Genomic DNA, 70,334 nt, shown 5'->3' on the forward strand with positions numbered 1-70,334 from the left:
CCGACCCCGCCAGGCAGCAGGATTTTGAGCTAGCTGCGAGACAGGTGCTGCCGCAAGGCATGCGGTGTGTTTCTCACTTGAAGAGAGGTAGACTCCGCATTGATTTGCGTGCACGTGGCAAGCCCCAGTGCCACGAGGGGGGCAGTAAGCGGGCAGTTATTGGACAGAGGAAAGGGAAGGAGTAAGTGTGAAGTTATTGGACAAGCAGAGTCGATATATGTATGTAGTTTTGCGCGTGAGCGAGGAGCAGGACGACTTTGCCTGGTACGCTCTCCCTCCTTCTTTCCCTCCATTCTCATTGCATTTTCAGCCCCCCCCTCCCCACCTCCGATTTCGGTTCGGATTGCACTTCTTTGATATCGGAAGTCGGCACAGGCGGAGAAAGGACTTCGAACGTACAGTTATAGATCTGTCACTGCTCGGATCGGTATTGGACAGTTTGCCGTTCCATCGCGAAGAGTTTGCACGGGCTAGAAACAACTGGATTCTTTCTCTTGATTTGCTGAAGAGGCCAGATGGTGAAGTTGACGATGATAGCGCGCGTCACAGACGGCTTACCGTTAGCGGAGGGGCTAGATGATGGGAGAGAACAGAAGGATCTGGAGTACTACAAGCAGCAAGCTAAGACTTTGTTCAAAAAGTTATCTCAAGGCCAGCATGAACCGTCGCGCATGTCTATTGAAACTGGGCCCAATGTTTTTCAGTATCCTCCGTACTTGTTTTGAAATAATAGTAGGTGCTGAGGCAATTGGTGGTTTTGCTTTGTGATCATGGATTAGATATGTTCCAAAGTGGCGTGATCTAATAGCTGAGACTGTGCACAAATTCATTCTATTTACTTCTTCAGGTTGACATTTTTTGCTGCGTGCATCTTCTTGGATTACTTGTATTAAGGCTTGCAGGCTATAGGCGGTCGACCTCACTCATCGAGAACAAGTACCTCACGATATTTCTTAGAAGTGTTCCTTGACATGCATTTCAGCTATATCATAGAGGGCGGTGTTTGTTACCTCACAATGTGTGATCGATCCTATCCAAAAAAGCTAGCATTTCAGTACCTCGAGGATTTGTATAGAGAATTTGAGAAAGTGAACAGATCACAGATTGAGACCGTCGCGAGACCTTATGCCTTCATCAAGTTTGGTAAGAGTTCTAGATTGCATTGACATGTGGGATTCTCAGATAGGGAGTTAGTCAGAGTATTTTGTTTGGTTGCTGATATATTTTCTACTTGTATTGGTATTTTTGCAAAGATACGTTTATACAAAAGACTAGGAAATTGTACCTGGACACAAGAACACAAAGAAATCTGGCAAAACTGAACGATGATCTGTACGAAGTGCAGCAAATTATGACACGAAACATTCAAGAAGTCTTGGGAGTTGGTGAAAAACTGGACCGTACGTATCCTTGCTTCACTTCAGTTCTTTCAAAGCCTGGCATATCTTTTACTTTCCTCTTTTGTAGCTATGTCCATGCCAACATGCTCTGTTTAGACTGTTTGTACTGTCAGTCATTTATTTTCAAGAGCATTTGTATTGCTCATGCTAGCAATAATATTTTACTGCCTGTTGAAATGTTGCATTGAAGTGCATTGTCAGGAAACCCATGCGGTAAATGAATGAAATTTTCTAATGAAATGCTGTATCAATCAGATATGCTAGATAACACCTCACTTAATAGTGGTGGTATGAGTTTGTGAAGTCCTTTCGACAGTCTATCCAAAGGGATAGATTGCATATGGGTCTTTCAATGGCTATGCTAGTAGTAGATGTAATAATACTGATTTTGCTGTAAGCTAATACGTTTTTAGAGAAAATGCAAGCTGCTAAGTTCTTACTCCAGAACAGCAATTGGTCATGGGGGTGAGACGTCCACAACAGAAAAGATTTTAGAAAGTACCCTTGACACAAGATCTACAACTAGAGAGGAGATGACTATGTGTAAATTGGTGAGTGCTGGCACTTTAATGGTCAATGTAGTACTCATAAGGAGGCCTGTTTGTCTTTCATCTTACCTCTACTTGATGTAAACTGCAATCTCTTGAAGAGATGGAGATTTGAGTACGTGAGAAGTTGAAGAAGTGTTGTTAGTTGCATGTATACGAGTGTTTCTGTATGTGATTTGGCATTTATTTCCACGTTGTCTTTGTTTAACTGGAAGGCATAGCAATCTTCATTTGGCTGTTATCATATTCATTCTTATTCTTACACCATTAATAATAGGTTGATCTGCCTAGTGCCCTCCAAGCTTCTCATGCAATCTAATACAAAGTTGCACGGATGAGTACCAGCTCAAATCTTTTGAAACCCAGATGGGTAGCTACTGAAGATGAAATGAGCTAGCTTTGCTTATGATGTCATTTTGACTCTCTTTGAAATTGTGGTCTAACCTCGCTATATGTGAGAGATGAAAAAAAGACAAGAGGAGGCCTACTAGTCCATAGTGCCCTCTAACAGATAGCATAGGTAGGAATCAAATGCTCACACTGAAATGAATTGCTGCAAGGAAGTGTGAATCACTAGCCACAAGCACTTATGGAGATGGAGAGTGTGCACACACAACGAATGCAGGAATACTATGAATCCACGGTATATAGCAAACCTTGAGTGAGTGAGGTTGTGTAAGGGTGAAGGTTGTTGGGATTCGAGGTAGCTATGGAGGGTGAAGGTTCAAGGCGGAGCAACATATTGGCGAATAGTAAGAGACACAAAAATGCAAGAGATTTTATTCAATGTAGAGCCTTTAAGTAGGCTGAGAGTTACAAAGTGACCTCACATATGAGCTCGATGGTAGAGCATCTAGATTCATAAATCACTCCTAGATTATCTCCATCACCTCAATCAAAAGGAGCCAAGATCTATTAACACCAACCAACACACCTATCAAAGGTTTGTGTACCCAACAATCCCCCCTCAAACCAAAGATAAGGGTTTACATAAAATGACATACTGTCAAAATGGCAGATTCTCGACAAATGGTGAATACTCAAAACAAAGAGTTTCACTACTCAAAGTTGGAACCAATAGCCCAAAGAGCATGCATGAGTCACAAATGAAACCACCCTCACAAAACGAAGAGAAGGGATTGCTTACAAAGAGACTTATAACTCTAAAACAACACTATATCTTGACAAAAATGAACCCCCCCTTTCTCAAGACATGATATTACAATCATTTCGGGTAGACAACCCTCGACTCTGAAGCATAAAATAAAGCCAATAAAGCTTGCATTCTGTGATTGTATGGGGCCAAACGATGAGATAATCAGTGACCAAAGTTGTCTCAAGACACATCAAAACACAGTTTGCAACCAATCATTGTGTTGTCTCACGATGCAACTGGTCGAACTTTTGTGAATAGGACTTTATCTCGGCAAGTATGCAGTTTGCTAATAGTTTGCTTCCTCTTAGGTCAGCCACCTTAAAGAATAATGTTGGGGAAATAATCATGTAGATCCTCAAAAGTGCCAGATAATATAGAGTCGGGCAGACACAGTTGGAGAGTGTATCCAATAGAACAAGGAATGCAATAAACTAGGCTGTGGCTAGAAGTACGAGTTAACAACTCCACTTTGGATACGAGGTTAAGTCCAGCTGAACTCCAAAAGAGGAGTTTTCTCTTGATACTCTCCAACACATGCGTAATCTTCTGTGAAGGAGAGTACCCATGCCGGACAGAACACCCCTCCGAGTCAAGTGAAATGAAAATCAGCCCCCAATCTCGTTGTTAATCCAAAAGCCATTGGATTTATTTGTGCACCTTTTGCAGAACAAAATAAATCCAAGGCTGTCCTGAAAAATGTGAGTCTGGGGAGTGGCATCCAAAAAAATAGTAGTGTCATCAGCAAACTCATTGTTCATCTTGCCGGATTGATCTAGAAATCTCAAATCTCTCCTCATTGACCCCTCTGATGTGGTGTACAATAACGAGACCACTTTGATCCAAGCATTTGAAAAACCAAAGTGTAGAAGAGTGCCCTCCAAGAAACCACAATCTACTCTATGGCATTCTTTTTAGTCAAGTCATGAAGTAGGGCAGCTATGTCAGCAGAATGCATGAAAAATCTTCTATAGTATGAGCAAAGACCTAAGAGATGCATACCTTATGAACACTTTTCAACTCAGGCCATTCTTGAATGGCTTGAATCTTAGTAGGATCCTTTTGAATTCCATTCTTGGATCACGCATGTGCTCTTCTTCGGACTTAGAAAAGACGATGATGTCATTGAAGAAGATACCAATGAAAATGCTTGTAGGGACGAAAGATACGATCCTTCATTTGATTAAAGGTATTAGGGTCATTTGCCAATCCAAATGGCATTACTAAATCTTCATACAGACCAAAAGTAGTGCGGAATGCTATCTTGTTGTGGTCGTATGCGGACTTGGTGATAGCCACTTTTCAGATCTATCCTGCTAAATACCGAAGCTCCACTAGGCTGATCCAGCAGCATCTATGCGTGGAATAGGGAGTGTATTCTTAAAAGTAATCTTGTTTAGTGCACGATAATCAAGGCACATATGGAAGGAACCATTCTTCTTCTACACTAGAAGTACATGGGAACAAAAAGGAGAGGAGCTGGGCTGAATTAGCCCTTTGAACAGCAAGGCCTGCCCCTGAGTCATAAATGTCCTCTCCTTGAGTGGTACTGACCCTATAAGGTGGTCTATTGGGTGGCTCATTGCCCAGCATAAGCTCATTCGAATGAGCCTTTGGTCTCTCAGGGTAGCTCCCTTGGCAAGGTATCTGAAAAGCAATATTTAAAACTTTCAAGAAACTGAAATTTTTCTTTATCAGCATCATTCATTTCAGCATGCACTTCCAAATCCTTTTCTTTAATGAAAACCATGTACGCTAAAACAATAGATGTCATTGCTTTACTAGCAGAAATATAGGATACAATGGGGATAGTCTCCCCTTTGTTCTTGGGAACTATCTATTGCATTTCCCCCCTATGTACAAAATCCAAAACTCTACTAGGAAGAGACAATTTTGCATCCCTGCGGCGAAACCGACGTATCCCAAGAACTACATCATGGTGCTTGAGAGGGGAAATAAAGAAGTCGTCCTGATCCACATAACTCTGTACATGCACACGAAGTTTCCCAATCAAGGGAATAAATGGCACAGTTTCCCAATCAAGGGAATAAATGGCACAGGTTTCCCATGAAAGATCTAGTCGGCATTTAGGGCCGTGTCCATTTCTTCAATCTTGATACCTAGTCTAGGCGCTATATAAACAACCTGCATCTTCAGATTGAGACCAGCCTTGTACTTTGTGGGTTGGGTTCTCTTGGAGATCTTTTTGAAGGGAGTGACCTGTAAATAGGCATCCCAAAACTTTTGATTATAGACCTCCACTATATCCCTTGCATCCATGTGCAAGCTCTCCCAACCAAGGAGGACGTGGTCCTTGAAAAGTTGAGGCATAAATGTTAGAGGCTTTCTTGAAGCCCTTTCATTTCTTTGGTGCTGAGTGTAGTGGGAGATAGACTATCCTCACTCTCTCTCCTGCCCAATATTAACTGCAACTACAAGACGATGCACTCAATATACAAAGTGAGCTGTGGATGTGAATGAGAGAATCAGAGGGAGAGAATGTAGTGGACCTTCGAAGAGGAAATAGATACAACTGAATAATGAATGCCCAAAGGGCTGAACACAACTGTATGAAGGGGCTGAAACCCTCACTGCAAAACTGGAAGACTAGACTACCTAGAGGAGGTGAATCCTCACTAGATCCCTGAAGAGGCTGAGGCTACCTTGCTGCTCTGCTGCGGGGAGGCCTGACTCTGCTGCTTTGAAGGTTTGAAGGCCTGAGGAGTGGATGAAGAATGAGGGCCAAAGGCTGCCCTTTTATAAGCTAATAGGTCAGCTTGGCCGACTTGGTCAACGCCGATCGTTGACCAAGTCGGTCAAAAAAGTTAACGTTGACCAAAAAGGTCAACTCTGTGTTTTTTGACCTGCGATGATGTGGCGTTGATTGCCTGCTGATTGTGTGTTGATTGCACAGGGCTGCTTGAATGGCTGTACGGACGTCTACGTGGTCGTTGACATGGTTGTGTGCGTTGGCACTAGCTAGCATGGCCATGGGCGTGTGGATGCTCGTGACATCCCCTTCTGCTGAAACTCGAACTAGGGTACGAAAGAGGCTTCCCATCGTGCTGACGGAGGTGTGTGTGGTATACCTGGATGATAAATCCTATACGAATGCCTGGTTCATGAATCCGAAAATGGTTGCTGAACTCATGAATCTTGATCTGCAAGTACTGAATGCCTGGATTTGGTGCTAACTTCTGGTATGGATATTTGCTGCGGGTTAATATTCCAGGATGATGCTCCCTGTGGTTTTCCTCGGTGCATATAGGTGATAGGGACGGAGGAAGACTGGGTTTGAGAGAGGCATCCTGGTCTTGGTGTAACCCTGTTGCTTGCTGTAATAGTATATCCTGCTGTAACACTGTATCCTGCTGTAATATTGTGTCTTGTTGGCGCCAGCCTCGAACCCCTTGAAAGACTGATATCAAAGGTCGAGGTGGAACACCCTTACTCCAATAGATGAACTTGGACCCATGGCCTGGGATTTTGACATCCAAGCCTTGGTGCTGATAATCTGGTCGGACTTCGAATTGGTGCCACCATCGTGCTCCCAAGATGACGGCCGTTGCCCGAGTAGTTGTGACCCTGAGTGGTCGATTGTGTACCTACCCTGAGATCTTCAGAGTAGCTGAAGCTACTTGCATGTTGCTCTCTATCTGCTGCCCTAGAAATGCACCATTCAAGGTCATTGGTTCCGTTGGCATAAGAAGCAACTGAGCCTTTTGTGCTGCTTTGATGGAGATGATGTCGTTGGAACTGCTTGAGTCTACTAGGATAAGGACCTTCTGACCACCGACCTGTCCATAAAACTAGAACATATTGGGAAACTAACGAGGCTCCCCCTTTTGCTGAGCTTCAAGCTCCTGGATGACCACTGAGGTTGTCCTTGTTGTCTGTTGTTCATCAAGCTCCTCAATGATTACTGAGGTTGTTGAAGCTGTTGCTGAACCACTTGACGAGGCTCCTGCTGTTAGGAGCGTCTGGTAATGCGGGCAATCTTTCTTATTGTGGCCTGGCACATGACAATGGAAGCATCGGTTCTCCTTGGCATAGAGTGCTCGTGTCGATAGCCATTGCTATCCTTCGCCATCCAGCTCTTCTTCTGCTGCCCATTCCCACCATCACTTGGTGTGGAATCCTGGGACTTCTTACTGTTGAACTACTTGGATCCTTGACCCTTGTGCATGAGCTCAAAATTCTGAGCAAGCTCATATGCATACTCATAATCCTGTGGCCTGAAACTTTTGACATACCAATGGATGCCTGTACGCAACCCATGGAGAAATTTGCTCAGCTTCTGATTGTCCTCCAATTGCAACTGTATAAACACTTGAGTGAACTTAGTGGCATAATGATTCACCGTCTCTGTCTCCCTGGCGTAGCTCGTAGAACTGACTCTGGAGCTTGTCCAAGTACTGCGGTGGCAGGAGTCGTGATCGAAGATCTTTCACGAATTCCGTCCAGCTGTAGATAGGTGTCTCCTCGCTTGCATCATAGTGGTCCTTTTGCCACTTGAGCCACCAAATGACCGCCTAGGTGCATGGATGCTAGGATGCATTGCTCGTTGTCCTTCGTAGGCATTGCTGAAAAATAACTTTTGAACTGATTGAGCCATGAAGTCAACACTAAAGGTTCTTGCTACCATCGTACCGTGTGAAGTTGAGCAAAAGAAGGCTTGGCCGGAGGTAGAAGTCTCTCCTTTTCTTCCCCCTCTGGTCGAAGTAGAGAAATGAGAAGCTGCTGATCGAGTTCTTCCTTCTCTTCTCGAGCAGTACGTTCTCGAAGCTCTTTGACCTCCTGAGCCTCGCAGTCCCGGAGTTCCTTGGCTTCTCGAGCCTCTCGATCGCGTTCGTCTTTTGCTTCCTGAGCTTCTCGATCGCGTACTTCTTTTGCTTCCCAAGCTGCCCTTTTGGCTTCTCGAGCTTCCCGATCATGTTCTTCTTTTGCTTCTCGAGCCTCTTGATCGCGTTCTTCTTTGGCCTCCCGAGCTAGCCTTTCACGCTCTCTGGCAACCTGCTCACGATCTTCCCGCATCTCCTGAAGCTGGGTCATGCGGGTGAAGAGAGCCTCGGACTGTTGTTGCTGCATCTGCATCATAGCCTGCAACATGGCTGTCATGGTAGACATGGAAGTGTTTGCAAGGTTCTGTGGCGGTGGAGGCATTGAACCCTCCCCCCCTATGTTGGACTGCTCACTGGTGCTCATGGTGTCCTTACCGGATCTTGTTTGGACCATAAACGGTGGGGCTGTCCTTGACTGAACTGATCCCCCTGACTTCTGGAAACGAATTGTCCCCTCACGCCGCAAGGTGTAAAGACCAGCACGTGAAGACGGGAGCCGGCCCGATGCGCGATGAAGTAAGGGAGGGAGCGGCTATGGAGTATGAAACTACCACTAGTCCGGGGTAGACACACTTGCTTTTTTGTAGAATAACCCTCTGTCTCAGGAAAGAATCTCAGAATAACCCTCTGTCTCAGGAAAGAATCTGAAGCTCTGATACCAATGTAGCGGGAGATAGACGGGTAGACACAAAATATAATTTTTTGTCTTTTTGCAGAATAACCCTCTGTCTCAAGAAAGAATCTGAAGCTCTGATACCAATGTAGTGGGAGATAGACTATCCTCACTAAATTTTCTTTTTTGCAGAATAACCCTCTGTCTTAGGAAAGAATAACCCTTTGTCTCAAGAAAGAATCTGAAGCTCCGATACCAGTGTAGCAGGATATAGACTATCCTCACTCTCTTTTTGCAGAATAACCCTCTGTCTCAAGAAAGAATCTAAAGCTTTGATACCAATGTAGTGGGAGATAGGCTATCCTCACTAAATTTTCTTTTTTGCAGAATAACCCTCTGTCTTAGGAAAGAATAACCCTCTGTCTCAAGAAAGAATCTGAAGCTCCGATACCAATGTAGCGAGATATAGACTATCCTGGCTCTCTCTCCTGCTCAATACTAACTGCAACTGCAAGATGATGTACTCAATACACAAAGTGAGCTGTGGATGTGAGTGAGAATTAGAGGGAGCTGAGGCTACCCTGTTGGTCTGTTGCGGGGAGGCTTGACTCTGCTGCTCTGAAGGTTTGAAGGCCTGAGGAGTGGATGAAGAATGAGGGCCAAAGACTGTTCAGCCTGGCCGACTTGGTCAACGCCGATCGTTGACCTAGTCGGCTGGTCAACGCTGATCGTTGACCAGGTCGGTCAAAAAAGGTAATGTTGACCAAAAAGTCAACTCTTCATTTTTTGACCTGCGATGACGTGGTGTTGACTGTGTGCTGATTGCTGATTGCGCAGGGCTACCTGAATGGCTTGACTTGGCTGCCTGCGTTGGCACTAGCTAGCATGGCCACGGGTGTGCGGATGCTCCTGACATTGAGCCATTTGTAGTTTGGGCACCCCACCATGCACTGGTTGACCCTATGAAATGCAAGCTAACCATGCGTAACTTGGAAGACTCAGAGAAATTGTTTGTACCAAATGCAGCATCAAACTGCTTGATAGACTGCATAGCCTTCTCGGCCATTAAAGGTGTCAAATTTTATAGATTTTCCACTTCTTTGAACTCTTTAGGCTTAGAGGCCTTTGTTGTAGCTCGCGTGTGCTTAATCACCCCTTTCTTTTCAGCCTTGGGCACATGTCACCCGGATGAAGTAGATAAAGATGAAGAGGTAGAATTGGAAGAAGGACTTGACGATCTATGATGATGTCTGGTCCTCCTCTTCTTGGAATGAGAACTCTCTTCATGGTTATCTCTTTTCCTGTTTTTCTTGCCCTCTTGGCGAGCTTCTAACTATTTTTGGAGGCATCATTTGAGAGAGAAGGAGAAGAAGATGAACTCAAAGACCCCTTCCTGCTAGTCTCCTTCTGGGTTGCTCAAGAAGAAGATTTCTTTGGTCCTTCCTTTGCAAGAGGATGTTCTAATTTGCAGGATAGGGGATCTCTTCTTGCCTGTGCTAGCTGCGTAAGCAACTCCCCGTAGGAGTTTTCTTTATCAGGTTGCATGCCCTCTTCCTGCTTGACCCTATTAGTCTTTGCAATCCACTCATGGGGTGCACTAGCATGGTCACATGATGCCATCACTGCAAACTGGCCTATAACTTGTCATGACAAGAGAAATGATCATTTAGTTAATTAATAGTCATTAGAATCTTAATGCAGTTATATTTTTGTATTTATGATCGATTAAGCAGTGTAAATAGTATCGCTAAACTATGTAACATTGGCCAATGATTAGTAATAAAGATGTGCACACACGTGTCTAGGTCCTAGGGGCAATAGGAAAGGGAAGGGTGCATTAGAGTGCATTAAATGGTAGGTGCATGGGTCATAGGATAAGGATAGGAGTAAATGGGAAGATGGAACTTGAGTGATCTCAAGGGACATTAATGAAAGGGTATCACCCTTCATTGTGAATCTCATGTAGCATCCTCTCTATCACATTGCATTCATCCGCCTTCTCTCTCTCAGCTTGCATGTAGGTTGAAATAGAACAAGTACTCTCACGACGACACTCTTCCCCATTGGAGGGCCAATTGGCATTCAAATTCTGCATGCATTGCACAAATTCGCATTCTCGTGAAGTCTGGTTCTTCACATTTGGTGTTAGAGTAGTGATAGTCCACGACTGGGACGAGAGGACGACACGAAGAAGAGCATGGCATGACAAAGGTTGACGAATGTGATGGTGGGGAGACATGCATGAAGGATGGCATGGTGCGTGGAGGCACTCGACGACAAGCAGCGCACGACGTATGACCAATGATTGCAATTTCATTTTGGGCCTGTTGTTTTTGAGCAAGAAACTACTTAGGTCTGTAGTCTTTTAAGGACCTGCGTTTTTTGGGGGGGGGGGATAAAAATGAGTTGCTTGCCTTGTATTGCCACGTGGCTCCAAGAGGCAAGTTTGCTCCGGCTCCGTGCGAGATACCACTACAATTATCTCAAGCGCAATTATGAAGCGTACTTATTTTGATATTCTCAGTTTGTTCCGGCTCCCCGCGAGATGCCACTACAATTATCTTAGGCGCAATCATGAAGCGTACTTATTTTGATAATTGTGGATTGTCGAGTTCCAATTCGAACTTGCGCTGACCATGGTGTTCTTTGCAATGGCGCTCCATCTCATGCTCGTTTGGGAGAGACTAAAGTGAAATCGCTTAGACTTCACAAGCAGTTGTAGCTTGAATGAAGAGATTTGGACAACGTTTTGATTAGCCTTCTCCTTTAGTGCTAGCCTTCGTCATGGCTAAGTTTGCCCTTCACCTTTGGAGTGCCGACAGAAACTCAGTACGAAGACTTTGTATAAATGGATGCTCAAGTATGTGTGGGTGTGTGGATTTGTATGTGTGAGAGCATACTTTTATACTATGGTCTACACCCACTGTTGGGCGTTGATGACGTCAGTGGGGATGAAATAGTAGCTAGTCCCTGCTATGCATGATGGAGTTTATGGTTCTCAATCTTATGAGTGACTGTCGTGAGATTGAAACTGCACTATGTTGTGTTTTTAGAGGATGAGTTTGGGAATGTTCCTGGATTCATTTAGGTACATGCTCGTTTCTTCACCTACCGAACCTTCCAATTTTTTGGCTCACAGCAAAGAATTTATTTCGACAAGCAGCTTCCGAGGCGAGCCCATAGGTGGAATCAAGAGCAAGATCGCAATCGTACAACAATAATCGACGACGATCTTCCCAACCACAACGGGTATCATATCGTACACAAGGAGACATTGGCGATGGGTATAATACGCTGATGTTACTGTTGACACCATAGCCACTGCTTGTGTGAATCCCATCGCATTCATTGTTAAGGCAAAACAAACATCGCAAGCTGATTAGGTAGATAGATCGCAATTGACGCCAATCCTCTACGTGGGTACAAAGTCTGCAAGCTCCACAGTAGATGAAAGCAATCGTCGTGGCTGTTGCTGAACGTAAAAGGATCGCAGAACCATTTGTTAAACATTCAGTTTGCTTCTTTGCTATCTTGTTGGTGCCTTTGTACTCGTCAATGAATTGTCAGATATATTTCTTTGACACTTGCGCTTATCTAGAGTCTCTCGCACCAAAAGAAGTAGTATCTTCCCCAACCTCCCATCGTTTTATTATTCTTCCTCTATGCTTGAATTGAACCCTCTTTAGAAATGATTTTTTCCTATGCTTTGATACCAATACAATCGATTTAGGCAATTTTGGACGACGATTATCTTTCGTGAGAAAAATAGGCGGCGAAGCCTCTGTGTGTGTGCGTGTGTGTGCGTGTGTGTGTTCATGTTAGGGCCTATAATCAAATTGGACTGGAGGCCCCCTAGGATTTTATTTCATAATAAAAAATTTGAATACAATTTCTTAGTCGTGATTGGACACTAGAATCCACGAGCTGAACGGTTTTACATGGGGGAGAGCCTTCGTAGCCCTTGGTCACATGAAAATCTTTTGGTTGCTTGCTAGGCTCCATAAGCGTGGGATATTAAACTACTCTTGAAGACTTGCAACAATCAATTAAATGCACATCGCCACGGTACCCATTAATTGTTAGCCTTTCACATGCGAATAAAACTAACATCTAGACTAATCGTAGTCTTTGTGGGCGTCCCCGCTAAGCAAACCAAATTGCACGCCAAACATTAATTCTGTGGTCGATTGGGGTCAACCCTCATTGACTATAATTAAGGGGCTTTGACTAGAGTCAAGGTGCCTTAATCATATCCAAACCTCTCCAACTGAGGTTGGAATGTTTTGGTCGAACCCTCTTGGCCAAAACCAAGTTTCCTTGACCGAAGTGAGGCCTTCTTAACCGAAGTCAAGTGTCTTTGGCCCAAGTCAATGCTTTGACGACTTAAAAGAGCTTCGACCATAATCGAACACAAATGAAGAACTCTTTAATTATGATCAAGTAAATGGTCAACTTTGTCCTTTACTTGGAATATTTACAGCTTCTAATCAGAAACTCTTCCTCCCTTTCCCTCCCTTTGAAGTAGATCTACTCGAGTAGTGGAAGGGAGAAAAGTCCATAGGCAAAAGGATCCCTACCCTGTGGAAGTAGACGCTCTATCGGTAGGATCTAGAAGAACAACATTGGCAAAGGTGGAGGACACTAATTTTGGCTCTCCACAATCAGCCAAAGTGGAGAAAGAGTTCCCATGAATCGTTGGAGTCTATAAGATTCATGCTTGCAAGAAAGAAGGGCCATACCCGTTCCTCGAAGAATAGGTACGTGCAGTGTTGAGGGGGAAGGAGGGTCCAGAAAGGAGGGGCTCTTGTGCAAGAGGAGCTGAAGGAACGCCATCTCCGGCTACAATCCAAATAGGTGAAGTAGAGGGTTAGGAACAAGAGAAGGGGCCTCCTGGTCTGCGAGTGCTGGAGGTACTTAATTGACTGGTGATCAGTCAATACAAGGAACTTTGAACCATACAAGTAGTGTCTCCAAACGTTGAGAGCATACACTACAGCATAAAGTTCCTTCTCAAGTGTGGGCCAACGATACTGGGTGTCGTCTAGCTTCTTACTCTCAAAAGCTACGGGTCTGCCCTCTTGGAATAGAGCTGCCCCAATCGCATAATCACTCGCATCGGCCTCTAAAACATAAGGCCGGGTAGGATCGGGTAATGCAAGAACGGGTGCTTCCTTGATAGATAACTTCAAGGTTTCAAAAGCCTTGTTCATTGCATCATTCCAAGAGATTGGCTGGGTAGACCTGCGTCCACGACCTTTCAATATGTTGGTCAAGGGTGCCGTGATATGTGAATAATCACGCACTGACTTCCGAAGAAATACCGTAAATCCCAGGAAGGAACGAAGTTGTTTCACAGTCTGGGGGATAGGCCATTCTAAAACCTTCTGGATATGATCCAGATCAATGCTAATACCTTCAGAAGAAATCTTGTGTCCTAAGTAAATGATCTCCTTCATAAAGAAGTCACATTTACTTATCTTGGCATAAAGCTTATGCTGTCTTAGAACAAGTAAGACAACCCGGAGGTGTCCTATATGATCCTCAAGCGTTTTACTATATACCAAGATATCATCTAAGAACACGACAACAAATTTGCCCAGATAATCTCTGAACAAATCGTTCATCATCTGCTGAAAAGTAGCAGGAGCATTGGTCAAACCAAAAGGTAATACGAGGAACTCGTAATGACCATACCTAGTCCGAAATGCGGTCCTATCTATGTGTTTAGCATAGATACGGATTTGATGATAACCCGTACGCAAATCAATCTTAGTGAAATACTTCGCTCCGGCCAAACGGTCTATCAAATCATCAGAACGAGGTAAAGGATAGCGATTCTTAATTGTAACTTTATTTAATCGTTTATAATCTATACACATTCTCCAGGAAGAATCTTTCTTCTTTCTTAAGAGGACAGGTGCACCCCAAGGTGATTTACTTGGGCGGATATAGCCCATATTCAGGTAATCCTGAAGCTGGATAGCTAACTCATCCTCCTCTACCTGGCTCATCCTATAAGGTGGTACACTGATAGGTTGAGCCCCTAGGACTAAGTCTATGCGATGATCTACTGCCCGTTCTGGAGGTAAACCTTCTGGCAGTTGAGCTGGGAATGCGTCTTTAAAATTATCTAACAACATTCTCAATTCACGGTGTTCAAACACACTTAATTCATTCTTGTTAATTACCGAAACAACAAATGAAGAAAGTGGAATCAAAACACACTGATAGACATCATAATGAGAATTGTTTAATATATTCCGAAGCTGCATCGCAGATACAATAGGCCCCTGAGAAGGGGGGATTTGATCACACTGAATACAAAATTGGGTGTCCTTGTCTACAAAAGAAAGCGTATGCTCCGTCCATCCGATCTGAATATTGTGGGTTTTAAACCACTCTATCCCGATCAGCAAGTCTACATGCTCTAGATGCATAACATAACATGTGAGAGCTCCTGTGTAGGCTTGAATCCGGATGGGAAGCGCTTCAACCTTGTGATCCCAAAACTGCTTCCCAGCTGGAAGCTGCACCTCGTAGGTGTGGTCGCTAGGTACTGTGGACAGCCCCATCTTCTGCACAAATTTGTAATTAACAAAATTGTGAGAGCTGCCCGAATCAAATAGAATGTGAACCTATTGGTCCCTAACTTCTCCATAAACTCGGAAAAGATCATGGGAACCAAACAACGAAGTATTAAAGGTACAATTACAAGAAAGGGGGCAGGTAATGACATTTACTGAAATACCTGTCATCGTGACTTGGTTGGCTCCCTTGGCTGCGGTACGTGGACCCGCCTGGAGCTTCGGTCCTAGCACCAATTTTTGGTTCTTCCGCTTAGGACACGATACCAACTGACACGTCCCAGCACTCCTGAAACCCCTGATCTGCAAAACAACCACACACAACATCAGAACAGAGCAGGCTGCTCACCACCCAACCGTGACATCTACGGGATGTGATCCCGAATCAGAAGATGTCCCCTCCGAGCCACGAGCTCTGAGCTACTGGCACAAACTCCCAATCAGATCCAAACCAGCCTGGTGTCCCATACCACTAGGTGGCGCTGTGAAGCCCTAGATCTGCCACTGGGCCTTGGGCTACGCTAAGATGCAGGCGCGCATCCGCGACACAATCCAGGATCAGACCTTGCACCTGGGAACGAGACTTGCTCCCAACTGCTCACTGAGAACTGAACCCCCTGGGCCTCTTTTATAGACTCGGGCCCCGGCGCCAAAAATAGCGAAGACCTATAAATAGTTCGTACCCTTGCCACTCAACCCGAGAATCAAGCCTGCCTAGCTCTAAGCCTCCCCAGGCTAACCTGAGCTAGTTCTGTGTACCTAGTACACGTCAGATACCAATCCGTGCACATGACAGAGGGGAAGGGAATGCAACAGCGGGGGAGGGGGAAAGCAGTGGGAGGAGGAAAGCAACAAGGGAGGGACAATAGGGATGACCCATTTAATGAAGGGCCCACTTGATGGAAAAAAGTGCCAGCTTGATACATAAAAGTGCAAGACAAGTGGTGCCCCATTTAATGAAGGGCCCATGTGATGGATTAAAGTGCCTACTTTTGGGGGAAGCCCATCTTTTTGGAGAAAGCCTAGCTGCCTGGAGTCATCACCTATTCTAGGCAAGAAAGCAGGTCTTTGATTTTGGAAAGCGTGCTTTCTAGTTGGCTGGCCTAGTCTATAAATTAAGGGCCTCTAGGCTCCCAATTGTATTGAGAATTGTACCCGGACTTTGCTCCCTTGTGAGCGACCTTGTACAAAGAGATTTTTAGCGCAATAAAGGCCTTCGGGGGGGGGGGGAGGGGCTTATTTCTGGCCCGTTGGGCCGTGCTCTTCTTCTATCTCCCTCCCTCTCCCTCTCCTGTATTCTCTCTCGATAGCGATTTACTTTCCAGCCCCATTGTTGAGTTTCTATTGTGCTGCTCGGAGTTTTCAGCTTCCAAACAAAGTCCATTCCCACATGCAATGTGTGCTAGCCAGATTCGATTGTCTTCCCTTGTTGTGGTTTGAATTCCAGCTTGTTCTATAGCTCATTTTTCAAGTGCGAACTATCGAAAGAGCTGTGTTTTGACTAGGGAAATTGAGATTGGGGTTTGGTTAAGTTTCAAGAATTCTAGCTTAAAATGCAATAGATGTTTAATTTGAACACTTTTAATTACCCTAGCATTGATCTATTTTGGCTGGCACACGTGCATGCACGCACGCACACAGACACAGAGAGAGAGAGAGAGAGAGAGAGAGAGAGAGAGAAGAAGAAGAAGAAGAAGAAGAAGAAGAAGAAGAATTAACGTCTTCAGAAGCCCTCAGGGTACTATGAGACAAATTACACACCCAAAAAGAGTAGCTACTACATCATTGAAACTGAGAGAGAGAGAGAGAGAGAGAGAGAGAGAGAGAGAGAGAGAGATTTTAATCTCAGGCTTTTGCAGAGGTTAGCGAGTTGTCTAATCGATTAACATCAGAGTCTCGAATTTATGCGGAAAAGGCAAAAGATCTCAGCCGTCAGGTACTACATTGTTTTACTCTTTTGGCTCTCTATAGTAGATTGTGTTTTTCTGATTCCATCCCTTTGTTTTAAGTAGGTTTACTTGCTATTGGGATAGTACTTTCCATAGTTTGTGTCTTGTTTGGGTAGTGCTTGAGCATATTGTGTTTTGAATATATTCGCAAACCTCATAGCTCACATCAACACGAAACTGATCAAGATGTTTCATAGACCGTGTTACAGGTAGTGAAAAGGCATACATGTATAATCACATAAAAGGCTCTTCCTATTTTTTGTGGCGGGCTTTTGTTTTTTTAGAATGAGAGAATGGCATGATCGATTATACAAAGTGGAAATGGCTCTTACCATGATACATGATTTAGGATGGAAAGGGAATAGTGGCATGTTAATAAAGATCAACTCCCCCATTTGTAAGCCCCGGAATGAGGAGAGCATGGGGGAGTGATACCTGCAGAGAAGTAGGGGGAAGAAGAAGGTGAAGTGTTAGAAAAGAGAGCAGTAGAGGTGTAGGCTATCTTCTCCCGGTTGTATTGATGCCCTCTGGGCCCTGGTATGTGCCATGTAGCTTTAGTTATTGGCACTTAGGTCACCTAGTACTTTTAGTGTCTTATGACACCTAGTACTAGTGGTACCACTACAATACTAGGTCCTAGGGTTCTCTTTTATAGTACTTTGTACTTTCATTTTCATTCTTCTAGTTGATGTGACAGCTTCCACTTCTTGCTCCACTCTTGTGCATCCTTTTGCTTCCTTGAGCCTACAGTGGTATCAGAGCAGGACAATCTTCTTTGAGCCTATAGCCTGTGCTCCCTAGCCTGCTCCCACATCTTCCATACAACTCCATTCGTACCTGTGCAGCTCCGAGGCGTCTGTATTGTGCCTTATGTACCAAGTGCGTGTCATGTGCAAGGGCTTCCGTTGCGTCAGTCACACGTCCGTACAACGTTGTACGAACGCCGTACACCTGCCCGTACATAGTGCCTTGAGCCTGTAAACCTGCATTACCTATCCGTTCGTGCACGTGTGGAGCTGCCGTACATTTGCGTCAAGACCAGCTGTACAACGTACGGTAGTACTTGTGCATACATTGGACTTGCAAGCATCATTCTTCCGTACAGGCGCCACATGTGCGACCAAGCAGTCGTCTGTTGTCTTGTCTGTACGTACATACTTGCATGTACTTGCATGCTTCGTACAACTGCATCAGCAATTGTACGTTCGTACATTGGTGGAAGGCGTCAGTCATACATACTATTTGTAGGAGTCAGTCGTACATTGCAGCTGCTCTTGCTTTGCAGGTACTCCTTGCAAAAAGGTTCTTTACATTTGCAGGTGATAGTTGCAGATTGCATACGGGGCATTTTGTTTTTGCAAACATTGCAATCAATTTGCAGAATTACGCCAAAATTTGGGGCTTTTGCAAACAAATTGGATTTTTTGCAACATTTGGGGCTTTCATTGAATTTGCCCTCTTCTGGTTGCAATTTCCCTCAAGAAATTGGGGCTTTTGCATTTGGGCTACGATTTTGCGGGAGAAAAGGTATTTGGCAAATTTGGAGGTAGATTGCACGATACTTTTAGATTTGCAGTGAATTTGGCAAGAAATTGCAGGCCATTTGATCACATTTGCAAATTACTGGAGTCAGTCGTACATTGCAGCTGCTCTTGCTTTGCAGGTACTCCTTGCAAAAAGGTTCTTTACATTTGCAGGTGATAGTTGCAGATTGCATACGGGGCATTTTGTTTTTGCAAACATTGCAATCAATTTGCAGAATTTACACCACAATTTGGGGCTTCTGCAAATTGGAATTTTTGCAACATTTGGGGCTTTCATTGAATTTGCCCTCTTCTGGTTGCAATTTCCCTCAAGAAATTGGGGCTTTTGCATTTGGGCTATGATTTTGCGGGAGAAAAGGTATTTGGCAAATTTGGAGGTAGATTGCACCATACTTTCAGATTTGCAGTGAATTTGGCAAGAAATTGCAGGCCATTTGATCACATTTGCAAATTACAGGAGTCAGTCGTACATTGCAGCTGCTCTTGCTTTGCAGGTACTCCTTGCAAAAAGGTTCTTTACATTTGCAGGTGATAGTTGCAGATTGCATATGGGGCATTTTGTTTTTGCAAACATTGCAATCAATTTGCAGAATCTACGCCAAAATTTGGGGCTTTTGCAGACAAATTGGATTTTTTGCAACATTTGGGGCTTTCATTGAATTTGCCCTCTTCTGGTTGCAATTTCCCTCAAGAAATTGGGGCTTTTGCATTTGGGCTACGATTTTGCGGGAGAAAAGGTATTTGGCAAATTTGGAGGTAGATTGCACGATACTTTCAGATTTGCAGTGAATTTGGCAAGAAATTGTAGGCCATTTGATCACATTTGCAAATTACAGCTTAATTTGGGGCTTTTCCAGATTTCGACAGCAAGTCCTATTTTTTTGCAGTTGCAAGCCTTGAGGCTATCTTTTGGGCCACTTTGTCAGTGCATTTTTGACTTGTCCTATTTGCAATGGCTGGCAACAATCATGATTTATTTGGCATTCTTCATGAAGATGATAAGTTGGATGGCACCAACTATCCGATGTGGTCTTATCTCATGAAACGTATTCTTGTTGCAAGAAATTTTTGGAACATTGTTTCTGGGATTTTGATCTGAGGCCAGTCAATGCTGCAGTGGCTACCCCTAATGCTGGTCCCTCTGTAGGGGGACTCCTCCTGATGCTTTATCCTCTAGCACCCCTGTTGCTGCTCCTCCAACTCAGAAACAAACAAGATGGGATGCAAGAGATGCAAATGCACATTCCTGTATTGCTCTATCATGCAAGAGAATCATTATTCCTTACATCTGGTCACGCAGGACAACAAAGGATGCTTGGGATAAATTGGCTTCTCTTTATCAGATTCACAATGAGGGACGTGTTGGATATTTAAGAAGACAATTGTAGGAAGTGAGCATGAATGAAGGTGACCGCATACTTGACAAAGGTCAAGGATCTCATGGAACAACTTGCCAATATTGATGAGGTGGTGCCAAATTCTCAGCTTGTCAGTTTCACATTGAATGGGCTGCCAGATACATATAAAGGGTTTGCTACAACCCTTCGACTAGTGGCCATGGGTAATCCAAACCACTACTCCTTTGATCAGTTAGTCACTTTGCTTTTGCAGGAAGAGCAAAGTCGTGCTAATAGGCAAGCTACTATTCCTGATCATGCATTTACTTCACAGCAGAAAGGAAAAGGCAAGGCTTCCAAGCCTATGGGCAAGCCTAAATATGCGATGCATTCTTTTTTGCTAATGGTGCTGAGTCTTAGTATTTTGATAGTGGTGCTTCCAAGCACGTCACCTCTTGCAGACAGTTTTTTTTTTCCCTTGGCTAATGCTCCTCGAGGGGGGACTGTCACATGTGCTAATAATGCTTCCTATGCTATAAAAGGAATTGAAGCCATCCTGTCACTTTGACAAATGTTTTTTTTGTGCTTGGAATTGAAGTCAACTTGATTTCAATTTCAGCAATTGCCACTTAAGGTTTCAGAGTGATTTTTGATGGATAGAGACGCCTAGTATATGGTCTTCGTGATGACAATGTCATAGTTCTCACTGGCACTTTGCAAAAGAGGCTTTATCACCTTGATTATCATTCAGCTGCACTTTCTATTGAAGCATTTGCTATTTCAGATTCACAGCTTGCTGAAACTCATCTTTGGCATGAGAGAATGGGTCATCTAAATTATAGAGCTCTTGCCAAGTTACATTCACAGGGCATGGCAAATGATGTACCTCAAACTCACACAGTTTCCAAATGTGTGTGTGAGGGTTGTCTTTTGGGTAAGATGCATCGGTTTCCTTTTAAAAAACATTGTCCAAAATTCTCACAAAGGAAATTGCAGCTAGTGCAGAGTGATGTCTGTGGCCCAATGAGGACAAATGCCATTGGAGGGTACAAATATTTCACGACTCTAATTGATGACTTCACAAGATATTGCTGGGTATATGCTTTAAAAGCCAAATCTGAAGTGTTCTCATGCTTTCAGAGGTGGTTGAATATGGTTGAGAATGAATCAGGATGCAAACTTGTCACACTCAACACAAATAGGGGGGGAGAGTATATGTCAAAGGAGTTTGATGCATTTTTGGCTTCACGTGGCACACTCATACACTACTCCTTACACGATCCTGTTCCTGAAAGAAAGAACAGGTCCACTATGGAGATGGCGAGATGCATGCTTAAGGCCAAGTCCTTGCCCAATAAATTTTGGCTCGATGCAGTGATGTATGCCAACTATGTGCTGAATAGATCACCTATAAGGGCATTGAGGACTGTTATATCTTACGAAGCATGGAAAGGCAGGAAGCCTTCACTTTCACACATGAGAGTTTTTGGGTCTCTTGCATATGTCCATGTACCATCTCAGCTGAGACATAAGCTTGATGATAAGGCAATCAAATGCATATTTATTGGTTACAGCCAGGAGAGCAGAGGGTATCGATCGTACCAACCAAATATTGGGAAGATTATTGTGAGTAGAGATGTAATCTTTGGTGAACATTCAGCTTCTCCTCTTGTGGACTGCAAAGCTAAGCCATAAGTTGATATGTTTGATGCCTTTGACTCCTGGTTACCTCTTCTTCCCTCAAGGGGGGACTTTGACCAGCAGCATGAGCCTCCTGCAGGCCCTCCAACATGCGATGATCAGCTAGCAACCCATGCTGATTTGCAAGTTCCTCTTCTAGCACAAAATGATCCCAATATTCATGTGTAGTGATTGAAGAAAGAGCTGTCAATAGACAGCAAAGGCAAGTTCCCAGATGGCTTCTTGACACATTGAGGGACAGCAAACAAGATCAACCTCTTGCTGCCCGGACAAGATGAGGGAATAGACAGATGCATGGTCACTTTCTTGAGTTTGCACTCCTTGCTACAGCTTGCAATGAAGAGTTTTTGTGCCATAAAGATGCTTTTGGCAGCAAAGAGTGGATGGATGCAATGAGAGCTGAGTTACAATCTATTGCCAAAAATGACACATGGGAATTAGTAGATCTACCTCCTGGCAAGCATGCCATTGGTACCCGGTGGGTCTACAAATTAAAATGGAAATCTGATGGCAGCATAGATCGACACAAAGCCCGTCTTGTTGCAAAAGGGTATGCCCAACAACAAGGCATTGACTTTGAGGAGACCTTCGCTCCCACTTCCAGGATTACTACTATCAGATGTGTCATTGCCATTGCAGCCCATCACCATTGGCAAGTGCACCGGCTTGACATCAAGATTGCCTTTCTTCATGGGGATCTATAGGAAGAAGTTTATGTGACACAACCTCCTGGCTTTGAGGTTGTTGTCTCTGAAACAAGGTATGCCGGCTGAGAAAAGCCCTTGGCATGGTATGCTAAAATTCATGCACACTTACTGTCCCTTGTTTTTCAGAATAGCCCAACAGAGCCCACTATTTATGTCCGTGGGAGTGGATCTGATTTTTTGGTGCTGATTTTATATGTGGATGACATGCTGATTACTAGCTCCGATACTCAGCATATTTCAGATTTTAAGGCTGATTTGCAGCAATCATTTGAAATGTCAGATTTGGGACAGCTGCACTATTACTTGGGCATTCAGTTCGCTCATGTTGAGGGGGGTATTATGATGACTCAGTGCAAATATATTGGACAGCTCCTTGAACGTTTCCGGTTTGAGGATTGCAAGCCAATCTCTACTCCAGTGGAACCTGGCTTCAAATTCTTTGCTTCTGATGGGGGTCCACCATGTGATGTCACCCTCTACCAGCAAGCTAGTGGATGTCTCATCTACTTGTGCCACACCCGTTCTGATTTACAGTATGTTGTATCCCAGCTCAGCCGGTTCATGCACATGCCTAGTTCACAGCATTGGCAGGCAGTGAAGAGAGTCTTCATATCTCAGAGGCACTCAGGATTTAGCTCTCTTCTATGATGATCAAGGTTCCACTACCATGCATGCTTACACGGATAGTGATTGGGCAGGTTGTTCCGACACCAGAGTGTCACATACCGGCAACTGTTAATTGCTTGGCAGATCATGTATCTCTTGGCTCAGCAAGAAGCAATCAACAGTTGCCACATCCCGCTGTGAGGCTGAGTACAGGGAAGCCTTCACCGCTACAGTAGAGTGTGTCTGGCTTCGACAGTTACTTAACAGATCTTGGTATTTGCCAGACATCCTCCACTATAGTCTACATTGACAGCCAGAGTGCTTTGGCCATTGTGAGTAATCCAGTGTTTCATGTGCGTACCAAGCACATTGAAGTTCACTATCATTACGTTCGAGAGTGGTTATCAGCGGGAGACAGAGAGTTGTCCTACCTTCCCACATAGAACAACATAGCAGATATGTTTACAAAGGCACTTCCTCGTCCCAAGTTCGAAGTCTTTTGACAGGCTTTACACTTGGTTCCCTTTGTTACATGATCTGGCATACCTTGTACATTCATAGGTGGCTATATTCTTTTGGATGAACATGTGCCACCATGACTAGAAAATACCAGGTATTCTGAGACGTTTCTAGAATACTTCAGCCCATACCATGGAGGGGGGTTTGTAGGCCATCTTCTCCCGGTTGTATTGATGCCCTCTGGGCCTTGGTATGTGCCATGTAGCTTTAGTTATTGGCACTTTCAGTTGGCCCTTTTCTAGACTGCCCCACCATGCCAAATGACCACGACCACATACTGCTATGCAATCTTCCAGAAGAGGCTGCAATGTGAGTTGCATACATGGTGCCACATGGACAACAGATGGTTGCCCTTCTTAGGTTTATTTATGAGCCATCCTATGGCAGTTCAGTCTAGTGTGGACTGTTGTGCTGCTGCCCACATACTTTTGTCCTAATGTTTTCACGTATTTCGAAGAGCACTCATAACTTGAGGTGATTTCACTATAGAACTCGAACCTACCTTGTCAAGACTAGGAGAAGTAAATAGAGTAATCATTAGCTCTTTTCTTAAAAGGGGAGCGCTTTTAAGACCAAGAACTTGAGACTTTAGAAAGAGACTAGAAAAGACGTAAGGTCTTTCCTTTGTCAATTTAACTTCTGAACAAGTGAGGCATTCTTGCATATGTCTATGGACATCTTGATGAAGAAAGAAAGAAAGTTTATCGAAGTCTTCGGATTCTGGAAAACCGATGGGTCTATGAGACTATGAGAAACCTGATACAAACAAAGTGAAAGGGTGGAGCTACTAAACGAGCATTAACAACCATACTAAAAAGCTGAATGCCACATAAGCATAAACATCATTGGTAACATCATATCAATATTAGTATGGCCATATCCGTCATCACTGTCATCAGAGTACAAGGCGATATCTAGTCCAGTATCACAGCTGTAGCCCTCCTCCTCAAGGATGGTGGGGAGTGGTAACATGACATCAGAGATAGAGTGTTGTTGATTCTCTGTGGGCACAGCCGGAAGAAATATCTCTCAATGGTTGTGAAAGTAGCTGGCTTTCCTCGGTGTCCCATAGAAGGTAGCTCATGGCTCTCAGAGAAGAATGGTAATACACAAAATGTTATCCATTAATAAATACCCATCCGTGATGATGTAATGAAAATGAGCCTCGCCTTGTAGAACAAATGTCCATACTACAAAAAAATCAACATCACCTCCATAAGATATCTTCATGCTTGTTATCAACCTCAATAATGAACGGTTGGTGAAGGTTAGGCATCCTTAGAATGTGTCCATTGGTCATAGCCTTGAAAAGCTTTTGCTCTTTGTTTGTCCACTATTTTTCTTGGTCAGATTATGAAGAGGAGTTGCGAATCTGGCCAAATGCTTAATGAAATAGCGAATAGTTGGAGTAGACTTGATAAAAATAGCCAATCATGGATGGCTTTAACCTTTGTAGGGTCTATGAGAATAAGGTCCTGGGTTATACTGTGCTCCATGTATCAGCTCGTCGGGAAATTTTTTTTAATTTCTGAACATTAATATGCAACTGATGCCCTCTGAAAGTCTCCAATCCCATGATGCTTTTCTTTAATTTTATTGAAGTCTTGGATGCCATCGATGAAGGTACTCATACGTTGCCTTTGTTGGTGGAAGATCCAATTCCATCATGCGATAAAAGTGGTTGGAGCATTGATGAGGCAAGATGTCATTTATTTGAAATGTTATCCTTTTTAAGGTCCAATCATCGACACATCTAAAAGCCCCATCTTTTTTTAAAAACAAAATAGTTGGGGATCCAATGAGACTGCAACTTAAGAGATCCTCTCTAATTTTTTGTTGATAAGCCTATGCGAGACAATAGGGAGGAATATTCAGGGATGAAGTGCCAAGTACGAGATCTATTATATTATCCTCAATACTTTCAGGGGAAGCTCTTGATGTAGATCTTGGAGAAAAGATTTTGAGAAGGACTCAAGGAGCTAGCATTGATTGTCTTTGATTTCAGAGACAGGTTTGACTTCGAGGCTTCCTTAACATAATCAAATAAGCATAGGCACTCTTGCAAAGAATATTGTAGATTTAAGTATAACTTACCGTAGCAATTGTTCCCCCGCTAACTCTAGCTTGAATTTTCACCAGATGTCCACAATGTTGAATAATGATCTTCTCGCTGCACAAGTAAACACAGATTCTTTGCAGTGGTGCCAATGCATGTTGAGAATCAAATCCGATCCCTTAAGATCCACAATGAGAAATTTTTTTTGATCAAGATGCTTCTTCCCATGTACATGAAGACAAGAAAGTCTTTCACATTGTTAAAAACTTCTTATACAACTACCAAATCTAAGAAGTAGACACTTATTGTGACCGTATATACAATTAAAAACATAAAATGCAGAGCATAGAGTAAAAATTTACAAGAAAGAGAACAAACAACTTGAGCTAAGTCAATCGACCAAACAACTTTTTGTAACAGCAATACTTGGATGTGTGTTGACACCAAGCTATGTGCACAATAATAGAAACTAGAAAATAACATAGCACAATACACTTGTTAAAGGCCAAGTTTCTATCTTACCACTAACAACAAGGTAGCCTCAAGTCTACTCAATCAGCCTTAATAAAAGATTGACATATATGCACCCTTTAGATGCTCGTTTGGGAGAGACTAAAATGAAATCGTTTAGACTTCACAAGCAGTTGTAGCTTGAATGAAGAGATTTGGACTACTTTTTTATTAGCCTTGTCCTTTAGTGCTAGCCTTCGTCATGGCTGAGTTTGCCTTCACCTCCGGAGTGCCGACAAAAACTCAGTACGAAGACTTTGTATAGATGGATGCCCAAGTATGTGTGGGTGTGTGGATTTGTATGTGTGAGAGCATACTTTTATACCCACTGTTGGGCGTTGATGACGTCAGTGGGATGTCATAGTAGCTAGTCCCTGCTATGCATGATGGAGTTTATGGTTCTCAATTTTATGAGTGACTCTCGTGAGATTGAAAGTGCACTATGTTGTGTTTTTAGAGGATGAGTTTGGGAATGTTCCTGGATTCAATTTGGACTACTTTTTGATTAGCCTTCTCCTTTAGTGCTAGCCTTCGTCATGGCTGAGTTTGCCCTTCACCTCCGGAGTGCCGACAGAAACTCAATACGAAGACTTTGTATAAATGGATGCTCAAGTATGTGTGGGTGTGTGGATTTGTATGTGTGAGAGCATACTTTTATACTATGGTCTACACCCAGCGTTGGGCGTTGATGACGTCAGTGGGGATGTCATAGTAGCTAGTCCTTGCTATGCATGATGGAGTTTATGGTTCTCAATCTTATGAGTGACTCTCGTGAGATTGAAACTGCACTATGTTGTGTTTTTAGAGGATGAGTTTGGGAATGTTCCTGGATTCATCTAGGTATACACTTATTCGAGGATTAGCATCTAGGTACATAATTACATGCCTCTTGTCAGGCTTCAGAAGCACCTCCAGGGAGCCCTGTTGCTCGCTATGCTCATGAGCTTCTCTGCTGCTCTTCATCGGGGTAGTGCATTGTGCCCTTCCAAACAAGGGCTAGGGGCCCCCTTCCGGCCAACCAGACTACTGCTTCAGTGGACCAGACCCATAGAGTCTGCCTACTATATCTGCTGCTCTTCCCCGACCAGTACATGCTGCACTGTTGACCAGCACAGCCCATAAATAGACCTTGTACAGGTGACTGCTGCTGTACGCCGGCCATACATCCTGCACTGTTGCCCGGGACATCCTATAGATAGACCTTGTACAGGCACTTAATCCTGCCCTCCTGAGGCCCTGCCACAGCCTGTACTCTTGCCCTAATCCAGAGTCTTTGCCAGCCCTAAAGGCTGGACAGGGTGGCTTTAAAGGCTGCCCTAAGTCTAATCCAAGGACAACAGTGTCCATGTGGCACATTGCAACTCCATTCGAACCCCTACCTGTCCCCATGTGACACCATTATCATTTGCCCACACGGCACTTTCTACACCCATCATGCTGTGGGTGTCAAACCCCATTTCTTTCCTCATATTTTGGATGGGTTCAAGAAATGGAATGAGAAATCACCCTGTTTTTGTCCATTTAGGTTTTGATGTTTAGGATGTCTGAAATGCAAGTTTGAGAAACCAAGTGGGGACCTTTTTTCTGTCTCAGGTTTTGTAATATGTTCACTTGTTTCTTTTCTTCTTTATGGCCATAGTCTCTCCTGCTGCCTCCCAACCTGTGATGCTCTGAAAAAGGAGCAACAATGGACTAGTTTACTATTGCTAACCAACCAGTGACACATAGATTGGAAGGCTCTCCCCTAAATCTCTCTCTCTCTCTCTCTCTCTCTCTCTCTCTGGCGCTTGTATATATGTTAGGAATTTCTATGAATAAACATAATTTTATGGCGCTTGTATGGCATTGGCACATATGCGTGGGACTGTCTGTTTTATGCAAGGTAATGGGGCTTATGTCTGAGCTCTTCAAATTATCTGACACTGCAATGTCCGATTAGGTCTGGTGGGTTTGAACTTAAGGATTGCCATCTTTGACTAATCTGGTGCACTTAAATACTGTGCAGGCATTGATTCGGAAGTGGGCACCTGTTGCAATTGTTATAGGAATTGTGCTGTTGTTATTATGGGTTCGAAGATCCATTTGGCACTAAAAACTCGCTCAGTTCCAAAATCTCGGGGAGACGTTGGCAGCAATAACATCAAGTTTCCAAGACATGATTTCTCTGGTGCTCTTAATGCAGAGCAAAGAAAGGACAGAGACGTCACACTTCGAAGTGGGGGAATTTTTACAGATCGGGGAGTTAATATCAACATGGGAGATTTTGCACGACTAATTTATCCTAAACCTCCTGCTCATGTGGCTTGGGTATAATGGAGCAAGTGCTTCCCATATGAGGTTTTGCTCTTATTTTGAGGCTCAATTGTAATCTTAGCTTGTTTGGCATGTACTGTTGCTACTATGAGACCTGCTTTATATATTATTTCTGTAGAATCTCAATACAGACAAATTGGTGGTAAGCATCTGTTCTACTAAATGTGGGTGCTAGTCTGCAGAGGCCCTCTTTTTATTAGAGTACTGTCACAACTGCTACCATATATATATCAGAGAGCTTGCTGGCAAATCGTCATTGCTATAAACATATCCGAGAGCTAACTGGTAAACTGTCACTGCTATAAACATATATGAGAGACACTGAAAGCCTGCTCTGAGAGAGAGAGAGAGAGAGAGAGAGAGAGAGAGAGAGAGAGATATTAACATCTGCAGAAGACCCCACGGCTCTGAGACAAAAGTACAGTAGCAAAAAGTAACTTACTACAAAGCTCAGCTCCTTCCAGGATGTAACTACATTCTAATACAATCATAAGGTGGCCTTTATAACATCAGTCATCAGTTTGAGACTGAGTCTTTGGGTTTGGATTTGAAGTCCGTAATCAATGCTTGCTTATCTCGATAAACCGCCCATTTGCTTGCTTTGTGTGCTTCCTTTACTTTGGTGAGTTACACTATGTCGTTGTTTGAGCTGGATTGGAGTGACCTCAGATATTCCAAATCTTTGTACGTCTCAGCTTACGTGTTGTTTGAGGATCTTAACCCTTGCTGCTCTCCCTCTGGATAGACTTATGCCAATTTGCCTTATATTGCATATAGCATTCTCATCCCATTCAACTTGTGGTACCTCTTAAGTTGTAGTAATCATGAATTTGACGTTTACTAATCATATGCCTTAAGAGGTACATAGAATCATGAATCAGAGAGGTAAGTTGGGGGGTTGGTACCTCTTAAGGCATGTGATTAGTAAATATTCATGATTTAGTAAATATTCAGTACAGTTAAGAGAGCGTCTTGGGATATAAGCTTTAAGCTTTTAGTAAATCTATGAATTTGACATTCTCACACAAGTAATCAATTATGAACAATGATTTTATTATTGAATAAAATTCAAAAGTTTAGGTGTCATACAGTCCATGCTGCATTGCAATTGGTTGCTTTGCTTGAAGGGATGTACAAGCAGCCAATTGCAATTGATTATCAAATTCAATATTAACCTATGTTTCTCTATGGCTTAATTTATTTATGGATTAATTTACCTATGTTTCTCCTACCAAATTCAATTAATTAATTAGTTTTGGTGCAAGGAGGCTTAATTAACGAATGTTTCTCTTTGGCTTAATTTGTTTATGCATTAATTAACCTATCCATGGCCATTTACTTTATTTATAGACTTATGTCTAAGAGGGCTTTTCCAGAAGTTTAGGTGAGTCATACAATCCATGCTACATTACAATTGGTTGCTTTGCTTGAACATATATGTACAAGCATTAATTATCAATTCAATTAATTAAACTCTCCTATTCACCTCTTATCGAATGCAATTAATTAATTAGTTTTGGTGATGGAAGCTAAATTAACCCATGTTTCTCTATGGCTTAATTTATTTATGGATTAATTAGCCTATGTTTTTCTATGGCTTAATTTGTTTATGCATTAATTAACCTATACATGTCTTAATCTACTTAATTTATAGATTATGTCTAAGAGGGGCTTCCTCCAACGTTCAAGAAAAGATTTGAACCCAAAATCGTGTTTATCCCACTTGTGAATCCTATTGCGAAACTATTGAGTATTATAATTACTCCCTTTTGTTATAATAGTATTATAATTACTCCCTTTTGTTATAATAGTATTATATGTGCTTCCTTTTGTTATAATATTATTAGAAGTGATCCCTCATCCCTCTCTCCTTTGGGATGTCCTTTACTCTTTAATGCCCTTCCCCCTTCCCAATGTCAAGTATCTCCCTCTTTAATGCCCCCCCTCCTCCCCTCTTTATTTAATTCAAGCTCTCTCCCTCTCCTCGTGCAAGAATAATTAATGCCCCTCCCCTTCCTCCCTTTGTTTAATTCAATCTCTCTCGCTCCCTTCTTTATCCCTAATATTTTTCCATTTACCACTTCCCTCCCTACCATTTAATTAATGGGTGCTTTTTTCTTACTAGGGGAGTCCTACTTGCAATTCATTATCAACAACTAGTGATAATTGGGCCTACGTTGACACTAATTGCTAGTAGCAAAGGTTACTTTATCCCTAATATTTTGCCATATACCACTCCTTCCCCACCACGCGAGATTAATTAATTAATAGGTGCTTTTTTCATACTGGGGATCTTATTTGCAATTCATTATCAACTAGTGGTAATTGGGCCTACATTGACACTAATTGCTAGTAGCAAGGGTTAGTATAGTTGCTTATGCTTATAAGCATTGCTTTGCTATACATACATACATACATACATATGTGGGTATGTATGTAGAGCGGGAGAGAGAGAGAGAGAGTGTGTAAGTGACTTAGTGCTAGAGAGAGAGAGAGAGAGAGAGAGAGAGAGTAAGTGACTTAGTACTCTAGGGTTAATTAATGGTTGCGACTCCCAGCAATTGGAAGTACTATTGTGCAGTAATGGAGATGAGAATTGCGCACTTTTGAACAAATTGGTAGTTTGGAAACTTGCTTGCACATGGTGCCAATTGTGGTTTGCTTAATCATGTTGTGGCCATGCACGAAACATTAGCATCTTCACTTGGAAAGCACAAATATAGTGCATGGCAAGGATCTCCTCGTTGGTACATGGTTATTGAATTTAAGTTTGGCACTCTTGATAGTGCAATGTTGTTGAGATAGATCATCATCACTTCATGGTAGTAATGCATGAGATGGATGAAGAGAACAATTTCTTATGGTCTCGATGATTAACTATTATTATGGTCTCCATGATCAACTATCACTCCAATGGCAATCCATGCACTACATCTTGAAAAAATAAGAGAGTAAGGCTTGGTCATCTTCATTCAGATTAAGTTTAGCGTCCACAAGCTATGCAAAAGAGCAACACTCCTTTGTCAATGTTTTGCAACTTGTGTGCAACAACAAATGCACTTTATGCTTCTATAGGCTATGAATAAGAGTCATTAGCAGACGCAAGCAAATTAGCAAAGATGAGCAATCATCAAAAGCAAGTTTTCCTACAAGATTGCAAAACCAACACTACTTTGTTAACCTTTTACAAGTCATGTGCAACATCAAGTGTACTTTAGGCTTCTATAGGCTATTTTCATTTCGGTTCTCTTCAGTTGATCTCGGTTGTCATCAATTAAACAAATTATCATCTAGACATCAAAGCGACTACAGTAGAGAATTGGCAGACTTTGGAGACTCTTTTTGGAGTGTGCATGAAAAACTCAAAGTCTAACTTGAAGCAAAACCTTTTCTAATTAAATCAAATACTTTGGGAGTATTCTTCAAGCATATGCAAGCACTCATCAGACAGCTAGGTGATCTAGGTGCACGTAAAGAAGATAGCAATCTTGCTCAGGAGTCTACCAGTAGAACAATATGGAGAGATCGTGAGAATTTTTAGGCTTGATGAACGACATGGATGTCTTGAATTAATTGAGCATGCTTCTAAGTGAAGAGTAGCATAATAGTGTCACACGGGTCATGGCAAAGCATATGCAATTAGTGATCAAAGGAGGAAACAAAGTAAGGATACACGTAAGTGCAAGGATACATGTAAGTGCAAGTACTATGGTGGCAAAGAAGGACATATTGAAAGATATTACTACACCAAGTAGCGTGATGAGATCCTAAAACAAGATAAAGGCAAAGAGAAAGCACTTGTGAGAGACAATAAAGAAGAGACAATTATGCTAGCTGCAGTTGATCATCTTAGAGATCAAGACTGGGCTTTTTAGATTGCAAGAGGGTAAAGTTTACTGCCAAGTTTTGGGCTCTTTATAAGCAGAAGTTGATTGAGCTCTTTGTGAGCATGTTTTAAGGTTCTTTGTGATTATGAGTAGCTGTAGGTGTGTGTGTGCTCTTTGTGAGCTCCATTTACTATTAGTTGCTCTTTGTCAGCACGTAGTTGCAATTTAAATGTTCTTGTGGGCATGAGTTTTTGGTTTGATCTCCCATTTTGGCTGAGCCTCTGGAGGATTTGCTATGTATTCATCCGCATGGGGATACCTGTGGGTGATTAAGGCTTAGAAGGGGTCTTTTCATTGTAGTCCTATTGGTGTGTTGAAGTATTTCAAGGCATGGTGATTGGTCCAATGTTGAGTCCACATGAGTAATGTATGGGTGACAATGTGGCTTCATTGCATGTATTTTCCTACGTAGGAGGAGGTCGTGATGAATCGTCCTCATTCTAGCTATCTCCAGAAGGCATTTTGAGAGTGGACTCCTATGAGCGCAGGAAGGTGGTGTGACCTTTGGCTTCCATGCAAAGTCGAGAGTAGGATAGCATGCAGCTGGTCATGATCTGGTGAGTCGGTAATATAATGGCGATGTTGATGCTTGATATCGTCTGGAGCAGCTTGACTTTTTGTGTAAGTTGTAGTGTGTATCTTGTGTGCTTTTGTGGCCATCTATGGTTGTAATGAGCAACAAGCCCAGTAGGCATGAGCTCTTGTTGATGATAATAGATTGAAACATCTCTTGTGAGAGTTATTGATTCACTTTCATTTCAGTTCTCTTTTAATTCATCTCGGTTATTATCAGTTGAACAAATTATTTTGCATGCACTAAGTGTTTAGAGGGACTAAGCCATCATGTCTCACTTTCAACTTGATTTGTTCCCTAAACCAATCAAACATGTGTCTAAGAGTTACCCCAACTCCCAAAGGAGAACCCACGCTCCTTATAATCACTCCCCTTGCCACCCAGCTAACTAGAAACTCCATCCGTTTTGGCTTACATCCTATGGCACATGTCAAAGCAAACAATTCAACCTTGCTACAGACCAAACCAAACACTTGAAAAAACTTGTTTAAAAGATCACACAAGTTGTTCACATTATCCATGCACTCATCAAATAATGGAGTTATATTATCAACAAAAAGTTGAGCACACATCTGATCACCAAAAGTTAAAACTAGCCCTCGCATCCCTTCATAACACCGTGCTTTATCCATTAAATCAATGGAAAAGTGCATAATCAGAGCCAAGGGACAGCCTTGGCTCACCAATCTCCACAAGTTGAACCAACCAACACTGAGGTATAGTATAGTCAAAGCATTCCCAAATAATGTACCCACCATTCTGCAAAAACCAAAACCAAAGCCGAACTTCTCTAACACCAATCATAAAACCCCATGTAACTTTATTATAAGCCTTGTCAAAGTCAAACCCCAATACAACACCCTTCTACCTAGAAGTGATAGCAAAGTAGTCAACACGTTAGGGCTTGGTGACTTGTCATGCTCCAAACACTCTAATGCCTCCCTTAACTCCATCTCAGAAAACCTTTTTTCAAGGCTAACCCTTTGGACATTAGAAATTCTAAACAAGATATCCTATAACCCAATCTTTAGCACAAGCCACGACCGCTCTGATCATCACATCCCACTTGACAAAGGGATCTACCGCTTGGTCCATTAACCTTATCTAAACCATTCATATCTCTTCACAAAACTCATTATCTAGTAGCATCTTCTTATTGAATTTAAACAACACATCAAAAGACATCCCTACCTCTCCAAGAAGGGAAAAATGCCATTCAATAGGGACATGATTTGCAATTTTAAAATGTAGCAGCCATCTTCACCCCATTGGTACACACATCCATGTGGCCTCCTTTGAGACATAAAATTAATCAAGTCTAATAGCTCTAAAATCCTCACCCTTCCTCCTATTGTTCCACAAGAAACTTTCCATACCATCAAGATCCAACTCCATCACAATCAATTAGGCCTTTATCCAAAACATTAACATAGGAAAAGGTAGTTCAGATCATTGTTGAGCCTCGTATACTATTAAATCCTCAGAAAATGGCTGTAAAATGGTTATTGTAGGAGAGTTCCAAGGTCTTAGGAATCAAAAACTAGTCCCTTCTTTGAAAAACACACCATTTTGCTTGTAAATTTGTTGTTTTTTGTTGTTTCTTGTTTGCAAATAGGTAGAATAGGTAGTGGAGTACTCCCTAGGATTGCAAAGCCTACACAAAAATCATGAAACATCATAGAATCCCAAAACTTTTGTCGATGATACTATTTAGGAAGATCAAGATGAAATTTTTATCGATGACACTGCATCCTTGAGCATGCCCTTACAATCAAGGAACGCTATTTGAACATCTACCATGAGCTTTTTTAAAATCCCGATGCTAGTTTGACTTGTTGCCAAATGATACGCATGTAACTCTAGGTTAGCAATCTTCATGTGCACCATATCCCAACCTTTGAGGGCATGAGCCCCGTGTTGTGTCTGGGTGTGAGGGAGAAGGTGGAGGTGGGGCAGATGAAAAAAGGCTCCAAGCTAAGTCCATATCTTGGTCCTAGACTTCAGTGGGGTAGGCTACGTGAGAGTCATTAAGTTGGCTCAAGGTAGTTTGAAGCATATTTTGTAGAGCAATCGTGGCATTTTTGTAAAGAAAACTAATGCCGTTCGATATGTACTACTCGCATGCATCCCAGACATCACTGAATTATTTTGGGGTCATAGGGAAGGTCTTCAAGGGCGATAGGTTTTACTAGCTCTAGTAATGGCATAGTCATAAGATAATTTGTGGAGTCTTTGAGCACTTTGCACCATGCCATAAAATTGTATACACTTTGGTGGTAACAGAGAGTGGTAGCAGAGGGTCAGGATCTCCATATCCTCTACTACCGCCCAATTATACATGATTGGGTGGTAGCAGAGGGTCAAGATATCCATATCCTCTTCCAAAACTAAGTCTTCATGGAAGTATGCCATTACTAGGAGTGGATGTGCTTCCACCATGAGTGTGTGTAGGAAATAATGTATGTGTCGAGAATGGTGCGTGGTGTGAAGTAGAGGATGGAAGCTGGGTATGATGTTTCCTCTAGCTGTCGTGGATGAGATCTTGATCTCGTACTAGAGGAGACAAAGCCAATGCTATTTGAAGGGTCACTTGCAATGCTTGGACTTGGTGCTCTCTTTGCTGAGTAGCCACATGGAGTTGTGCAATGAGGGCAGCATGTTATTGTACCTGTAACTCCAATGCATGCTTTTCCCCCAATACCCAAGCATGCTACTATTGCTTGAGATCTACATGTTCCCTTAATGTATCGTAGTCAGCCTAAATACTATATGTCCTCAACATTTCTATTGTTAGGCCTTCCTGTGTCTGGAAGAGCTCTTGTTCGTGCTTTTTTCCCACTTCAATTACCTCTAGCGCAATGGCTTTGACAACCAATCGGTATGTTCCTTTTGAAGTGTTGTGGTCATTTGAATGAGCTGCTGTGAGACATGGAGAATTTCTTCATGTTGGAGTTGGAAGGCTTGCTATCACCTATGAAGGACACTCTAGGCTGCCACACTAAGTGCCAAAATTGATTGGAGGAAGGCCAGCTCCTTTATGTCAATGATGCGGTCCCTTCTTATTAAATCCATGTACCCTTCAGGGGAGTTGTACGAGGTGGATGTACAGTGTTCCAAAGCTTGTTGGTACAAATTTGGGATGAAGGGTGCTTGGAGGGGATTTTGCTCTTCAGCTGCTCTTTGTTGCAGAGGAGGCAGCGGTGGATTTGGCTCCTATGGGTCCTGAGTCAAATCTTTAATTTCATTGTCTAGATAGCTTCTTGAGTTTATCGCTCTATGTTCTTGTGATGTGCCCACATTTTTCCATTCTTCCTCTGCTTGAAGTTTCTCTTGTTCTTCTTGTTGCTGCCTTAGGAGTTCCTATGCCTGTTTCTCGGCCTCCTCTCTTTGTCATCACTAGCCATCTGACTCTACTTGGAGCTTTCTTATGGCCTCTTCTTCTTGGATTTTCCTAGCTATTTCCTCTTCTTGGGTTTCCTTGGCGATCTCATCTTCTTTCCTTTTCTTTGTCGGCTTTGTTCGGGCAGATGGTACTGACTATAACATGATGTTTGTGTCTACATCACCATAACCTTTCGAAATTAGACCACGGAAATGTGATGGATGATGGGCATCAAGAACTTTGGATTACCTATCTTCTCACCATGTTGACAGATGATTATGATCTCCCTATAAAAGAAGTATGTTCACTTAGTGGGCTCTGGCTAGTATAATCACAACGGGAAGTTGGGGAGGATGACGACATGGTGCTCTGTCAATTGGATTTGTGTTAGCAACATAATGGCTCGAGCTGCTTTTGCCAATTATGGTTCTTTGATTATATTGAGTACCTGTGAGATTGCAAGTAAGTCGAATTCCCACTAGATCATCTCCATCGTGAAGTGGTAGTACTGTACCTAGCCATCTGCATGTACCCAGCTAGTTGTGCTTGTTGCCTTGATGTAGTTGGCTATAAACTCCACAGCTTGTCCGAGGTTGAGGTGGCATAGAAACTTTGCTGCCACTATTTGCAATCCAATAGCTCTTAGATATGGGTCCACATCAGGGTCCTGTAGGGCCATGTAAGTTGTCGCGTTGTGGTAGTACAATCTATAATCTTTAAGATTATGCCAGAACTACGAGTGCAAGACAAAACCTTGTAACTACTCCAACCATTCTTGTCCTAGTGGAGAGAATCTTGTGACTTAGACCCCATGTTTAGAGAAATTTTGCACCTCTGCAGTGTCATGTATGTGTCATTTCCAAAGGGTACGCATGGTAGATAGTTAGGTGGATGATTTTGGCTCGTGCTATTGCTCTTGTTCCATTTGTACAAGTAGGGGAATAGAGACTGTGCAAGAGGAGGAGGGGGTTTTAATTAACTTTGTATTTCCCCCCGTTGTGCTCTTACCCTCTTACCCTCTTTTTCCCAACCCCTAACTGATTACAACTAATTCTCCTACACTTCTTTGCCCCCTTTCTAACTAATTATCCTACCTAACCTAGCTAACAAAACCGCTTGGTCTTGCTTACTTCCAATACATCATACCTAGTTAACTTATTCCTCTATCTCTCTTTAAAAACTCAAGACCAAAACCCCTTATATTAAATAAGTACCTAATCTTTACACTACCTATGGTACTTAACTAGCTAATTTTTGCCCAACCAATCCCATTTTTTAAAGATTATTAGCACGCTCCATCTTTATCATATAAATCCCCTTGAGAGAATTGTTAAACATGAAATATTTTAATAACTTTCTTTCCTTTAATTAAATCCCCCGTTCCTTTAAAATACCTATGAACCTTTTTTGCAATCAAGATATCTCAATTGTTTAAAAAATAGGAAATAACCTAGCCCCTTCTCCCTCTTTCTCAATAATGGGTACATGTGTTGGGGTAAAGGGCAATGTGCCCACCCACTTGTACAATGCCCATGTATACCTATATATATTTGATAGAGGAATAAGATGGAGTAGCTTTTGCTCCACTACTTTTGGTGTCTTCTTATCCCTTTGTGTGTGCTCTCCTCTCCCACAACTGGCATAAAACATCCATCGTTGATGGCACAATGGCTGTCACACAGGAGCTTGTAGAGGGCATTAGCACTATGGAGCACGGTCATGGAGCTTATTGGTGCTAGGAGTCAACCGTTTGCTATGAGGGTGGCTGGCACTACTGTAGGAGCCGTTGTTGAGGAAGGCTTGGAGAGCTTGGAGGCGCTACTTGGTTGAGGTGCTACTCGTCATGTCTGTTGAATGGTGTTTTGGCAGAGGAGCTCATTGAGCAAGGTGCTTATGGAGCTTTGCTTCTTTGTTGGCCTGGGCCGAGAGGTTGGCCATGGAGGTGAGGAGTTGGCAAAGGAGTCTAGCATTGAAGAATGTTGCATGAGTTGCTAGGCTGTTTCAGAGGAGCTCTCTGAGCTTGGCTCTATTCGACCGTTTCCACGCTCGCATTTGGACAGTAGCAAGCAGCAAGTTCCAGCAACACAGAACTGATGGAAGTGGGAGCTGTGAGAGCAGGACCATGCAGTGGGGAGCATGGATCATCGACTCGAATTGAGCATGTGAGCGGCTATGGAATTGAGCGATGTTTCAACGACCATCTTCTTGGGGTTTGGAGCCGTGGATCGTGGATCATCATGGATGCTACTGTAGTGCTCACTCTACTGCGCTTCTGTCATCGTGCAGCGGTGCTGCTCTACTCGGTCGTCCTGCTGCAAGTCCTGTCCTTCTGTGCTACAAGACAGTGCAAGTCCTTCCAAGGTTGGAGTTGCTGGGCTACTTCTATGAGAGCTCCTTCCATTGCAATTTAGTCTATATTGTGGTTGTGGTGGCACAGTTTGTGGTCAATGTTTGTTTCAATTGGAGGAACTTAGTTTCATGTTATGGAAGCAAATATATCTTTGACAAGGAAGCTATAGGAACATGTCATTTCTGGTGGGTGAGCTTGTGAGCACTCAGAGTGAACTATGGATGCGCTTGGATGCCGAGCAGATTGCCATTGATGCTGTGAAGTATGGACATCAGTTGTGGATAGGCTGATTTGAGGCTGTTGCTTGGACACTTTGCGGGACTGGTCATATGCCATTTTGCAGTCTTGCACAAGGAGCTTTCGATCTGTACATCACTTTGGTAGTGGCAATGACACATGCTTTGATAGTGGTACATGCCTGGTTGAGATGCATTGACAGTTCGTTGGATGCATGGTTATTTGCCTATGTTGGATACATACGGTGGTACGGTGATGTATTGAGATCCTGTCAGATTAGCATTGTTTGGAGCTATTTCAGGGCTGGTTTGTCAGCATTTTGGGGCTGATTTGTTACTATATTCGGGGCTGATTTTATGGCATTATGTTTGCCTTTGGTCAGGACATTACAATTGCTGCTATTGCTGTTTTTATGACAAAATAGTCATTTTCAAGACTGAATATCTCTTTCCTGGTGCAGAATTGCACTTTGTGCCGAGCTGGAAAGTTGTAGTTCATAGGACATACTACAACTTTGCTTTTGGAAGCAAGTTGATCCAGCATCAGCTGCAGGAGTTACAGCCTCTGCAAAACCACAAAAAGTTGCTGTCTACTGTCTATTTGTGACTAATGTGCAGGAAGCTATTTTTCAAGTGAGAATATCTAAGAATACATAAGGATTTTGCTCTTGAGGTCAAGTGACAAGTTGTAGATCTTTGTACCAGCTACAACTTTGCTGTTTATAGCTTTGGCATCCGGTCTTTCAGTGAAAAGATATAACTGTTCAAAAATAGGTACAGCGGGTTATTTTGCCCAAAGTGGCTGTGAGGTATTGTTGTAGGAATTTCTCTTGCACAACAGTAAATTACAAAAAGTGATTGGGATCTCACTTCAGTCCAAGGGCATTATTGGCATTTTGGCAAGTCACTTTGGCACATTTGGCAAGTGGTGAATGCTTGATTTTGTTGCGAAAGGATTGCACACTTGAGGTGATGCATTGGTGATGCAGTAAATGCCATTTCGATGCATTATGGATTTGCGTTGGTGGATGCCGCATTGATGTTTATGGATAGTTGAGCTCGGCTCCTATTGCCATTGGTTGAGTAGGCATTGCTCATTTGGTTCAGTGCATTTCTTACTTGGATTGCCAAGCATTGGCAGGTTACTGGGCTACATATATTCTTGTTTATGCCTCTTTATGGCTGAGTGCTTTTGAGCATTGGATCAGCCAGTTTATTTGGAGACCTGAATGGTTTGGACACACTATATTTTTTGTCATTTTGGTTGCCTATTGCACTATACTGCTCTTTGGTTGTGAGCTATTGTGCCACAGATATGGCATCTACAGTTGGTAGTGCCCTCTTTGATATTGAGAGGTTGGATGGATCAAACTTTCAGTATTGGAAAGAGCAGATTTATGATGTGCTAGTGCAGAAAAGGCAGATAAGCCCATTCAATGCAAAGGTGTCAAGCCTAATAGCATTGAACAGAGTGATTGGGATGACATGGATGAGCAAGCATGCTCTATCATTCAGTCATCACTCTTGAAGTCAGTCTACTTGAAGGTACAGGATGGTGTACAGGGTGTAGACTGCCATGCATATGAGTTCTATACTTGTATATGTCGAATGTATGACCATGATAGTGTTATGTTACAGCATGATGGGTTGAAATGCCCTGATGTGCTGAAATACAGCCTTGATATGCACTCCAAAGGTCGATCAATTGGTAGAAACAGGTCATGTTCAAGGGGGAATTCCAAGAGCAAGTCTAGCTCTCGAACTTGTGTTAGATGTTTCTATTATGGAAAGTATGGCCACATGAAAAAGTACTGCTGGAAATGGCTAAGAAAATGCAAGAAGAAGAGCAAGGTTAAGAATGACAGGAAGAAGGAGAAGAAGCATGTTGAGCTTCAAGGCATGGATGCCATGGTTTCCACTGATAGTAGCAGTGATGAAGGCATTCTTTTGTCTATGTCTGACACCTCCTTCTTAGCCACTGATGTACCCATTCTCGGTGATTAGATGTTAGATCCATGTGCTTCATGTCATATGACCCCTCATAGGTCATGGTTCAGTGCATATCAGGAATGCATTATGGAGAGTGGTTTGATGGGCATACTTGCTTAATCGGATTCTATTGGACAGGATTGGTAGCATGCTACAATATGTAAGTCTTACCGAATGTTCAACTAGAGAGTTGATATGCAGCCATAATGTCTATTTCAGAGAGGATGCTATGTTTAGACAGCCCAGGACTGTGGATAGCAGGAGAGTGGTGTTCCAAGAGGGTGTAAGTGCACCGATACCTCCAAATTCTATGCAGGGACAGCCCATATCCCTTGGAATGGGAGGTTTTTCCCACGGTGAGCAGGTTATAAAGTTGGTACAGCCACGATTACTTCCTGATTTTGGTCAGAGATGGTAACATATCTCTAGTATTCCACAGGTTTATACTCCTATGGAGATTGTTGATGCATCTTCTATGGACAGTTACAATTTACTCCCAGGATGCAGAGTGCCTCTTGCAGATGAGGATGAGGCTATGCATGGTGAGGAGGATACCTTGGCTAATGATGCCCAGTATCATCCATTGGCTGGTTATGCCAGGACAGATGTGGTTTCTATAGTTATTGACTCGGGTCATATTGCGCATGGGCAAGAATCATTGATATGTTTGCTTCGTAAGTGCCTCCATGGCCAGAAGCAATCCCCTCAAGCTTGGCTTCATAGGCTTGATACCGTTATGAGAGCTCAGGATGTGATGCGCAGTGAGACAGGTTATGGTCTCAATATTTAGGAGATTGCTATCCTTCTGAGGTTACTTGCCATATGGTTCCTTATGGACAGGGATGCTTTGCAATAGGAGCTGCATGATCTTGATGATGTTTGTCAGATACTTGGTTGTTTCAGTATGGAGAGGGGGAAGTTACTGAGTACTCCATTGCCTGTATTGGCTCCATACTTGAAACACAGCAGGTTTGACGATCATAGATCAATTGAGCAGCAAGTTATGGTTGATATGGCAGCCATAGTACTTCATGCATCCATGATTGTGTTGAGACTTGGTTCTCACATGTTTGCCATTGGGCTACACTTCCGGTTCTTGCTTCCGTTGCAGTGGGAGTTGGTAGCATGATTATAGTAGGTTTTGGCAGTAGGGAAGCGGTTGTGGACATCAGGTCCTTATGCTTCCAGGAGTAGCATGCAGGTGATGCAGGTTAGGTAGACCAGTAGAGGTCTATTGTAGGGCGTGTGCTTATGGTCACAGGTGGTACAGAGACATTTTCTTTGCACAGTGATAGTTCGGGTGCTATGGACTTAGCACAGGAGCATGTGGTGGTGAGAGTTCACTCTCCCAATGAGATCTGGCATGAGATCTTGGTTGACAGGTATCTACAGCTTGTCATTTTCTATCCTGCAAACTTGATGTCTGCTAGCAGCTTATCCTCTATGCACTTTGCACATTGTAAAGTGCTGATGGGCATAGGATGATGGTCTGGTCATCTTGTTTTTCAGCCTATGGCTGATTGTATTATATGTGTACTATACTCCCTTAAAGGCACACTGCCTTTAAGTGGGAGGTTGTTGGGGTAAAGGGCAGTGTGCCCACCACCCACTTGTACAGTGCCCATGTATACTCATGTATATTTGATAGAGGAATAAGCTGGAGTAGCTTTTGCTCCACCACTTTTGGTGTCTCCTTATCCCTTTGTGTGTGCTCTCCTCTCACACATCATGTGCTAATCTACACTATCCCACCCTCTCCCCTAGCCCCACTCACACCCTGGGTCACTGCTAATCTTGTATAACTACCATCACCCCTCTTTTTATCACATCTATTTAGAGACCTTTGCATATTCTTTGACCTTATGTTTCATTCGCAAGCTTGTTCTCTCAAAATCGCCAGCCTCGCCTAGCTAACATCATCCCCCTACTTAACCCTCCCACATCATCCCTTGCACATTAAAGTTTAATATGCTACGCCTCCTAACCAAGGCCTCAACAATGTCAAAACCCCTCTCTTGTTTTTGTAAGTCCCCCATTGTGGCCATTTTAACCACCACCATGCCTATCATGGAGCCATCACCCATGAACAAGGTTGCTCTTACAATTTTTCCACCCTCATGGCTCGTTGTCCTCCTTCTAGTCCTTTGCTTCTCCTTACAATTGGTAGCTCAGAGTCTTCTCACTTAGGCTCTTGCTCATCACCCTTGCATGAACTACCTTCCTACATATTCAATCTCTCACCTTTTGCTCCCTTGTTGTTGGGCTTTCACTCGTGTTCATGCTACAAGCAGCCCTTTAGGCTAGCCATACAACATAGGCGCTCAACCTTCCTCCTCTTCATTCTTTGACTATGCCTCTCGGGCCTTGATTTTCCACCCGATGGTAGCATCCCTTTACCTTCTTTTGCTTAAGTGCAAGTGTTCACCTTCTCAATATGGGCTCTCATTTTTACTTCTTATGTTCAAGGTTAGACCTAGTTCGACAATCTGTGTCTCATTCTTTGCTTTGGAGAATTGAGTTAGACCTGGTTAGATGTGAGTCATCAAGCTAGACCTTTCCATTTATTCTTTGCATGGTGGTATATTGTTGTCAAAGATAGGAGGCCTTACACATAAGAGAGACATTCACTTATCTAAAACCTCATTCCATTTCTTAATAGATTCACTGGCAAGAGCTTTGATTGTGCTTTGCAAACATCCCACTTGGTCCCTTGTCTACTCTTGGTGCAACTCGATGTTGGCTCCTTGTGATCGATGGAAGTTGAATGAAGGCCCATTGTTTCATGGGAAACAAACATGCTTGCATGTGCTTGCTAGTGACACATACTTTGTAGATAGTCAGCCCTTTCACTATGGTTCTTTGGTCAATCAACCTTAGAGTTGACTGACCTTTCTATAACTAGTTTCTTTTATGACCTTGGATGTTCTTTAATTCCTTTTGGTACACTGTTTCTTAATGTTGCACAATCTCATATATATTGCTTTTATGACCTTGGTTGTTCTTTAATTCCTTTTGGTACACTGTTTCTTAATGTCACACAATCTCCACTAGAAGGTTGTGTCTTGGGATTAGAGGAAGGATGGCGGTTCTACCTTGCATCATACCGGAGTCTACCTTGTGTATGAGAGTCTCCTTTGATCACTACTCTTGTTTGCACAAGTGAAAATTGAAAGTGTGTGTTGTAGAAGTCATGATTGTTGCAAGGTGTGTTAAATATATGAGCTACCGGGCCTTTTCTAGTGTTTGGTGTATGTTTGTGTGTTAGAGGCCTATCATAAATGTCATCCATGGTCCTCTGGTTTCTCTCAACACTATCTAGGTCTATGATGTAGCTGTTGAGTCCCCTCACATTCTTTGAAATGATCGTGGATAGTTTAGATATGAGATGGAAGTGAGGGAGTGCCATTCACATCAACATGGATATCAATCAAAGAAGAGGCTGACCATAGACTCTCTCAAATTGAAGGCCATACCTAACTCGTCTATAGAACGATGGTGTCCTCAAGTCTAAAGGCACTCTATCGTCACAATGCGAGGTCTTGAGCATAAAGTCCAAGAAGAATAAGAAATCTAAAATGCTCTTCCCAAATACTCCTTTACCTTACCTAGCTCAAATCAACTCTAGTCTTTGATGGCCCTTCTTTGTAGCACTTGGTGATAAGTGAGACCAAAAGATAGGAGGGAGGTATCTGTTAGTCAAGCTAGAGGCAGTCCTGGAAGCACTCATATGAGGTAATGTAACCCCTCCCATACTAATAGCTAGACTAGAGTGGCATTGTTGTCCTCCATTATTGCTTGCTCTTGCAACTTGAGGATGAGGAGCTACTGCTAGGAGAGATGGTGGGGTGAAAAAGACGGAGGAAAAAATCAAGTGGAGGGGATATTGCAGCTGACAACAAATACCTTCAAGCTTTGGGTGGGCTTCCAAGAGATGGTCATATGTTGTGCACCATGTGTGACAATCAACAAACAAAGAGACCTCGGTCTATAATCGCCTACCAAAATCACACTGCCTCCTACATGAAATTGACATTGCAAGCAATGAATAAAGTAAGTAATTTGATAAAGTAAGCAATAAATAAAATTTACTAAATTAATGCAGTTGATTTACTAAAAATTAAAAAGGGAACCATGTAATTTATATATATATATATATAAACCAATTAACATAAAAAATCTATAAATAACAGTGGTTAATTGAAAGCTTTAGAAACAAAAAAACCATAAGGAATCAAGTAACACATACTTAGAAAGCTATGCATGACAATAAATATCCATCTTTATATTAATAAGAAACATCAAAAAAATGATACAAAAAAACATGCTTGCATGTGCTTGCTAGTGACACATACTTTGTAGATAGTCAACCCTTTCACTACGGTTCTTTGGTCAATCAACCTTAGAGTTGACTGACCTTTCTATAACTAGTTTCTTTTATGACCTTGGATGTTCTTTAATTCCTTTTGGTACACTGTTTCTTAATGTTGCACAATCTCATATATATTTCTTTTATGACCTTGGTTGTTCTTTAATTCCTTTTGGTACACTGTTTCTTAATGTGACACAATCTCCACTAGAAGGTTGTGTCTTGGGATTGGAAGAAGGATGGCGGTTCTACCTTGCATCATACCGGAGTCTACCTTGTGTATGAGAGTCTCCTTTGATCGCTACTCTTGTTTGCAGAAGTGAAAATTGAAAGTGTGTATTGTAGAAGTCATGATTATTGCAAGGTGTGTTAAATATATGAGCTACTGGGCCTTTTCTAGTGTTTGGTGTATGTTTGTGTGTTAGAGGCCTATCATAAATGTCATCCATGGTCCTCTGGTTTCTCTCAACACTATCTAGGTCTATGATGTAGCCATTGAGTCCCCTCACATTCTTTGAAATGATTGTGGATAGTTTAGATATGAGATGGAAGTGAGGGAGTGCCATTCGCATCAACATGGATATCAATCAAAGAAGAGGCTGACCATAAACTCTCTCAAACTGAAGGCCATACCTAACTCGTCTATAGAACGATGGCGTCCTCAAGTCTAAAGGCACTCTATCATCGCAATGCGAGGTCTTGAGCATAAAGTCCAAGAAGAATAAGAAATCTAAAATGCTCTTCCCAAATACTCCTTTGCCTTACCTAGCTCAAATCAACTCTAGTCTTTGATGGCCCTTCTTTGTAGCACTTGGTGATAAGTGAGACCAAAAGATAGGAGGGAGGTATCTGTCAGTCAAACTAGAGGCAGTCCTAGAAGCACTCATATGAGGTAATGTAACCCCTCCCATACTAATAGCTAGACTAGAGTGCATTGTTGTCCTCCATTATCGCTTGCTCTTGCTAACTTAAGGATGAGGAGCTACTGCTAGGAGAGATGGTGGGGTGAAAAAGACGGAGGAAAAAATCAAGTGGAGGGGATGTTGCAGCTGACAACAAATACCTTCAAGCTTTGGGTGGGCTTCCAAGAGATGGTCATATGTTGTGCACCATGTGTGACAATCAGCAAACAAAGAGACCTTGGTCTATAATCGCCTACCAAAATCACACTGCCTCCTACATGAAATTGACATTGCAAGCAATGAATAAAGCAAGTAATTTGATAAAGTAAGCAATAAATAAAATTTACTAAATTAATGCAGTTGATTTACTAAAAATTAAAAAGGGAACCATGTAATTTATATATATATATATCTAAACCAATTAACATAAAAAATCTATAAATAACAGTGGTTAATTGAAAGCTTTAGAAACAAAAAAACCATAAGGAATCAAGTAACACATACTTAGAAAGCTATGCATGACAATAAATATCCATCTTTATATTAATAAGCAACATCAAAAAAATGATACAAAAAAACAATAAATAAAATGGAAAAGTAACAGGTGTCATTATTACTCAACAAAGGAAATAAATACATTACATTAGAAAGAGGGTATGTATATGTGAATTATGGGTGTGAGTATGTGTGTGTGTAAAGCTCCATTCAACAAAGGGTAGAAACGTGATAGGCATAGCGCATTAGAACTGCTTGCAAACAACTCCTGCGAGCTTCCCTCCCCCCCATCGCTTTCGCTACCTCCACTCCCTAGCCCCCCCCCCCCCCCGCCGCGACCACCCCCGCCCCCTGTCTCTCCGCCTCGCCTCCCGTTCGCTCTCCCCCTCACCCGCCGCCTCGCTCACCCGCCTCCCATCCCCCCGCCTCGCTCGCCCGCCTCCCATCCCCCGCCCCCTGCCTCTCCACCCTCGCCCCCCGCCCGCTATCGCTCACCCGCCCCCCTCGCTCACCCGACCCGCCCCCTCGCTCACTCGCCTCGCTCACCCCACCCGACCCCCTCGCTCTCCCGCCTTCCATCCCGCTCCCCCCGTCCCCCGCGCCTTCACCCGCCGCTCCGCCCATTCCGCCTTTCCGCCCCCCCTCGCCTCCATTCCGCTCCCCCCCGCTTCCTTTCCGCTCCACTCGCCCTTTCCGCCCCCCCCCCCCGCCTCCACTCCGCTCCCCCGCCCTCCGTTTCACCCCTCCGCCCCCGCCACACCAACCCCGCCCCCCCCCCGCCCTCCCGTGCCACCCGCCTACCCCGTACCCTTCACCCCGCCTCGCCCTGACCCCCGCCCCGCTCACTCACTTCGCTTCGCCCGCCCTTCTGCTTCACTTCTCCACCCCGCCTCCACCCTCCGCCTCCGCCACCATCCCTTCCACACCCAGGCGCCACCCTCCCGCTTCGTCTCCCCTTTTGGGGTGGCAGCCTGTTCTTCATCGGAAGCTTGCAGTTAGTCTTGGCGGTATGGCGGCCCCCTGCCCGGATCCGGAGGCCCAGTCGGACCCTCCCTCTCCAGATGCCTACCGCGTTATCCTGACAAAGCAACAATCATCTCGTGTGCAGGAGGTTGCCACTGACTTTGCCCGTACCTCTGTTTACGGTAGAGTCATTGGACACTCTCCCTCCAGAGCAGCCATCAGGGACTGGCTCCAGTCCACTCTCCTGTTAGAGGATGGCCATATTGAGGAGGTGGCCCTTATGGGAAGGGGCATCTTCTGGCTCAAACTCTCCAATGAGAAAGCTGCGAGCAACTTGATTGCCGGTTCCCCCACATCGGTGGATGGAAAGATTATCATGATAGTCCCGTGGTACCGTGGATTCAGCGCAGCAGATTTTGATGTTCGGTTCTGTATACCTCGCCACCCAGTGACATTAGTTTTTCCAGGGCTTGCTGCTGAGCTGCGGCCGATTGTCAGGGACTTGGGCTCCCATTTTGGATGGGTTATGCACGACACTTTCGCCGATGCGGTGACCACGGCAGGAGCCCCCCGAGTCCGAGTGGCTGTGGCAGACCCTGCGACCCTCCCTGCAGTGATCGAGATTGTGACAGATGCCGGCAGCATCACCCAGAGCATGATAGTCACCGGACAGCCAGGTCAGTGCCTGAGGTGCCACAGCTTTGGGCACTTGGCGGCTGCGTGCCCACGCTTCGCCAGCTCTTCTCGACCCCCCCCGCCCCCGCCTCCTCCGCCCCCTCCGCCCCCCCGGACAGTCACGTCAGGAGGAGCCGAGGCAGGCGGAGCCCGGTCCAGAGTTAGTGGGTGGTTGGACCGAGGTTAGAAGGAAAAGAGGAAAGAACAAGAAGATCTCGGATAAAGGCAAGGAGGCAGAGGTTACCCTTCCGACAGCAGCACCCCAGAGACCTGACAGGCAGCCGCCCCAGGGACCTGGGAGAGCTTCTTTGTCGACGGCAGCCCGCCCTTCACAGCCTCAGATCCCCCTTTCTCCCGCTCCCCCGCCCCTTTCCACTCAGTCCCAGTCCCTTCCCCAGTTTTCCCTCCCTTCGCCCGACCCGCAGCCTCAGCCCCCATCTCTTCCTCCTCAGTCTCCTCCTCCTCCCTCTCAGCCCCAGCTCCAGAGGCGTCCCCATCCCCCCCCTCCCTCCGCTCCCCTCGACTCCTCTACAATGTTAGCTGCACCATCGGCCTCCCAGCCGAGGGCAGCCCCCGCTCCGCCTCCTCCACTTGCTCCGCCAGTCGCCTCCGTGGAGCTCGAGTCGCCTACCCCTCAGCCTCCTCCCCCTCCCCCCCCGCTGGCAGGACACCCGGAGTCTACACCACCACTGGAGCAGGCTTCCATGGCTGCTAGCCCCGCAGTGTCAGACTCTGATGGGTCTCAGCTTCAGGAGAGAGCGCTTCCTCGAGACTTTTACAGATCTGGCCCCTGGGACTACTTGGACGTGGCCGACCTTGGGACCTTCCCGGCTTATCTCGACATCAGCATCTTCCTGCTCCGCAAAGGGGCGGATGGGAAGAATGTCGCCTTGGCCCCTAGGGATGGCCCTAGCTTCGCCTTCACGTTCCTCAGCGATGGCACCGAGACCTGGACAGACGACTCGGTTTGGGAGGCGCTCAGAGAGCAGACACACGCCCAGGTTTGTTCCTGGATAGGCCCGTCCGGTGGGCAGCTTCTCGAAACTCAGTGGTCCGAGGGCGATGTGCGCCTGTGGTGGCGTTGCGCCGCCAAACGCTTCCGACTGATTGTGATCCTCAGACCTACCCTGTCATGGCCTCTCCCCCAGGATGTCAAAGCTTGGTCCCATCAGAAACTCCGAACCTTCTATGGGATGACCACTTCAGAGATCTCGAGCTGGCTCGAGAAAGCATTTGTTCATGGCACCAAAGGCCTCTCGCCTTTGTTGAAGGTGTTGAAGGACGGGTAGGACGATCCCGTCTCCCCCTCCAAACCTTCTCATAAGCGGCAGCGCCTCACTCCGACATGTCTGAGTCTTCATCGACTTCGACCGCGAGCAGACAGTTGTTCGCAGCCCCCCATCCCTCTCCATGAGCCTACACCTCGTATCCTGGAATGTGAACGGGTTTCACTCTTCCGGCACCCGTGGTCCCAGGAAGCTCATTTTGCGACAGGAACTTCAGCCTGCAGTGATTGGTCGTTTGGATGTACTTCTGCTCCAGGAGCACAAGCTCTCTGCGGCTCATTCCCGTAGTTGCGGGAAGGTTCTCCCTGGACGTTCCTACACTTACTGGGAGCCCTCGATCGGCGCACAGGGGAGGAGTGGGGGTGTCTGTACCTCCGTGTGCGAGCAGTTAGCCCAGGGAGTTTTCGGTCATGGCACGTTGATCCCAGGCCGAGCCCTTTGGGTAGGCCTGGATTTGGAGGGATCCAAAATTGGAATACTCAACATTTACGCTCCTATAGACCTCCGATGCAGAGCCACTTTCTGGAGGACACTTACAGGGATTCTTCCAGACATGGATTCCTGGATTGTTGGAGGTGACTTCAACAATCTGGAGACACTGGAGGACCAGCAGGGCAGAGGTCCGGAGTTCACAGGTATGGCTCAGGCAGAGCAGTCAGCTTGGGACTCCTTCATCTTTGCGACAGGAGGTAGGGACAGTTGGATAGACCCGTCCTTCTGGCGTTGGCACGGGAGCCTGGACTTCTCTTGGGGCTTCCGCAGGGAAGGAGGCAGACTCCTGGAGAGGCTTGATAGATTCTATGTCAGTGATTGGGCCATCAGTAGAGGCGGTCAGGCGGGTATAGTTCCAGGGACGACACTTTCTGACCATGCGCCGGTACTCCTCTCATTAGATTCGGCAGCCCAAACCCTTCCCCCCCGGTCATGCAGGATTCCCGATTCCATTTTCTCGAGGGAGGACGTGCATAGCAGTATTTGCAGTCTTTGGGACAGAGATTGGGGGGAGTGTACGGATTTGGTGGACTCAGTTGCGCAGGCTCTGCAGGAGTCCAGCCAGATCTGCCAGCTAGCAGCCCTACAGGTTCGACAGGATTGGTGGAATAGAGAGAGAGCTCTTCGGAGGGACCTCGCATCCATTCAGCGACTCCAGCAGGCTTCCCCGGGCTCGGAGGAGCTTCGGATCCAGGCCCTTCGAGCCAGAGCCCTCCTGGAGGAGACACTCCAGCGACGCTCAGAGTTTTCCTATCACGCCTCTCTCTCTTTCTGGGCCCGGAAGGGTGACCGGATGTGCAGGGAGTTCTTCAGGACGCATGGCCAGAGAGCTGTAGGTGATCAGCTTCGGAGTCTCAGGACAGCGGATGGTCACATCGTTACGGAGCCGGGGGAGGTCCTGGGGTTGGCCACTGACTTCTACAGGACCCTCTTCCAGCAGGAGCCGCTTGCCCCTCGTGCTAGTCGTGCCCGGGAGGAGGTGTGGAGGCACATTCCATCCCTGGTCCAACCTAGCATGCAGGCGATGTTGTTGGCGCCGTTTACCTCGGATGAGATGCTGGAGGCCTTGATGGCTATCGACGAACAGAAATGCCCAGGAGAGGATGGGCTTTCCTGAGCATTCTTCACCTCCTTCTGGGACCAGATCCATCAGCCCCTCCTTGCAGCTCTGTAGGGGATTTTCAGCAACGGTTTGATGCCAGAGAGCCTCTCTTCGGGACTGATTTGCCTCATCCTGAAGGGAGGAGATAGACAGGAGATCCGCCAGTGGCGTCCGATCACTCTCCTTACTACCGCCTACAAAATCCTCGCCAAGATGATCAGTGCCAGAGTTCGGCCTCTACTCCCAGACCTCATTCATGACACTCAGACAGGCTTTGTCCAGGATCGCAGTATCCTGGATAATGTCTTCACCTTTTCAGAGGCGGCGGAGTGGGCTCAGCACAGTGGATCACACCTTGCCATTCTACTTCTCGACTTTGAGAAGGCCTACGATCGCGTGGACTGGTCCTTTTTGGAGGGGACTCTGGAGCGGCTAGGTTTCCCGACAGGTTGGATTCAGGGTATCTCAGCTTTGTACAAGACAGCGTCTAGCAGGGTCATCATTGGAGGCAGGATGGGTGAGCGCTTTAGCTTGGAGAGATCAGTGCGTCAGGGTTGCCCCCTTGCTCCTTACCTGTTTCTTTTCTTCGCCGAGGCCATGACTTACTACCTTCGGGCGAGGTCTACCGGGATCCAGGGCGTTCGCCTTCCACTTCGGGAGGACACGGAGCTTCTGGACTCGGAGTACGCAGATGATACAGCCCTTTATGTCCAGGATGATGAGAGGATGCTAGAGAGGGTGCGGATGGCCCTGGAGGTCTTCTGCTCGGCCGCTGGTGCGAAAATCAACTGGAACAAGTCAGTTGGTTTTCTCACAGACCCTGGGGCGTGTTCTCAGTGGGGGCGATTTCTGGGTTTCAGATGGATTCCACGGGGACAGACAGCTAGTTACCTTGGCTTCCAGGTTGGCCTAGACATCACGCCAGCTCAGCAGTTTCTCCCGGTGCTAGACTCCATCCGACGGAAGCTGGCTTTCTGGAGCACTGCTAAGCTGTCTCTTGCAGGTCGTGCCCTGGTAGTTAACCAGGTCCTTCTAGCCACGGCTTGGTATGTGGCTTCCTGCTGGTGCTTCTCGAGATCCAGCGTGGCACAGCTCAGGAGGTTGGTTCGGAACTTCCTTTGGTCTGGGGAGGATGGTCTTAGAGATACCAGAGCCAGGGTTGCTTGGCAGACAGTCATTCTTCCGCAGGCTGAGGGTGGCCTGGGGGTTATCGATCCAGAGCTTCAGAGTCAGGCCTTGTTAGGCAAGCTTGTCATCCGCGGTTTGACCCCGGGGGGGCAGACGTGGAAGATGTTACTTCAGCAGGGAGTAGGCTCTTGTGTCCCGCACCGAGGTGGAGAGTGGCTACCGTCCCTCAGGTAGATCTTCACTTCTGCCCCGCTCACTCAGCCCCGTTCCCCACTCGTTCGTAGCCTCCTCATGGTTTGGAGGCGGCTCCGTCTCAGTCTCATTCAGTCCCAGCCCAGCTGTCAGGAGGAGATCGATCGCCAGCCGCTCGTCTGGAATGGGCAGGTCAGAGACGCCGAGGGCCTTCAGTTGGGGGAGAGATCACATATCAGGTGGGATGGCTGGATGAGGGGGCTGGAGGGATATGTACAGACATCTGGAGATGACTGATCTTGCAGACGCAACTGAAGGTGCACGCGGAGTCCAGGCGAGACGCACGGAGATTGACGGAGCGATCCCAGCCGCTTGGTTGGCTCCACCTGAGCCTCAGGTCCTCATGCCTGGAGACACCCGTTGGCTGGGACAGTTCACCCCCCGTGGCATCCCACTGGTGGTCGCAGGACGTTTGGATGACTCCTCTATCGCCTTCTTTGCGGTTTCAGGGGATGGACGACTCAGGAGAGAGGATGCGCTCATCGACCCCCTACTCCCGTGGCAGAGGGTTAGCGTCGTAGGCCTTCTGGGGAAGGTCTGGCGTATCGACCCTAGTATCGAGCAGGACCAGTTGCAGCTTTGGCGTCTTTGGCTCTGGGAGGGGCGGGCCTTGTCAGAGCTTGAGTGGGACCCAGGAGAGTGGTGGTGGCCAGAGATTGTGACAGGACAGGGGCCGACTTCCTTCTTCGCTTACAGCACGACTCTGGGCAGGCGAGTTCTCGGGAGGATGCAGAGCCGCCCCCCCACCCAGCGACCTAGCTGGTACGCACAGGGTATTTCCAGGTTCTTTTTGCAGGCATTCTAGAAGGCCTTGTGGGAGAGCTGGCGGCCACGGAAGATCTCATACTTCCTATGGCTTCTTGCCCACAAAGGTCTTCCAGTGGGGAGCTGGTTGAGGCAGATAGGCCAGGATGGTTGCTGTCAGATTTGCCATGCGGATGAGGAGTCACCAAAACACTGCCTGTGGAGCTGCACGCGCGCCCAGGAAGTGTGGAGGTGGACCCTCGGGCTTCTTACTCGCGCAGCACCAGAGCTAGGAGTGATCACTTGGGGCGCGTTCTGTTGGTGCAGCACCGCACCTGGTCTTCATCACTTGTTCGAGGCATGCCAGTAGGACCCCACTTTCCTTATCACACAGGGGACGTGGGGGCCGCTCGAGGGTATCCCACAGCACCTAGCAGAGGCTGATACAGGAGTTCGGGAGAGGCAACCAGTCTGGGAGATTATCAGTAGCATTACAGGATGGCACATCTGGACCTCGTGCTGCGCGCAGATCCTCGGTGGCACCTCCTTATCGACTGCCCAGATCATGGCGGAGATTTGGAGTGAGATTATTCATACCCTCAGAGGCCAGTGGGACCAGATTCAGGGAGACTCCCGGGCTGGTCAGGAGAAGCGGAGACGCTTCCTCCAGGCTTGGGACACTCAGAGCCTCTTCTTCGAGCAGACTACGCAGGGCCTTCGGTGGCAGTACTCACCACCCCGATGGCTGTTCATTCACACTCAGCATATCCCTCCGTGAGAGTATGATTTATTATGCTACCTTTTAGGGCTGCGTCCGGTTTGTGAACGCAGCCCGTCAGCTATAAGCTGACCTCTTGTATTTTGTTCTCGAAGTAATATAATTAGCACTGTTTTTTCGGCAAAAAAAAAGTATGTGTGTGTGTATATATATATAATTATGGATATGTATGTCACATATCTACTTAATGGGTATGTTATTTTGTATATTCTTAGGTAAAAAATCTTTTTTCAATCTTTATAATAATCATATCAAACCTTGTGCTTCATACATTGGTTAATGGACTCATTTTCTAAGTTTTTTTTAAATTGTTTATGGACTACAAGTGGACTTAATTTTTTTACCTTGTCTTTAATTGGGGATAGCAAAGAGGTTCTCCACCTTCTACCAAAAATGTTAATCAGGGGTGTGGAATACCCGCCGTGGTTCTGTTCATTATGGGTGCTACCCCCCAATTTACAACAAGTTCCATTAATCTTTTTCTTTCATTTATAAGGTTGTCGATTACCCCCCTTGTATCTTTTTTAAAGAAAAGAATCTAACTATCTCTTGTATGGATGTAGAATCCCCCCTTGTTAATTGTAATTTTTGATGCCCCATCTTTTTTAATCATTTTAGAATCTTGATAGGTGTCTTGCTCTATGGTATAAGTGGTAACAAGCTAGGGTTTACAAGAACTACATGTCTTCCCTCACAAAACTATGATGTTCTAACACATTGTTTTGTCTAGATGGTGGCAGGTGAGTGGACCCTGACCTTGGAGCTTGGATTACCTGCCGTTGCGGGATTTGACACTTTTACCAATTTTACGCATAATTCATGTACAACTATATAGTGAAAATTTTCTTATGTGCCTTTATTTGATCTTTGTGTGGTGTGTCATTAAAAGGTTGTATTTTTTAAACACACACACCCAAACTTTGTTAACCCTTGGCTGGGTTAACCATGTGCCATTTTGGTAAACCTTGCATGGGTTTGCCACATGCGATCAGCCACGTGCCTCGCTAAACCTTATCAAGAATGAGGTTCTTGTACAATTTTGCTTCAAGAGGGATTTATCCCTCGCAAGTTTTACTTTTTGTTGGAATTGTCATAACTACATAATCGTTGTGCCTTGTCCGCCGTGATTATTTTAAGATAGCTATGGAAATTTTGTCATTTGTCTAATTCCATTGAACAACTTGAAGATCATAAAAGAAATATCCAATTGGTAAAACTTATGATATAATCCCTTTGGCAAAACACTTATAAGAGGCTTCTTCTTTTGACTTTTTGGGTGCGGGGCGGGACACCACTTGATGGGTGTCCTGCTTCCATCATGTGGTGTTCCCTGAGTGAGGGGGCAAGTACACACACACACACACACATTTTCACTCATACATTTGTTCACAAACACTCACACACACACCCTCCTTATACATTTGTTCACACACACACACACACACAAATTACCACTATATAGAATAGTTATACTCTACAAATGCACATATCCCACCGACCACATGTACACACACATGGACATCATCCTCTATGCATTTACCCCCCTAAGCTCTGGGACCTCCCCCGAGTTAATTCATTATTTTGTGCATTTTAATTAATTGTTTTTTTCCCCCTCGTGCTCTTACCCTCTTTTTCCCAACCCCTAACCGATTCCAACTAATTCTCCTATACTCCTTTGCTCCCTTTCTAACTAATTCTCCTACCTAACCTAGCTACCCAACCTACTTGGTCTTGTTTACTTCTGATACATCATACCTAGTTAACTTACTCCTCTACCTCGCTAAGAAACCAAAACACTTTATCTTAATTAACTACGTGATTTTTACATTCCTTATAGTAATTAACTATATAATTTTTGCCCAATCCCCCCCCCCCCTTTTTTAGATTATTAGCACATCCCCTCTTCATCATTTAATCTTGTATAACCACAAGTGCCCCTCTTTCTATCATCTCTATTTATAGACCTTTGTGTATGCCTCAACCTTGTGTTCCATTAGCAAGCATGTTCTCTCAAAATTTCTAGCCTCGCCTACCTCATATCATCCCCCTACCTAACCCTCCCACATCATCCCTTACACATTAACGTTTTACATACTAACCCCACTAACCATGGCCCTAATGAAATCCCCACCCCCTAATCAAACCCTAGCCTAGCCAAAACCCCTCTCTTCTTTTTGTATGTGCCCCATCGTTACCATTTATAGCCACATGCCTGTCATGGAGCCACCGCCCATGAACAAGGTTGCTCTTATAATGTTTCCACCCTATGGCTTGCTGTCCTCCCTGTACTCCTTGGCTTCTCCTTGTAATTCACAATAGTAAATGAGAAGACTACGGAAGATTCGTGAAAGAAATCATGTGTCGCGTATGAGAATGAAACTACCTCTAATAAAGTTTACCTCATGAAGAGCTTGTTTGAGCTACAGTTGAAGGAAAGGGTCTCCATTTCTCTCACTTCAATGAATTCAATATTAGTTTCAGCCAGCTTCAGCCTCAGGAGCTGAATTTTGGCACAAAGACAAAGGCAATATTCCTCTTATATTCATTGCCATCCTCATGGGATACCTTCCATACATCTACTATTAGTAACTCTACACCTAGTGGAGTACTAAAGTTTGATGATGTTGTGGGTAGCTTGTTGGCTGAGGAGATTAGATGGAAGTCTATGGATGGCAACAAGCAAGATGAAACCTTAAATGTGCAAAGTAGCAGATCACAGTTCAAGGGCAAGTCCCAAGAAAGAGGAAAGTCTTGTAGCCAACAATCTAGGGCATGGAAGATTGGGTGTTACCATTGTGGCAAGAAGGGCCACATGAAAAAGGATTGCTACAAGATAAGAAGAGAGTAAAAGGATAAGGAAAAGAATGCAAATTGGGGTGCAAATATGAAGGAAGAGAGTCTAAGGTAAGACAAAGGAAAAGTGAAGATCGAGGAGATTAATGCAGTCACTGATCATAGTGACAATGACATTCTCTTCAAGTCTAGTCTACTTGCACAGTTTCTTACCAATTCATATGATGCATATTTCTAGGATTGGATTTAGGATTTTGGCACTTCATTCCATGTTACACCCCACAAGGAATGGTTCTCCGTTGATGATAGTGGAAAGTCTGGTTGTGTGCATCTTGGAAATAACTATGCATGTGACATAGTGGGAGTAGGTTACATAAATTTTTCTTTTGCAAATGGGTCCACAATCTGTTAAAAAATGTGAGACATGTGCCTAAGCTGACCAAGAGTCTCATTTCAATGGGTCAGCTACATGATGCTGGTTTTCAGACCACCTATGGCTTTCAAAGTTGGAAATTTTAGAAGGGATCTATGGTTTTTGCAAGGGTGCCACGTGTGGGACATTGTATTCCTTACATGTGTAAGGGGTCTCTGATCACATTGTTGCAGTAACCAAGCAACCAATCACTTGTTTGTGGCCTTGCCAGTTGGGGCACATGAGAAAGAATGAAATAAAACTCTTATACCGTTTGGGTTATGTATGCATTTGAGTTTTCTGATTTTGAAATTGGTGAGCATTGTCTCTATGGGAAGCATACAAGATCAGCCCATAAAATAAGGGGAAAGAAAGAGCTTCAAAAGCTTGATCTGGTATATTCAGGCGTATGTGGTCACATGCCTACACAATCATTAGGTAGGGCTGAATACTATGTGACATTCATTGATGATGCTACACTTTCCTAATTGCATCATCAATGATTGCATCACATAGGTACACCATTAAGGGTAGATGATGGATCATCTATTGATGAAAATATTGAGCCCAATGAGCCTGATATGTAGGCGTGATAGCAAGGTGAAGGGAAGCAAATTCTAGAGAGGCCAGCAGGAGATGACAAGGGATGCAGGGCAGAAGGCAGGGGTGGTAGGATGGTCAAATAGGAGGGTTGGTGGAGTAAAAGGCGAGGTATGTAGGCTATAGGCCACACTGGAGGAAGGAGAGTAGGGAGATAGGGGCAGCATTAGGGAAGATGATGGGGACAGGTGGGGTGGTAGACACAGGAGGCAACAAAGCTTGGCGACATGGCACAAAGAAAGAGGTCACAGGCTATGGTAGTGGTGAGCTAGGAGTCTTTGGAAGTGGGAGGGAAGGGTTGGAGGTAGGGCTTTATGTAGGCAAAGGAATCGGGGGAGTGAGGCAATCGAGGAAGAGAGATAGTCAGAGGGGGTTAAGGGAACAAGACAATCAAGGGATCAAGGGAATAAAATAGTCAGGGAGGGTGGTTAGGTAGAGTAGATACATTAGGGAGAGTAGTTAGGTTAGGGAGTGAAGTTAAGAGTGTAGTTACGTTAAGTAGTGTAGTTAGAAGTGTAGTTTAGTAAGAGAAACTAAATATCGAGTGAGAGAGAGAGAGAGAGAGAGAGAGAGAGAGGAAGGGAGGTAGAGTGAGAAAGATAGAGTAGAGGGAAAAATAGAGAGAGGGGGTAAGTAGAGAGGGAAAGAAGAGAGATGATAGAGAGAGAGAGAAGGTAGCAGGGGTGGGTGGGTGCAAGGGTATAGAGAGAGAAAAAAAAGTGGAGGGGATAGAGAAAGAGGGTGAGGCTAGAGAGAGAGGGTGAGGTTTGAGAGAGAGGATAAAGACAGGGGTAAGTAGTGAGGAGGAAATTAGAGAGAGGGGGAGTGAGAGAGACAGACAGACAGACTGACTGACTGACACAGAGAATAGAAGGTTAATTTCATTAGAAGAAGTAAGAATTCAAAAGAAATTGAGAAGGAAAACATAGAAAAAGATCTGGAGGTGCAATGGGGGGAAGGGATAGTGAAAAAAATTAAAGCATAGATAATGAAAAAAGGTTTTGTGAAAATAAAAAGGGGGTAGAAGGTAATGATAATGAAAAAATAAAAAAAGCCATAACAGATGCATAGAAATAAAGGAAAGGTAATAGAGGCAAAATTATAGAAGAAAGGCATATATAAAGGTTATAGTTAAATAAGATATAAAAGTATAGGGAAGAAATAATGATTATCGTTAGAGATATAATAGTGTGAAGATTTTAAAAAATAAATAAATAAACAATTTTAGTGCAAAGAAAAAGAGCATGAAAATAAAAGTAAAAATAACATAGGAGAAAGCAAAAAACCTTTGAAATTGTGCATTAGTAATGGACTGCATAGAGAGCATGTGTTTTCAGTGTAAAAGATAGCATAGGTAGAGAGAAGCTGGCATGGGCGATAGTCAAGGCAAAGTAGGCAATGTGGCTGACAATCAAGAAGTTATGGAGTAATAGGACGCCAGAGGGGCTTGTGGAGGGGATGAGAGTTTGCTATCAGAGTCTAGAGATATCCACATGGGTTGCAAGGCACATCATAATTTCAAAAGCTGGAGAAGCAGATATGGACAGAGTATCAAACATTGGCAGGTAGAGTAGCCAGTAGTAGGGTGGGGCATGTGTGTAACAGCCAATAGCGAGGGGCAACAGTGAAATTGCAGACTGTAGTGGGCAAAGGCAGAAGACCCTGCCAGCCACAACAGTGCGTAGTGAGTACTAAGAGCACGTCTAGAAGGTAGCGAGATAGATCATAGTAGCAGGGGTGTAGGAGTATAGTGACATGTGTAGGAGCAGGTGGGAGAAGAGATGTGGAAGGAGGCTTTTGAAAAAGGTTACGTAAGATAGTCGGATTGTTGGGCTTTAGTCGAGAGCCCAATCGTGTAATTTGTAGAGGAGGTAGTCATAGAGGCGGGGTAAGTTAGGCAGTCACAATAGTTAGGAGGTGCTTTGATAAGTCATGGCAGGCATCACTTTTATTAAAGAGGGGAGTCTACATACCTACCACCATCGAACAAGAAAAATGATAAGAACCATATTTTAACTTGGTTGGGAAGACAGGTGTCATAGACACCCCTCCCTTGTTATTGGGATCACAATAAAAATAGTTGCTCACACAACAGACTTAAAAAGCTAAATTTTCAAATCATGCTTTAAAGGAGGGAGGAGGAAGATTTAAAAGTTGGAGCACTTTTTATTAAAAGATTAGGGTATTTTAAACAATGAAGGCTAACATGAGAAATGATAGGAGTAATAAATTGAATTTAAGACTAGGGGCAATAAACGTGAAAGTGGAAATGAGTCTAAAACCTTAGAGCATTTAAGAAAGGAAGGAAAAATTAAAGGTTTGCAAAAGGTAATCTAAGAAATTCTAAATAATGAGGAAGATAAGGGAAACAAGTCATAAGACAACACTTAAACAACCAAACTTGGGAGGGGAGGGGGAGGGCGGGGGGGTTAGGAAAATTAGGAAAAATATATAGGAAAACTTTAAAGGGATATTTAAGCAAAATTAGGGGGGAATAAAGGAGAGAACTAGGGGAAAATTAGAGAGGGGATGGGGGGAAGGAAGGAAAAGAAGGAAAGGGGGGGGGAAATTAAACATGGAAATAAATAGGGGGAAGGGATAAAAAGTAAAGTGAATGTAAAGTGGGAAAAGGGATAGTAAGTGTGTGTGTGTGTGTGTGTGTGTGTGTGTGTGTGTGTGTGTACCCAACTTAACCCCAGTAGGATACAACACACTAGGTGAGACAGTAGGTCATCACCTAGTGTGATGACCTACTATCTACCCGAAGAGGAATAGAAGTGTTGTTTAAGAAGTGGAAGGGATGTATTAGAGTATGGTGAGTTTGAAATTCGACAAGCGAAGGCAATTGTTTAAGAAGAGGTCTATGGTAGGTAGAAAGTTAAGTAATACCAGTGGGGCAGACCTAGGAATTAATTGGGATAGGAGATTTCTTTTAGGGGCTACTATGGGAATTATTAGGGCTAGAAGAGTAAGATCGAAAAGGTAAGTGGGAAAGAGAGAATTGCTCAACGAGCAAAGAAGTGAGTCAAGAGGCTAGAAGGCCTTAATGAATTAAATGTACTATGTGCAACCATCCAAAGTTGCAGGGGAAACATTATGTGTGTGTTTTAGACTCACAAGACCCCTTTCCATAATGAAATGAAAACAATGTAGCTCAAAAGAGAGAGTAATTGTCATTAATGAAATGTATTGAACGCTAAAGTTTTATCAAAAGGTCAATGAGAGGTGGGCATAAAAATTTATAGAATGTACAATTGTTCAAAAGGTTGCGCTTTGATAAGTCGTGGCAAGCATCACTTTGATTGAAGAGGGGAGTCAGCATACTTGCCACCATCCAACAAGAAAAATGATAAGAACCATATTTTAACTTGGTTGGGAAGACAGGTGTCATAGACACCCCTCCCTTGTTATCGAGATCACAAAAAAATAGTTGCTCACACAACAGACTTAAAAAGCTAAATTTTGAAATTACGCTTTAAGGGAGGGAGAAGAAGGTAAAAGGTAGGAGGAAGATTTAAAAGTTGGAGCACTTTTTATTAAAAGATTAGGGTATTTTAAACAAGACCATCCAACAAGAAAAATGATAAGAACCATATTTTAACTTGGTTGGGAAGACAGGTGTCATAGACACCCCTCCCTTGTTATCGAGATCACAAAAAAATAGTTGCTCACACAACAGACTTAAAAAGCTAAATTTTGAAATTACGCTTTAAGGGAGGGAGAAGAAGGTAAAAGGTAGGAGGAAGATTTAAAAGTTGGAGCACTTTTTATTAAAAGATTAGGGTATTTTAAACAGTGAAGGTTAACACGAGAAATAATAGGAGTAAAATTTTGAACTTAATACTAGGGGCAATAAATGTGAAAGTGGAAATGAATCTAAAACCTTAGAGCATTTAAGAAAGGAAGGAAAAATTAAAGGTTTGAAAAAGGTAATCTAAGAAATTCTAAATAATAAGGAAGATAAGGGAAACAAAGACAACACTTAGACAACCAAACTTGGGAGGGGAGGGGGAGGGCAGGGGGGGGGTGGTTAGGAAAATTAGAAAAAATATATAGGAAAAATTTAAAGGGAAATCTTTTTGAACCATTTTTTGAGATACACATTCCCATAAGTCTTTTAGAATCCACTTGTTGATGTTTTTCTTTCTCTCCCCCACACTGCTCTTTCTCATCTGCATCATAATCTTACAAATTGAGCCTCCAATTCATAGAACACTGCATTTTGATATGCAAGGGGAAGGGAAAGCCATCAGCTAGATTCTTTCATTTATTTTACTGGTAGTACAATAAGCAAATGTTATAGTGCATCCATCGACACCTCTACATATGCTAGTTTCAATGCAACTTATCAAGAAGTAAGACAAAAGAGTATTCCACCACAATCTGCTTGTAGGGTCTTGTGTGTTATTAGCTCTACTGCAAAGTGGCTACTTGCTCTTACTCGAGGTGCCTCGCTAAGCACTACTTGTCTTCCATGACTTAATACTAAATGTCAAAGCACACCATCTCCAACTTGGTCATACAATTAGCAATAATGCTATATTGCCAGTTCTTTAGTACTATTTTTTATTCGATGCTCATAGGGCATTCTCCAAGGAAATTCATTATGAATATATATTGAATAAATTCCTCATATTTTGGTTTCTTGATGTCAATTATGAATAGATGGGATCTAGAAGCTCAATTTCTACCCCTTTACCATTTGGTGGTGCCAAAAGGCAAGAAAGGAAACCTATTCCCATATGCTTTCCTAGGTTTATGAATGACTTGGAAATTTAATTCCTATGATAAAAGTATCGCCAATCTCTGCTTCTGTTGTGGAGTTAACCCTCGAGGAAACATGCCTTATTCCACATATTGCTAAACATCTTGCAGTTTTGGCCATCCAGTGTCTACCAAAGAAACCACCCCTCGGTCTTGTACTACAATGGCTTGAGTAGCTAACTCATCTGCCCTTTGATTTTTTTTTCTATTTATATGAACAAACTTGCAAAAATCAAACTGACTACATAGTGCCATAGCCCTCTGATTAAGCTCCTTCAAATGAGGACTTCTTGTCTTATAATGCCCTTGCATTTGCTTTATAATAAGCTGAGAATCTCCTCTTACTTCCAATTCTTTAACTTGACTTTGAAGACAACCCTCCAAACCAAGAATCAAAGCATTATACTCAGCTACATTATTAGTTGTGATACTTGGAAGCTCTTATCCTCCTGCCCATACTTCTTGACCTTTAGAATTCATCAAGACCATCACCCCAGCTCCTTTTTGGCGTGAAGGACTAAAAGCCCCATCAAAATAAAAAACAAAAGTTATTGGTGGTGTCTCCCTTTCATCTTTAATGGTCTCCTTACATTTCTTTTCTTCTCCTAGATCCTCCCATCTTGTGAGCAAATCTGCCATAGTGGACCTAGTGGTATTTTCAGTGATGACAAAAGAGAAAGAGAACTCTTGAAGCTCTAACAACCATTTTGCAAATCTCCCCCCATGATTAGGCTTGCAAACTAAATATATTAATACATACTGAGAGGTAAGGAAGAAACCTCGTTGGAGGCAACAAACAGAAGCGAAACTTTCTGACTGAAAACACCAAAGAGAGAACTTGCTGCTCCATTTCTTCATACCCTGTTTCCACCTCGGTAAGCTATCAGCTGGCATAATAGATGGGTTGCATTTTACCTACCTCTCCTTTTTGTAGCAATACAGACCAATTGAATGCAAAGATACACTTGGATTTACATAAAAGTCTTGAGACCAATCAGGGGGCTTCAATATTAGGCCCTTACTCATGGCCTCCTTAAGTTACTAAAAAGACTCCTGCTCCACACCCCATTGGAAAGAAACTCCTTTTCTTGTCAACAAGTTCATGGGATGCACTATCTTTGTGAAATCATCACAAAAGCATTGATAATACTTGCTCTTTCCTAGAATTTTGTAAACACCCGTCACATTGTCAGGATTTGGCAATGCCATGATTACTTGAACCTTGTCAGAATCCATTTGCAAGCCTTCTTCAAACACAATATGCCCCAACAAGACTACTTTTATTTGAGCCAAATGACACTTGCTAGGATTTAGACACCCTTTTGCTTCATGAATCCTAGCTAAGGCCATCTTTAATTTCTCCATGTGATTTATGCACTGAGAATAAACACAAAAATCATCCAAAAACACCCTTATGAACTTTCCCAAGTAAGGCTCAAGGACTTGACTCATGAACCTTTGAAATGTAGCTGGTGCATTGGTTAAACCAAAAGGCATCACTTTATAAGCAAAAGCTCACCAAGGTGTGACAAATGATGTCTTCTTTTGATCTTCCTCCCGAATGCGAATTTGAAAGTACCCAAAATACCCATCACATACATAATACATCTCATGCCCTGCTACTTGGTCTAGTATTTCATCTTGGAATGGCAAAGGAAATGATCCCTCTTAGTGCATGCATTCAAAGGATGAAAGTCCGCACAAACCCGCCACTTATTTCCTTTCGTTGGTGTGACAACTATAGGAGATATCCATTCTGAATCATCAACAGGAAAGATGGATCCTGCCTCAAGTAGTTGTGTTACCTCTTTCTTTAGTACCTCAGCTTGGATCACCCCCAATCGCCTTAAGCGTTGCACAACTAGCTTGCTTTCTGGCTTCAACTCAATCTTGTGCTCCACAAGAGAGATTGGTCAAACCTGTGAATAGCTTATTGCAAAGACATATGGGAAATCATCTAACATATCCAAGTACTAGAGCTTCTCACTACCTGATGGAGAATCACCAAGAAGCTCTTCATTATGTTGGTGTCGTTTAGTGTGCTCCACATCCTCCACATGAAGTGTCTCTACAGGATCTTCTTGTACCACCACCTGCTCCCTCCCGACTCACCCCGATCAGCACCAAGACAAAGACCAAAGGCCACTCCTTCGAACTCACCCTCTGAGCTGGTCTCCTCAGAGCTACACCCTATCTCTTCTTCTTCATCGGTTAAGTCAGAGCTCTCAAACTCTCTAATGTTGAAGACTCTTCCTTGACAACTTCCTTTTTGCGGCTTCTAATGTTGTAGCACACCTTCTTATCATTTCCCTCTGTAAAATCAATGTATCCCACTTTTGAACAACCTTCACCTTGCATAGCCAAGGCCTTCCCAAAATCAATGGCTTGGTAGGGATCACTTGGAAAGTAGTCGGCACGTGCATCTGGCTTGGTAGGCACGTGCATCTGGCTTGGTAGGGATCACTTGGAAAGTAGTCGGCACAGAAATTCCACATACATCCATTCTAGATTCTTCACAAGTCCCAAGGTCTTTACCCTAGTGTTGTCAACCAATTTGATGCGATAAGGAGAGGTAGTACTAGAGTATTTTAAATCAGCATCTATCATGGTCTTCTCACTCATGAAATTAATCGATGCACCTCCATCAATGTAAACATTAGAAATCACTTGACCATCAATGATCACATCAACCACATGTACATCATCACCAACATCTATATCTACCTTTTGAATAACAGGAATGGCACTTTTCTTCTTTTTCTTCTTTGATACTCTTGTGCTTGCTAACTTTCCCCATTCTTTCCATAGTTTTGGAGACAAAGCAAGTAATTGACCAAAGGTGATATGAACTTCCTTTTCTTTAAGGTCGGACAATAAGTCATAGCTTCCAATGCCTTGTCCTAAAGGAAAGTATGACTGGCTAATTCTCCTTCTAGATGCCTTCTTTTTCTTACTATGACTTTCCTCTTCTTGATGTTCCTCATCTACTTCTTCCTTGCTTTCTTCTTCTTCTTTTGCTTTACCATGCCCTCGTTTAGCTAGCATTACCTCTCTTTCCTCATCCCCTAAAGAAGCTTCTAACAAGGATACTTGTTTTTCTTCTTTCTTTCTCAATCTAGTACACTCAGGGCGATAGTGACCTTTTTCATTACATTCATAGCAAGTGACCCCACTCTTATCTCGAGGCCTCTATCCTCACTCTTTGGTGCTCTAGGTTGTCATGCATTAACCAAATACAATTTCAAATGAGCAAACTCTACCATTAATTGGGAGATTATGATCCAACTTAGAGAACTTTGGTACCTCAGGAGTGCCCATTACCTCCACCATAGAAGTTGAAGTTGTTATGTGCACTTCCAATTGTGAGAAGGGTGATTCTTGAATGCATGTATACACAATGTTTTCGCAATATTGATTGGTCACTTATTTTTGAAGATTTGGTTGAGGATCACATTGTGGAGGGTTTTCAACAAGTGGTTATGCATAATAAGTTGGTCTTGGTATCCTAAGGCTTTGTGGGAGCCTGTTTGGATCTTACTTGGAATATTGTTTGGATCTTGGTGTTTCCTTTTTGTGTTTCATCATGGTGAAGATTCCAGTGCTTCAGAGGACCCAAGGGGAAGACCTGGAGTCTTATCTTTGGGATTTTGTTTGAGGATGCCGACTTTCTAATGGTCCATGAAGGATCGGGTGGAGATTTTGCCTGATTTTCTTGAAGGTGTGCCTTGAGTTGGTATGAGGCCTTCCCAGACTCTACCAAGGAGGATTGGGACCAATTTGTGGTTGCAATTTTGTGGTTGCAATGAAGCAGAGATATGGGGCAGTAGAGTTGCCAAATGCTTTGATGTTACAGTTGGACCGATTCTATCAAGGAGAGGGTCTCTGCGTTGGCAATTTGATACGAAACTTTAAAAGATGTGACATGAAGTTGGGGGTAATAAAACTTCATGCACTTCTTCACTTCCTACTACTTCCAATCCTAGTGATGAGACAAAGATCTTTAGACAGACAAAGGAACATTAAAAATAAGCTTTTATGCCAAGATACCACACCATACTTTCCGCCCTTAGATGAGAATGAAGATGGTAACATCCTAAGTGATGTTGTACTCAAGCATAGGGAGAAGGAAAGGATCAACGGAGGCCATAATCTCAATAAGCATGTTTGCGCCAAAGAGAAGAGCAATATGTTGTTGAAAGAAGATCTTGCAGCTCAACATGACATGAACTAATATATATCAAGGAGTTTGAAGGGGTTGATTGGGTCGGATGGGTAGGTTATGGGAAAACATTGCACCTCCTTCATAGATACCTTTACAATTAGCTCAAAACACTCTGCAAACTATCATCAAACACAGAGGCCCATAACTTCCAGAAAAGGCATGATATAAAAGATTCAAACACATATAGAGATGTGCCTTGAAATGGGCTTCACTTTGATATAAGTTGTGTAAGAAACAGAGAAGCAGTCAGAAAGATATGGGCAGTTTACTGGACAGGGGCAAAAACTGTCATAAACACAAACTATCTATCACAGCGACTCATGTAGCTTTTTGGGATTGTAGCAAACATTATATATAATCACACAATGCAATGCGTCTTAAAGAGAGCTTCGTGCTGATATAACTTTCGTCAAAATAGAACCACCGAGCAAAAAGTTATGAGAAAAACATTGACAGGGGGTCAAACAGTCATGAAAAACACCCTCTTTTCCATATGTCCACATCCTCCTTATTCCACATAGGAATTCTAGAAGGATTCCTCTTGACTCCTCACTCCTCCATACTCCTCCACGTGCCTTCCACATGCTTGTCATGTGATCTCTCTTATATTATTGGAACGCATGGACATGAGACCCACCTCTTTATATGACTCACTCTTCCTATTTTCTAAAAACCCCATAATATCCCATACACACACTGATCCACCTATATGCACCTGAAGTCTTGAAGGGTGCTTGCAACAATGGAGCCTGAACTAGAAGATAGTGCCTCCAATAACATCTTGTCTGGCCAATTACCTAGCTTTGCATCCATCCTATCAAGGAAGCTAGCACTAAGCTCACATTCTAAACACAGACCACCCCAAGTTGATATTTCTAGCTCAGAAGACTCCATGAGCTTTAACAAAGAGATTAGTGAAAACCCAAATCTTGGAGCCTCTATGGCTCCAAATTCTAGCTTGATTTGACCTCATTCCCCCACTCCTTCTACCATAGCATCTCAAATCCGAGAGCCTTTTCCAATATGATGGGGAGGTTTGGGCTGTCAAACCCAACGGATATGGAGAATCCATTTGCTAGGCACAATAGAGTGCTAGTGGGGCTATGGGGCCCACCCCAACCGACTATGAGGGATACATGCAGAGTACATTAACTCCCACTATATCGACAAGTACTACAACATCACATGTACACTTCTATAAGGGAGGACCCTCATTCAATGATACATTTGAGCCTGGATACCAGGGGACTATCAACCACGACCCAATCCTGACTATTGACCACAAGACCCAATCCCGATCCACTTTATATCCAACTTGGGGAAGCAGCCTAGAAAGTGCTCCCTATCTAACAACTGTTCCATATAGACCTATGCCCAATGTCAATAACCACTGATGTAGCCTAAAGACCTAGCCAGCCATGTATATAAGTCCCAATACCTAGTGGGTCACGGTCTACTGATTCTACTGTTGTTTCCCAACAATTGTTTCTAACCCACTACCAGGACAACCCGCTTATGGGGTAGTGCCCCTTCTACCAATAAATCCTCCTATACCATAAACGATGCTTACTGATGAAGCTAAGAGGATTCTAATGCAAGCACAAGGAAGGAGGGCCATGCCACCAACTTTTACCAAAAGGGATACTAACCCTTCAAGGAGTAAGTTGGTCATGATCTCCAAGGTTATCATGAAATTCTTAGGTGAAGGAGACCCAGTGTCCCATGTTGAGAGGGTTGAGCAAATCTATGAAAATTTTGGGGACATTGGAGACCTACATAAAGTGAGACTGAGCTTGGATGGCAAGGCAGGCCAGTAGTATAGGGCTTTGAATCCTAAAGATAAATCAAATTGGGATACATTACAAATTTATAGTGGCGTTTGATCCCACTGGACCCAAATCGAGCCCTATTAATCAACTATATGAGGTCAAGCAAAAGGAGACCAAGTCCCATCATGACTATATCACTAGAATCAAGCACTTGAACTCATGATGTAAGCTCGTGAAACAAGAGGTTGAGAGATGCACAACTATTGCCACACTTTCTCATGTGGCTATGGGACTCTAAGCTTCATGTTCATCTTTTTGCAATGAATCCAATGTCAATTGAGGTATGCAGCAAGACTATTGTATGCTTGGGTGACAATATGAAGGAGAAGGCTCAAGGAGAGAAGACCCAATCTCCATCATTAGAGGTATCTCAAACCTAAAGGCCACCATTTGGGTGAGGCTTAAGAGACAACCCCACCCACTAAGGGAATGAATATGGAAGAATTGGCTATCAACCTACAGAATCGGTTGAGCCAACGATTGAGGAAGGAACAATCAAGGAAATCCTCACCTATTCCCAAGGCGTGATAACATGTGGTCTGAAATTTGCATTGGGAATCATCCCACCGATGAGTGCCCTTGCCTCAGAGCAAGGCATGCAGTCTATTGTGCTCATTGTGCACAATGGGTAAATCATGATGCCTCATAGTATTATTAACCTAAGGTCATGCCCTAGACAATGTATCAACAAATGCCAACGCTTACATTGCTCGCACCACCAAATCCATCCAATCCGGTCCAATTAGCTATATAAGGAGCCACTCCTACCAACTAAGGGAAATTCATGGCTCAAAACCTCCCATTAGCTCCACCCATATTGGGACCTGAACCACCTCCACCCCAAATCACTCCAAGGAACCAGGTGTTAGTGGAGGAAGTACCTAGTGATCAGGAAGAACTGGATCACACCCTTACTAGGGGTGACTATTCTCAATATGAGAACCCTGTGAACCAGTGCAGCTATATAATCCATTATGTTATGTAGGACGATCAATACATACTAGCGTAGCAAATGGAGCCTATCTCACACTAGGCTATGGATATGAATACCTTGACCAGAAAACCCCCGATTCAATGTTATGCGTGTCAAGGTTCCCATAGGGCTAGTGAGTGTCCATACAAAGCAGTTACCAAACAACCAGCAAGTTTCATGCTACCAGTGCCAAAGACCTCATTTCTTAAAGGAATGCCCACATAATGATGATTAAACCATTGTGACACCAAAAATTGATATATTTTATTTGGCATTGGTATTGTTTTTCTCTATGTTTAATAAGAGTTTGAGTATCAAGTGATAGCCTAGAGGCTCTCACTTATTTCTATTTTCTAAGATATTTTATGGGATTGAGAGGATGAGTGGAATGGATCATTGTAAATACCATGTATATGAATCACTTGGGGCAAGGACTGCCACTTCAGGTTAGCTACTGCTGTCAATTGGCAATCAACAGGCTAATTCAACATGTGTAGGATTAGCTTTAATTCAGCATGCGCTAGATAAGTCTTATCCTTAGAGGCACTAAAATAACTCTAATTTAGTGTGCGTTAGATTAGGCTTATCTCTAGAGGTAGTGAATTAGCAATTCAGCATTGCATTGAACTAGTAATTCAGCATGGCGCTCAGTTAACAATTCACCATGACGTTGAATTAGGCTTAACTCAACAAAATGTATACTTGGCAATTTTAGGGGTTTTTTATAGTTACAAGTTCTTATGTTCTATTATGTAATTA

General features: G+C 43.8%; 1 protein-coding gene across 2 annotated transcripts; it reads left to right on the plus strand.

Annotated features, from left to right (window-relative positions):
• The first annotated feature begins 216 nt into the window (after positions 1 to 216).
• Positions 217 to 28,289, plus strand: SEC22 (Synaptobrevin family protein). Of its 2 annotated transcripts, XM_087380050.1 has the most exons (6): positions 217 to 264; positions 376 to 703; positions 983 to 1,143; positions 1,254 to 1,400; positions 16,999 to 17,075; positions 28,074 to 28,289. In XM_087380050.1, the coding sequence occupies exons 2-6, from the start codon at positions 516 to 518 to the stop codon at positions 28,158 to 28,160; spliced, it is 660 nt and encodes a 219-aa protein (XP_087236176.1). In that variant the 5' UTR covers positions 217 to 264; positions 376 to 515; the 3' UTR covers positions 28,161 to 28,289. The 2 variants fall into 2 exon arrangements, with proteins under 2 accessions (XP_087236176.1, XP_087236170.1); XM_087380044.1 differs by having other exon boundaries at positions 254 to 703.
• The last annotated feature ends 42,045 nt before the right edge of the window (positions 28,290 to 70,334 follow it).

Source organism: Dipteris shenzhenensis, chromosome 1 (assembly GCF_047967505.1).
Source record: "Dipteris shenzhenensis isolate YYH24624 ecotype China chromosome 1, Dip_SZ_1.0, whole genome shotgun sequence".
Lineage (NCBI taxonomy): Eukaryota > Viridiplantae > Streptophyta > Polypodiopsida > Gleicheniales > Dipteridaceae > Dipteris > Dipteris shenzhenensis.

Bases quoted from the DNA above. Each gene is read 5' to 3' on its own strand.
- SEC22 (XM_087380050.1), top strand. From the start codon at position 516: ATGGTGAAGTTGACGATGATAGCGCGCGTCACAGACGGCTTACCGTTA. The intron at 1,144-1,253 runs GTAAGAGTTCTA...ATTTTTGCAAAG, and splicing joins TTATGCCTTCATCAAGTTTG to ATACGTTTATACAAAAGACT. The intron at 17,076-28,073 runs GTACTACATTGT...AATACTGTGCAG, and splicing joins CAAAAGATCTCAGCCGTCAG to GCATTGATTCGGAAGTGGGC.